This window comes from Pelophylax lessonae (assembly GCF_965119305.1).
Source record: "Pelophylax lessonae genome assembly, chromosome: 3".
Classification (NCBI taxonomy): domain Eukaryota; kingdom Metazoa; phylum Chordata; class Amphibia; order Anura; family Ranidae; genus Pelophylax; species Pelophylax lessonae.
In genome coordinates, this window is record NC_138770.1 from 29,299,334 (window position 1) to 29,371,422 (window position 72,089).

Genomic DNA, 72,089 nt, shown 5'->3' on the forward strand with positions numbered 1-72,089 from the left:
TGCTTGTCCCAGCATCTGACCCTCCTCTTTTCACAGCACGGGCTTGGGACCGGCCACGGCAGAGTTAAAAAAATGTTGAAAACATTATTTATTTATTTATTCATTTATTTGTTTGAGATCCTGAGGAATCCCAATGAGCTTTTCCAAGGCCCTCCCTGACCGCAGTAGCAAATAGTTTTTTTTACAGAGCTGGTTTGCTTGTCCCAGCATCTGACCCTCTTCTTTTCACAGCACGGGCTTGGGACCGGCCACAGCAGAGTTAAAAAAATGTTGAAAACATTATTTATTTATTCATTTATTTGTTTGAGATCCTGAGGAATCCCAGTGAGCTTTTCCAAGGCCCTCCCTGACTGCAGTAGCAAATAGTTTTTACAGAACTGGTTTCCTTGTCCCAGCATCTGACCCTCCTCTTTTCACAGCACGGGCTTGGGACCGGCCACGGCAGAGTTAAAAAATGTTGAAAACATTATTTATTTATTTATTAATTTATTTGTTTGAGATCCTGAGGAATCCCAATGAGTTTTTCCAAGGCCCTCCCTGACCGCAGTAGCAAATAGTTTTTACAGAGCTGGTTTGCTTGTCCCAGCATCTGACCCTCCTCTTTTCACAGCACGGTTTTGGGACCGACCACGGCAGAGTTAAAAAAATGTTGAAAACATTATTTATTTATTCATTTATTTGTTTGAGATCATGAGGAATCCCAATGAGCTTTTCCAAGGCCCTCCCTGACCGCAGTAGCAAATAGTTTTTACAGAACTGGTTTCCTTGTCCCAGCATCTGACCCTCCTCTTTTCACAGCACGGGCTTGGGACCGGCCACGGCAGAGTTAAAAAATGTTGAAAACATTATTTATTTATTTATTAATTTATTTGTTTGAGATCCTGAGGAATCCCAATGAGCTTTTCCAAGGCCCTCCCTGACCGAAGTAGCAAATAGTTTTTACAGAGTTGGTTTGCTTGTCCCAGCATCTGACCCTCCTCTTTTCACAGCACGGGCTTGGGACAGACCACGGCAGAGTTAAAAAAAATGTTGAAAACATTATTTATTTATTCATTTATTTGTTTGAGATCATGAGGAATCCCAATGAGCTTTTCCAAGGCCCTCCCTGACTGCACTAGCAAATAGTTTTTACAGAGCTGGTTTGCTTGTCCCAGCATCTGACCCTCCTCTTTTCACAGCACGGGCTTGGGACCGGCCACGGCAGAGTTAAAAAAATGTTGAAAACATTATTTATTTATTTATTCATTTATTTGTTTGAGATCCTGAGGAATCCCAATGAGCTTTTCCAAGGCCCTCCCTGACCGCAGTAGCAAATATTTTTTTTTAGAGAGCTGGTTTGCTTGTCCCAGCATCTGACCCTCTTCTTTTCACAGCACGGGCTTGGGACCGGCCACAGCAGAGTTAAAAAAATGTTGAAAACATTATTTATTTATTCATTTATTTGTTTGAGATCCTGAGGAATCCCAGTGAGCTTTTCCAAGGCCCTCCCTGACTGCAGTAGCAAATAGTTTTTACAGAACTGGTTTCCTTGTCCCAGCATCTGACCCTCCTCTTTTCACAGCACGGGCTTGGGACCGGCCACGGCAGAGTTAAAAAATGTTGAAAACATTATTTATTTATTTATTAATTTATTTGTTTGAGATCCTGAGGAATCCCAATGAGCTTTTCCAAGGCCCTCCCTGACCGCAGTAGCAAATAGTTTTTACAGAGCTGGTTTGCTTGTCCCAGCATCTGACCCTCCTCTTTTCACAGCACGGTTTTGGGACCGACCACTGCAGAGTTAAAAAAATGTTGAAAACATTATTTATTTATTTATTCATTTATTTGTTTGAGATCCTGAGGAATGCCAATGAGCTTTTCCAAGGCCCTCCCTGACCGCAGTAGCAAATAGATTTTACAGAGCTGGTTTGCTTGTCCCAGCATCTGACCCTCCTCTTTTCACAGCACGGGCTTGGGACCGACCACGGCAGAGTTAAAAAAAATATTGAAAACATTATTTATTTATTCATTTATTTGTTTGAGATCCTGAGGAATCCCAATGAGCTTTTCCAAGGCCCTCCCTGACCGCAGTAGCAAATAGTTTTTACAGAGCTGGTTTGCTTGTCCCAGCATCTGACCCTCCTCTTTTCACAGCACGGTTTTGGGACCGACCACGGCAGAGTTAAAAAAAATGTTGAAAACATTATTTATTTATTCATTTATTTGTTTGAGATCATGAGGAATCCCAATGATTTTTTCCAAGGCCCTCCCTGACTGCACTTGCAAATAGTTTTTACAGAGCTGGTTTGCTTTTCCCAGCATCTGACCCTCCTCTTTTCACAGCACGGGCTTGGGACCGGCCACGGTAGAGTTAAAAAAATGTTGAAAACATTATTTATTTATTTATTCATTTATTTGTTTGAGATACTGAGGAATCCCAATGAGCTTTTCCAAGGCCCTCCCTGACCGCAGTAGCAAATAGTTTTTACAGAGCTGGTTTGCTTGTCCCAGCATCTGAACCTCCTCTTTTCACAGCACGGGCTTGGGACCGGCCACGGCAGAGTTAAAAAATGTTGAAAACATTATTTATTTATTTATTAATTTATTTGTTTGAGATCATGAGGAATCCCAATGAGCTTTTCCAAGGCCCTCCCTGACTGCACTAGCAAATAGTTTTTACAGAGCTGGTTTGCTTGTCCCAGCATCTGACCCTCCTCTTTTCACAGCACGGGCTTGGGACCAGCCACAGTAGAGTTAAAAAAATGTTGAAAACATTATTTATTTATTTATTCATTTATTTGTTTGAGATCCTGAGGAATGCCAATGAGCTTTTCCAAGGCCCTCCCTGACCGCAGTAGCAAATAGATTTTACAGAGCTGGTTTGCTTGTCCCAGCATCTGACCCTCCTCTTTTCACAGCACGGGCTTGGGACCGACCACGGCAGAGTTAAAAAAAATATTGAAAACATTATTTATTTATTCATTTATTTGTTTGAGATCATGAGGAATCCCAATGAGCTTTTCCAAGGCCCTCCCTGACCGCAGTAGCAAATAGTTTTTACAGAACTGGTTTCCTTGTCCCAGCATCTGACCCTCCTCTTTTCACAGCACGGGCTTGGGACCGGCCACGGCAGAGTTAAAAAATGTTGAAAACATTATTTATTTATTTATTAATTTATTTGTTTGAGATCCTGAGGAATCCCAATGAGCTTTTCCAAGGCCCTCCCTGACCGCAGTAGCAAATAGTTTTTACAGAGCTGGTTTGCTTGTCCCAGCATCTGACCCTCCTCTTTTCACAGCACGGTTTTGGGACCGACCACGGCAGAGTTAAAAAAAATGTTGAAAACATTATTTATTTATTCATTTATTTGTTTGAGATCATGAGGAATCCCAATGATTTTTTCCAAGGCCCTCCCTGACTGCACTTGCAAATAGTTTTTACAGAGCTGGTTTGCTTTTCCCAGCATCTGACCCTCCTCTTTTCACAGCACGGGCTTGGGACCGGCCACGGTAGAGTTAAAAAAATGTTGAAAACATTATTTATTTATTTATTCATTTATTTGTTTGAGATACTGAGGAATCCCAATGAGCTTTTCCAAGGCCCTCCCTGACCGCAGTAGCAAATAGTTTTTACAGAGCTGGTTTGCTTGTCCCAGCATCTGACCCTCCTCTTTTCACAGCACGGGCTTGGGACCGGCCACGGCAGAGTTAAAAAATGTTGAAAACATTATTTATTTATTTATTAATTTATTTGTTTGAGATCATGAGGAATCCCAATGAGCTTTTCCAAGGCCCTCCCTGACTGCACTAGCAAATAGTTTTTACAGAGCTGGTTTGCTTGTCCCAGCATCTGACCCTCCTCTTTTCACAGCACGGGCTTGGGACCAGCCACAGTAGAGTTAAAAAAATGTTGAAAACATTATTTATTTATTTATTCATTTATTTGTTTGAGATCCTGAGGAATCCCAATGAGCTTTTCCAAGGCCCTCCCTGACCGCAGTAGCAAATAGTTTTTTTTACAGAGCTGGTTTGCTTGTCCCAGCATCTGACCCTCTTCTTTTCACAGCACGGGCTTGGGACCGGCCACAGCAGAGTTAAAAAAATGTTGAAAACATTATTTATTTATTCATTTATTTGTTTGAGATCCTGAGGAATCCCAGTGAGCTTTTCCAAGGCCCTCCCTGACTGCAGTAGCAAATAGTTTTTACAGAACTGGTTTCCTTGTCCCAGCATCTGACCCTCCTCTTTTCACAGCACGGGCTTGGGACCGGCCACGGCAGAGTTAAAAAATGTTGAAAACATTATTTATTTATTTATTAATTTATTTGTTTGAGATCCTGAGGAATCCCAATGAGCTTTTCCAAGGCCCTCCCTGACCGCAGTAGCAAATAGTTTTTACAGAACTGGTTTGCTTGTCCCAGCATCTGACCCTCCTCTTTTCACAGCACGGTTTTGGGACCGACCACGGCAGAGTTAAAAAAATGTTGAAAACATTATTTATTTATTTATTCATTTATTTGTTTGAGATCCTGAGGAATGCCAATGAGCTTTTCCAAGGCCCTCCCTGACCGCAGTAGCAAATAGATTTTACAGAGCTGGTTTGCTTGTCCCAGCATCTGACCCTCCTCTTTTCACAGCACGGGCTTGGGACCGACCACGGCAGAGTTAAAAAAAATATTGAAAACATTATTTATTTATTCATTTATTTGTTTGAGATCATGAGGAATCCCAATGAGCTTTTCCAAGGCCCTCCCTGACCGCAGTAGCAAATAGTTTTTACAGAACTGGTTTCCTTGTCCCAGCATCTGACCCTCCTCTTTTCACAGCACGGGCTTGGGACCGGCCACGGCAGAGTTAAAAAATGTTGAAAACATTATTTATTTATTTATTAATTTATTTGTTTGAGATCCTGAGGAATCCCAATGAGCTTTTCCAAGGCCCTCCCTGACCGCAGTAGCAAATAGTTTTTACAGAGCTGGTTTGCTTGTCCCAGCATCTGACCCTCCTCTTTTCACAGCACGGTTTTGGGACCGACCACGGCAGAGTTAAAAAAAATGTTGAAAACATTATTTATTTATTCATTTATTTGTTTGAGATCATGAGGAATCCCAATGATTTTTTCCAAGGCCCTCCCTGACTGCACTTGCAAATAGTTTTTACAGAGCTGGTTTGCTTTTCCCAGCATCTGACCCTCCTCTTTTCACAGCACGGGCTTGGGACCGGCCACGGTAGAGTTAAAAAAATGTTGAAAACATTATTTATTTATTTATTCATTTATTTGTTTGAGATACTGAGGAATCCCAATGAGCTTTTCCAAGGCCCTCCCTGACCGCAGTAGCAAATAGTTTTTACAGAGCTGGTTTGCTTGTCCCAGCATCTGACCCTCCTCTTTTCACAGCACGGGCTTGGGACCGGCCACGGCAGAGTTAAAAAATGTTGAAAACATTATTTATTTATTTATTAATTTATTTGTTTGAGATCATGAGGAATCCCAATGAGCTTTTCCAAGGCCCTCCCTGACTGCACTAGCAAATAGTTTTTACAGAGCTGGTTTGCTTGTCCCAGCATCTGACCCTCCTCTTTTCACAGCACGGGCTTGGGACCAGCCACAGTAGAGTTAAAAAAATGTTGAAAACATTATTTATTTATTTATTCATTTATTTGTTTGAGATCCTGAGGAATGCCAATGAGCTTTTCCAAGGCCCTCCCTGACCGCAGTAGCAAATAGATTTTACAGAGCTGGTTTGCTTGTCCCAGCATCTGACCCTCCTCTTTTCACAGCACGGGCTTGGGACCGACCACGGCAGAGTTAAAAAAAATGTTGAAAACATTATTTATTTATTCATTTATTTGTTTGAGATCATGAGGAATCCCAATGAGCTTTTCCAAGGCCCTCCCTGACTGCACTAGCAAATAGTTTTTACAGAGCTGGTTTGCTTGTCCCAGCATCTGACCCTCCTCTTTTCCCAGCACGGGCTTGGGACCAGCCACGGTAGAGTTAAGAAAATGTTGAAAACATTATTTATTTATTTATTCATTTATTTGTTTGAGATCCTGAGGAATCCCAATGAGCTTTTCCAAGGCCCTCCCTGACCGCAGTAGCAAATAGATTTTACAGAGCTGGTTTGCTTGTCCCAGCATCTGACCCTCCTCTTTTCACAGCACGGGCTTGGGACCGGCCACGGCAGAGTTAAAAAAATGTTGAAAACATTATTTATTTGAGATCCTGAGGAATCCCAATGAGCTTTTCCAAGGCCCTCCCTGACCGCAGTAGCAAATAGATTTTACAGAGCTGGTTTGCTTGTCCCAGCATCTGACCCTCCTCTTTTCATAGCACGGGCTTGGGACCGGCCACGGCAGAGTTAAAAAAATGTTGAAAACATTATTTATTTATTCATTTATTTGTTTGAGATCCTGAGGAATCCCAATGAGCTTTTCCAAGGCCCTCCCTGACCGAAGTAGCAAATAGTTTTTACAGAGTTGGTTTGCTTGTCCCAGCATCTGACCCTCCTCTTTTCACAGCACGGGCTTGGGACCGACCACGGCAGAGTTAAAAAAAATGTTGAAAACATTATTTATTTATTTATTCATTTATTTGTTTGAGATCATGAGGAATCCCAATGAGCTTTTCCAAGGCCCTCCCTGACCGCAGTAGCAAATAGTTTTTTTTACAGAGCTGGTTTGCTTGTCCCAGCATCTGACCCTCTTCTTTTCACAGCACGGGCTTGGGACCGGCCACGGCAGAGTTAAAAAAATGTTGAAAACATTATTTATTTATTTATTTGTTTGAGATCCTGAGGAATCCCAATGAGCTTTTCCAAGGCCCTCCCTGACCGCAGTAGCAAATAGTTTTTACAGAGCTGGTTTGCTTGTCCCAGCATCTGACCCTCCTCTTTTCACAGCACGGGCTTGGGACAGACCACGGCAGAGTTAAAAAAAATGTTGAAAACATTATTTATTTATTCATTTATTTGTTTGAGATCATGAGGAATCCCAATGAGCTTTTCCAAGGCCCTCCCTGACTGCACTAGCAAATAGTTTTTACAGAGCTGGTTTGCTTGTCCCAGCATCTGACCCTCCTCTTTTCACAGCACGGGCTTGGGACCGGCCACGGCAGAGTTAAAAAAATGTTGAAAACATTATTTATTTATTTATTCATTTATTTGTTTGAGATCCTGAGGAATCCCAATGAGCTTTTCCAAGGCCCTCCCTGACCGCAGTAGCAAATAGTTTTTTTTACAGAGCTGGTTTGCTTGTCCCAGCATCTGACCCTCTTCTTTTCACAGCACGGGCTTGGGACCGGCCACGGCAGAGTTAAAAAAATGTTGAAAACATTATTTATTTATTCATTTATTTGTTTGAGATCCTGAGGAATCCCAGTGAGCTTTTCCAAGGCCCTCCCTGACTGCAGTAGCAAATAGTTTTTACAGAACTGGTTTCCTTGTCCCAGCATCTGACCCTCCTCTTTTCACAGCACGGGCTTGGGACCGGCCACGGCAGAGTTAAAAAACTGTTGAAAACATTATTTATTTATTTATTAATTTATTTGTTTGAGATCCTGAGGAATCCCAATGAGCTTTTCCAAGGCCCTCCCTGACCGCAGTAGCAAATAGTTTTTACAGAGCTGGTTTGCTTGTCCCAGCATCTGACCCTCCTCTTTTCACAGCACGGTTTTGGGACCGACCACGGCAGAGTTAAAAAAAATGTTGAAAACATTATTTATTTATTCATTTATTTGTTTGAGATCATGAGGAATCCCAATGAGCTTTTCCAAGGCCCTCCCTGACCGCAGTAGCAAATAGTTTTTACAGAACTGGTTTCCTTGTCCCAGCATCTGACCCTCCTCTTTTCACAGCACGGGCTTGGGAACGGCCACGGCAGAGTTAAAAAATGTTGAAAACATTATTTATTTATTTATTAATTTATTTGTTTGAGATCCTGAGGAATCCCAATGAGCTTTTCCAAGGCCCTCCCTGACTGCAGTAGCAAATAGTTTTTACAGAGCTGGTTTGCTTGTCCCAGCATCTGACCCTCCTCTTTTCACAGCACGGGCTTGGGACCGGCCACGGTAGAGTTAAAAAAATGTTGAAAACATTATTTATTTATTTATTCATTTATTTGTTTCAGATCCTGAGGAATCCCAATGAGCTTTTCCAAGGCCCTCCCTGACCGCAGTAGCAAATAGTTTTTACAGAGCTGGTTTGCTTGTCCCAGCATCTGACCCTCCTCTTTTCACAGCACGGGCTTGGGACCGGCCACGGCAGAGTTAAAAAATGTTGAAAACATTATTTATTTATTTATTAATTTATTTGTTTGAGATCCTGAGGAATCCCAATGAGCTTTTCCAAGGCCCTCCCTGACCGCAGTAGCAAATAGATTTTACAGAGCTGGTTTGCTTGTCCCAGCATCTGACCCTCCTCTTTTCACAGCACGGGCTTGAGACCGGCCACGGCAGAGTTAAAAAAAATGTTGAAAACATTATTTATTTGTTCATTTATTTGTTTGAGATCCTGAGGAATCCCAATGAGCTTTTCGAAGGCCCTCCCTGACTGCAGTAGAAAATAGTTTTTACAGAGCTGGTTTGCTTGTCCTAGCATCTGACCCTCCTCTTTTCACAGCACAGGCTTGGGACCGGCCACGGCAGAGTTAAAAAATGTTGAAAACATTATTTATTTATTCATTTATTTGTTTGAGATCCTGAGGAATCCAAATGAGCTTTTCCAAGGCCCTCCCTGACCGCAGTAGCAAATAGTTTTTTTTACAGAGCTGGTTTGCTTGTCCCAGCATCTGACCCTCTTCTTTTCACAGCACGGGCTTGGGACCGGCCACAGCAGAGTTAAAAAAATGTTGAAAACATTATTTATTTATTCATTTATTTGTTTGAGATCCTGAGGAATCCCAGTGAGCTTTTCCAAGGCCCTCCCTGACCGCAGTAGCAAATAGTTTTTACAGAACTGGTTTCCTTGTCCCAGCATCTGACCCTCCTCTTTTCACAGCACGGGCTTGGGACCGGCCACGGCAGAGTTAAAAAATGTTGAAAACATTATTTATTTATTAATTTATTTGTTTGAGATCCTGAGGAATCCCAATGAGCTTTTCCAAGGCCCTCCCTGACCGCAGTAGCAAATAGTTTTTACAGAGCTGGTTTGCTTGTCCCAGTATCTGACCCTCCTCTTTTCACAGCACGGGCTTGGGACCGGCCACGGCAGAGTTAAAAAAATGTTGAAAACATTATTTATTTATTTATTCATTTATTTGTTTGAGATCCTGAGGAATCCCAATGAGCTTTTCCAAGGCCCTCCCTGACCGCAGTAGCAAATAGTTTTTACAGAGCTGGTTTGCTTGTCCCAGTATCTGACCCTCCTCATTTCACAGCACGGGCTTGGGACCGGCCACGGCAGAGTTAAAAAAATGTTGAAAACATTATTTATTTATTTATTCATTTATTTGTTTGAGATCCTGAGGAATCCCAATGAGCTTTTCCAAGGCCCTCCCTGACTGCAGTATCAAATAGTTTTTACAGAGCTGGTTTGCTTATCCCAGCATCTGACCCTCCTCTTTTCACAGCACGGGCTTGGGACCGGCCACGGCAGAGTTAAAAAAATGTTGAAAACATTATTTATTCATTTATTTGTTTGAGATCCTGAGGAATCCCAATGAGCTTTTCCAAGGCCCTCCCTGACCGCAGTAGCAAATAGTTTTTATAGAACTGGTTTGCTTGTCCCAGCATCTGACCCTCCTCTTTTCACAGCACGGGCTTGGGACCGGCCATGGCAGAGTTAAAAAAATGTTGAAAACATTATTTATTTATTCATTTATTTGTTTGAGATCCTAAGGAATCCCAATGAGCTTTTCCAAGGCCCTCCCTGACCGCAGTAGCAAATAGTTTTTTTTACAGAGCTGGTTTGCTTGTCCCAGCATCTGACCCTCTTCTTTTCACAGCACGGGCTTGGGACCGGCCACGGCAGAGTTAAAAAAAATGTTGAAAACATTATTTATTTATTCATTTATTTGTTTGAGATCATGAGGAATCCCAATGATCTTTTCCAAGGCCCTCCCTGACTGCACTAGCAAATAGTTTTTACAGAGCTGGTTTGCTTGTCCCAGCATCTGACCCTCCTCTTTTCACAGCACGGGCTTGGGACCAGCCACGGTAGAGTTAAAAAATGTTGAAAACATTATTTATTTATTTATTCATTTATTTGTTTGAGATCCTGAGGAATCCCAATGAGCTTTTCCAAGGCCCTCCCTGACCGCAGTAGCAAATAGTTTTTACAGAGCTGGTTTGCTTGTCCCAGTATCTGACCCTCCTCATTTCACAGCACGGGCTTGGGACCGGCCACGGCAGAGTTAAAAAAATGTTGAAAACATTATTTATTTATTTATTCATTTATTTGTTTGAGATCCTGAGGAATCCCAATGAGCTTTTCCAAGGCCCTCCCTGACTGCAGTATCAAATAGTTTTTACAGAGCTGGTTTGCTTATCCCAGCATCTGACCCTCCTCTTTTCACAGCACGGGCTTGGGACCGGCCACGGCAGAGTTAAAAAAATGTTGAAAACATTATTTATTCATTTATTTGTTTGAGATCCTGAGGAATCCCAACGAGCTTTTCCAAGGCCCTCCCTGACCGCAGTAGCAAATAGTTTTTATAGAACTGGTTTGCTTGTCCCAGCATCTGACCCTCCTCTTTTCACAGCACGGGCTTGGGACCGGCCATGGCAGAGTTAAAAAAATGTTGAAAACATTATTTATTTATTCATTTATTTGTTTGAGATCCTAAGGAATCCCAATGAGCTTTTCCAAGGCCCTCCCTGACCGCAGTAGCAAATAGTTTTTTTTACAGAGCTGGTTTGCTTGTCCCAGCATCTGACCCTCTTCTTTTCACAGCACGGGCTTGGGACCGGCCACGGCAGAGTTAAAAAAAATGTTGAAAACATTATTTATTTATTCATTTATTTGTTTGAGATCATGAGGAATCCCAATGATCTTTTCCAAGGCCCTCCCTGACTGCACTAGCAAATAGTTTTTACAGAGCTGGTTTGCTTGTCCCAGCATCTGACCCTCCTCTTTTCACAGCACGGGCTTGGGACCAGCCACGGTAGAGTTAAAAAATGTTGAAAACATTATTTATTTATTTATTCATTTATTTGTTTGAGATCCTGAGGAATCCCAATGAGCTTTTCCAAGGCCCTCCCTGACCGCAGTAGCAAATAGTTTTTACAGAGCTGGTTTGCTTGTCCCAGTATCTGACCCTCCTCATTTCACAGCACGGGCTTGGGACCGGCCACGGCAGAGTTAAAAAATGTTGAAAACATTATTTATTTATTCATTTATTTGTTTGAGATCCTGAGGAATCCAAATGAGCTTTTCCAAGGCCCTCCCTGACCGCAGTAGCAAATAGTTTTTTTTACAGAGCTGGTTTGCTTGTCCCAGCATCTGACCCTCTTCTTTTCACAGCACGGGCTTGGGACCGGCCACAGCAGAGTTAAAAAAATGTTGAAAACATTATTTATTTATTCATTTATTTGTTTGAGATCCTGAGGAATCCCAGTGAGCTTTTCCAAGGCCCTCCCTGACCGCAGTAGCAAATAGTTTTTACAGAACTGGTTTCCTTGTCCCAGCATCTGACCCTCCTCTTTTCACAGCACGGGCTTGGGACCGGCCACGGCAGAGTTAAAAAATGTTGAAAACATTATTTATTTATTAATTTATTTGTTTGAGATCCTGAGGAATCCCAATGAGCTTTTCCAAGGCCCTCCCTGACCGCAGTAGCAAATAGTTTTTACAGAGCTGGTTTGCTTGTCCCAGTATCTGACCCTCCTCTTTTCACAGCACGGGCTTGGGACCGGCCACGGCAGAGTTAAAAAAATGTTGAAAACATTATTTATTTATTTATTCATTTATTTGTTTGAGATCCTGAGGAATCCCAATGAGCTTTTCCAAGGCCCTCCCTGACCGCAGTAGCAAATAGTTTTTACAGAGCTGGTTTGCTTGTCCCAGTATCTGACCCTCCTCATTTCACAGCACGGGCTTGGGACCGGCCATGGCAGAGTTAAAAAAATGTTGAAAACATTATTTATTTATTCATTTATTTGTTTGAGATCCTAAGGAATCCCAATGAGCTTTTCCAAGGCCCTCCCTGACCGCAGTAGCAAATAGTTTTTTTTACAGAGCTGGTTTGCTTGTCCCAGCATCTGACCCTCTTCTTTTCACAGCACGGGCTTGGGACCGGCCACGGCAGAGTTAAAAAAAATGTTGAAAACATTATTTATTTATTCATTTATTTGTTTGAGATCATGAGGAATCCCAATGAGCTTTTCCAAGGCCCTCCCTGACCGCAGTAGCAAATAGTTTTTATAGAACTGGTTTGCTTGTCCCAGCATCTGACCCTCCTCTTTTCACAGCACGGGCTTGGGACCGGCCATGGCAGAGTTAAAAAAATGTTGAAAACATTATTTATTTATTCATTTATTTGTTTGAGATCCTAAGGAATCCCAATGAGCTTTTCCAAGGCCCTCCCTGACCGCAGTAGCAAATAGTTTTTTTTACAGAGCTGGTTTGCTTGTCCCAGCATCTGACCCTCTTCTTTTCACAGCACGGGATTGGGACCGGCCACGGCAGAGTTAAAAAAAATGTTGAAAACATTATTTATTTATTCATTTATTTGTTTGAGATCCTGAGGAATCCCAATGAGCTTTTCCAAGGCCCTCCCTGACCGCAGTAGCAAATAGTTTTTATAGAACTGGTTTGCTTGTCCCAGCATCTGACCCTCCTCTTTTCACAGCACGGGCTTGGGACCGGCCATGGCAGAGTTAAAAAAATGTTGAAAACATTATTTATTTATTCATTTATTTGTTTGAGATCCTAAGGAATCCCAATGAGCTTTTCCAAGGCCCTCCCTGACCGCAGTAGCAAATAGTTTTTTTTACAGAGCTGGTTTGCTTGTCCCAGCATCTGACCCTCTTCTTTTCACAGCACGGGCTTGGGACCGGCCACGGCAGAGTTAAAAAAAATGTTGAAAACATTATTTATTTATTCATTTATTTGTTTGAGATCATGAGGAATCCCAATGATCTTTTCCAAGGCCCTCCCTGACTGCACTAGCAAATAGTTTTTACAGAGCTGGTTTGCTTGTCCCAGCATCTGACCCTCCTCTTTTCACAGCACGGGCTTGGGACCAGCCACGGTAGAGTTAAAAAATGTTGAAAACATTATTTATTTATTTATTCATTTATTTGTTTGAGATCCTGAGGAATCCCAATGAGCTTTTCCAAGGCCCTCCCTGACCGCAGTAGCAAATAGTTTTTACAGAGCTGGTTTGCTTGTCCCAGTATCTGACCCTCCTCATTTCACAGCACGGGCTTGGGACCGGCCACGGCAGAGTTAAAAAAATGTTGAAAACATTATTTATTTATTTATTCATTTATTTGTTTGAGATCCTGAGGAATCCCAATGAGCTTTTCCAAGGCCCTCCCTGACTGCAGTATCAAATAGTTTTTACAGAGCTGGTTTGCTTATCCCAGCATCTGACCCTCCTCTTTTCACAGCACGGGCTTGGGACCGGCCACGGCAGAGTTAAAAAAATGTTGAAAACATTATTTATTCATTTATTTGTTTGAGATCCTGAGGAATCCCAATGAGCTTTTCCAAGGCCCTCCCTGACCGCAGTAGCAAATAGTTTTTATAGAACTGGTTTGCTTGTCCCAGCATCTGACCCTCCTCTTTTCACAGCACGGGCTTGGGACCGGCCATGGCAGAGTTAAAAAAATGTTGAAAACATTATTTATTTATTCATTTATTTGTTTGAGATCCTAAGGAATCCCAATGAGCTTTTCCAAGGCCCTCCCTGACCGCAGTAGCAAATAGTTTTTTTTACAGAGCTGGTTTGCTTGTCCCAGCATCTGACCCTCTTCTTTTCACAGCACGGGCTTGGGACCGGCCACGGCAGAGTTAAAAAAAATGTTGAAAACATTATTTATTTATTCATTTATTTGTTTGAGATCATGAGGAATCCCAATGATCTTTTCCAAGGCCCTCCCTGACTGCACTAGCAAATAGTTTTTACAGAGCTGGTTTGCTTGTCCCAGCATCTGACCCTCCTCTTTTCACAGCACGGGCTTGGGACCAGCCACGGTAGAGTTAAAAAATGTTGAAAACATTATTTATTTATTTATTCATTTATTTGTTTGAGATCCTGAGGAATCCCAATGAGCTTTTCCAAGGCCCTCCCTGACCGCAGTAGCAAATAGTTTTTACAGAGCTGGTTTGCTTGTCCCAGTATCTGACCCTCCTCATTTCACAGCACGGGCTTGGGACCGGCCACGGCAGAGTTAAAAAATGTTGAAAACATTATTTATTTATTCATTTATTTGTTTGAGATCCTGAGGAATCCAAATGAGCTTTTCCAAGGCCCTCCCTGACCGCAGTAGCAAATAGTTTTTTTTACAGAGCTGGTTTGCTTGTCCCAGCATCTGACCCTCTTCTTTTCACAGCACGGGCTTGGGACCGGCCACAGCAGAGTTAAAAAAATGTTGAAAACATTATTTATTTATTCATTTATTTGTTTGAGATCCTGAGGAATCCCAGTGAGCTTTTCCAAGGCCCTCCCTGACCGCAGTAGCAAATAGTTTTTACAGAACTGGTTTCCTTGTCCCAGCATCTGACCCTCCTCTTTTCACAGCACGGGCTTGGGACCGGCCACGGCAGAGTTAAAAAATGTTGAAAACATTATTTATTTATTAATTTATTTGTTTGAGATCCTGAGGAATCCCAATGAGCTTTTCCAAGGCCCTCCCTGACCGCAGTAGCAAATAGTTTTTACAGAGCTGGTTTGCTTGTCCCAGTATCTGACCCTCCTCTTTTCACAGCACGGGCTTGGGACCGGCCACGGCAGAGTTAAAAAAATGTTGAAAACATTATTTATTTATTTATTCATTTATTTGTTTGAGATCCTGAGGAATCCCAATGAGCTTTTCCAAGGCCCTCCCTGACCGCAGTAGCAAATAGTTTTTACAGAGCTGGTTTGCTTGTCCCAGTATCTGACCCTCCTCATTTCACAGCACGGGCTTGGGACCGGCCACGGCAGAGTTAAAAAAATGTTGAAAACATTATTTATTTATTTATTCATTTATTTGTTTGAGATCCTGAGGAATCCCAATGAGCTTTTCCAAGGCCCTCCCTGACTGCAGTATCAAATAGTTTTTACAGAGCTGGTTTGCTTATCCCAGCATCTGACCCTCCTCTTTTCACAGCACGGGCTTGGGACCGGCCACGGCAGAGTTAAAAAAATGTTGAAAACATTATTTATTCATTTATTTGTTTGAGATCCTGAGGAATCCCAATGAGCTTTTCCAAGGCCCTCCCTGACCGCAGTAGCAAATAGTTTTTATAGAACTGGTTTGCTTGTCCCAGCATCTGACCCTCCTCTTTTCACAGCACGGGCTTGGGACCGGCCATGGCAGAGTTAAAAAAATGTTGAAAACATTATTTATTTATTCATTTATTTGTTTGAGATCCTAAGGAATCCCAATGAGCTTTTCCAAGGCCCTCCCTGACCGCAGTAGCAAATAGTTTTTTTTACAGAGCTGGTTTGCTTGTCCCAGCATCTGACCCTCTTCTTTTCACAGCACGGGCTTGGGACCGGCCACGGCAGAGTTAAAAAAAATGTTGAAAACATTATTTATTTATTCATTTATTTGTTTGAGATCATGAGGAATCCCAATGATCTTTTCCAAGGCCCTCCCTGACTGCACTAGCAAATAGTTTTTACAGAGCTGGTTTGCTTGTCCCAGCATCTGACCCTCCTCTTTTCACAGCACGGGCTTGGGACCAGCCACGGTAGAGTTAAAAAATGTTGAAAACATTATTTATTTATTTATTCATTTATTTGTTTGAGATCCTGAGGAATCCCAATGAGCTTTTCCAAGGCCCTCCCTGACCGCAGTAGCAAATAGTTTTTACAGAGCTGGTTTGCTTGTCCCAGTATCTGACCCTCCTCATTTCACAGCACGGGCTTGGGACCGGCCACGGCAGAGTTAAAAAAATGTTGAAAACATTATTTATTTATTTATTCATTTATTTGTTTGAGATCCTGAGGAATCCCAATGAGCTTTTCCAAGGCCCTCCCTGACTGCAGTATCAAATAGTTTTTACAGAGCTGGTTTGCTTATCCCAGCATCTGACCCTCCTCTTTTCACAGCACGGGCTTGGGACCGGCCACGGCAGAGTTAAAAAAATGTTGAAAACATTATTTATTCATTTATTTGTTTGAGATCCTGAGGAATCCCAATGAGCTTTTCCAAGGCCCTCCCTGACCGCAGTAGCAAATAGTTTTTATAGAACTGGTTTGCTTGTCCCAGCATCTGACCCTCCTCTTTTCACAGCACGGGCTTGGGACCGGCCATGGCAGAGTTAAAAAAATGTTGAAAACATTATTTATTTATTCATTTATTTGTTTGAGATCCTAAGGAATCCCAATGAGCTTTTCCAAGGCCCTCCCTGACCGCAGTAGCAAATAGTTTTTTTTACAGAGCTGGTTTGCTTGTCCCAGCATCTGACCCTCTTCTTTTCACAGCACGGGCTTGGGACCGGCCACGGCAGAGTTAAAAAAAATGTTGAAAACATTATTTATTTATTCATTTATTTGTTTGAGATCATGAGGAATCCCAATGATCTTTTCCAAGGCCCTCCCTGACTGCACTAGCAAATAGTTTTTACAGAGCTGGTTTGCTTGTCCCAGCATCTGACCCTCCTCTTTTCACAGCACGGGCTTGGGACCAGCCACGGTAGAGTTAAAAAATGTTGAAAACATTATTTATTTATTCATTTATTTGTTTGAGATCCTGAGGAATCCCAATGAGCTTTTCCAAGGCCCTCCCTGACCGCAGTAGCAAATAGTTTTTACAGAGCTGGTTTGCTTGTCCCAGTATCTGACCCTCCTCATTTCACAGCACGGGCTTGGGACCGGCCACGGCAGAGTTAAAAAAATGTTGAAAACATTATTTATTTATTTATTCATTTATTTGTTTGAGATCCTGAGGAATCCCAATGAGCTTTTCCAAGGCCCTCCCTGACTGCAGTATCAAATAGTTTTTACAGAGCTGGTTTGCTTATCCCAGCATCTGACCCTCCTCTTTTCACAGCACGGGCTTGGGACCGGCCACGGCAGAGTTAAAAAAATGTTGAAAACATTATTTATTCATTTATTTGTTTGAGATCCTGAGGAATCCCAATGAGCTTTTCCAAGGCCCTCCCTGACCGCAGTAGCAAATAGTTTTTATAGAACTGGTTTGCTTGTCCCAGCATCTGACCCTCCTCTTTTCACAGCACGGGCTTGGGACCGGCCATGGCAGAGTTAAAAAAATGTTGAAAACATTATTTATTTATTCATTTATTTGTTTGAGATCCTAAGGAATCCCAATGAGCTTTTCCAAGGCCCTCCCTGACCGCAGTAGCAAATAGTTTTTTTTACAGAGCTGGTTTGCTTGTCCCAGCATCTGACCCTCTTCTTTTCACAGCACGGGCTTGGGACCGGCCACGGCAGAGTTAAAAAAAATGTTGAAAACATTATTTATTTATTCATTTATTTGTTTGAGATCATGAGGAATCCCAATGATCTTTTCCAAGGCCCTCCCTGACTGCACTAGCAAATAGTTTTTACAGAGCTGGTTTGCTTGTCCCAGCATCTGACCCTCCTCTTTTCACAGCACGGGCTTGGGACCAGCCACGGTAGAGTTAAAAAATGTTGAAAACATTATTTATTTATTTATTCATTTATTTGTTTGAGATCCTGAGGAATCCCAATGAGCTTTTCCAAGGCCCTCCCTGACCGCAGTAGCAAATAGATTTTACAGAGCTGGTTTGCTTGTCCCAGCATCTGACCCTCCTCTTTTCACAGCACGGGCTTGGGACCGACCACGGCAGAGTTAAAAAAAATGTTGAAAACATTATTTATTTATTCATTTATTTGTTTGAGATCATGGGGAATCCCAATGAGCTTTTCCAAGGCCCTCCCTGACTGCACTAGCAAATAGTTTTTACAGAGCTGGTTTGCTTGTCCCAGCATCTGACCCTCCTCTTTTCCCAGCACGGGCTTGGGACCAGCCACGGTAGAGTTAAAAAAATGTTGAAAACATTATTTATTTATTTATTCATTTATTTGTTTGAGATCCTGAGGAATCCCAATGAGCTTTTCCAAGGCCCTCCCTGACCGCAGTAGCAAATAGATTTTACAGAGCTGGTTTGCTTGTCCCAGCATCTGACCCTCCTCTTTTCACAGCACGGGCTTGGGACCGGCCACGGCAGAGTTAAAAAAATGTTGAAAACATTATTTATTTGAGATCCTGAGGAATCCCAATGAGCTTTTCCAAGGCCCTCCCTGACCGCAGTAGCAAATAGATTTTACAGAGCTGGTTTGCTTGTCCCAGCATCTGACCCTCCTCTTTTCACAGCACGGGCTTGGGACCGGCCACGGCAGAGTTAAAAAAATGTTGAAAACATTATTTATTTATTCATTTATTTGTTTGAGATCCTGAGGAATCCCAATGAGCTTTTCCAAGGCCCTCCCTGACCGAAGTAGCAAATAGTTTTTACAGAGTTGGTTTGCTTGTCCCAGCATCTGACCCTCCTCTTTTCACAGCACGGGCTTGGGACCGACCACGGCAGAGTTAAAAAAAATGTTGAAAACATTATTTATTTATTTATTCATTTATTTGTTTGAGATCATGAGGAATCCCAATGAGCTTTTCCAAGGCCCTCCCTGACCGCAGTAGCAAATAGTTTTTTTTACAGAGCTGGTTTGCTTGTCCCAGCATCTGACCCTCTTCTTTTAACAGCACGGGCTTGGGACCGGCCACGGCAGAGTTAAAAAAATGTTGAAAACATTATTTATTCATTTATTTGTTTGAGATCCTGAGGAATCCCAATGAGCTTTTCCAAGGCCCTCCCTGACCGCAGTAGCAAATAGTTTTTACAGAGCTGGTTTGCTTGTCCCAGCATCTGACCCTCCTCTTTTCACAGCACGGGCTTGGGACAGACCACGGCAGAGTTAAAAAAAATGTTGAAAACATTATTTATTTATTCATTTATTTGTTTGAGATCATGAGGAATCCCAATGAGCTTTTCCAAGGCCCTCCCTGACTGCACTAGCAAATAGTTTTTACAGAGCTGGTTTGCTTGTCCCAGCATCTGACCCTCCTCTTTTCACAGCACGGGCTTGGGACCGGCCACGGCAGAGTTAAAAAAATGTTGAAAACATTATTTATTTATTTATTCATTTATTTGTTTGAGATCCTGAGGAATCCCAATGAGCTTTTCCAAGGCCCTCCCTGACCGCAGTAGCAAATAGTTTTTTTTACAGAGCTGGTTTGCTTGTCCCAGCATCTGACCCTCTTCTTTTCACAGCACGGGCTTGGGACCGGCCACAGCAGAGTTAAAAAAATGTTGAAAACATTATTTATTTATTCATTTATTTGTTTGAGATCCTGAGGAATCCCAGTGAGCTTTTCCAAGGCCCTCCCTGACTGCAGTAGCAAATAGTTTTTACAGAACTGGTTTCCTTGTCCCAGCATCTGACCCTCCTCTTTTCACAGCACGGGCTTGGGACCGGCCACGGCAGAGTTAAAAAATGTTGAAAACATTATTTATTTATTTATTAATTTATTTGTTTGAGATCCTGAGGAATCCCAATGAGCTTTTCCAAGGCCCTCCCTGACCGCAGTAGCAAATAGTTTTTACAGAGCTGGTTTGCTTGTCCCAGCATCTGACCCTCCTCTTTTCACAGCACGGTTTTGGGACCGACCACGGCAGAGTTAAAAAAATGTTGAAAACATTATTTATTTATTCATTTATTTGTTTGAGATCATGAGGAATCCCAATGAGCTTTTCCAAGGCCCTCCCTGACCGCAGTAGCAAATAGTTTTTACAGAACTGGTTTCCTTGTCCCAGCATCTGACCCTCCTCTTTTCACAGCACGGGCTTGGGACCGGCCACGGCAGAGTTAAAAAATGTTGAAAACATTATTTATTTATTTATTAATTTATTTGTTTGAGATCCTGAGGAATCCCAATGAGCTTTTCCAAGGCCCTCCCTGACCGAAGTAGCAAATAGTTTTTACAGAGTTGGTTTGCTTGTCCCAGCATCTGACCCTCCTCTTTTCACAGCACGGGCTTGGGACAGACCACGGCAGAGTTAAAAAAAATGTTGAAAACATTATTTATTTATTCATTTATTTGTTTGAGATCATGAGGAATCCCAATGAGCTTTTCCAAGGCCCTCCCTGACTGCACTAGCAAATAGTTTTTACAGAGCTGGTTTGCTTGTCCCAGCATCTGACCCTCCTCTTTTCACAGCACGGGCTTGGGACCGGCCACGGCAGAGTTAAAAAAATGTTGAAAACATTATTTATTTATTTATTCATTTATTTGTTTGAGATCCTGAGGAATCCCAATGAGCTTTTCCAAGGCCCTCCCTGACCGCAGTAGCAAATAGTTTTTTTTACAGAGCTGGTTTGCTTGTCCCAGCATCTGACCCTCTTCTTTTCACAGCACGGGCTTGGGACCGGCCACAGCAGAGTTAAAAAAATGTTGAAAACATTATTTATTTATTCATTTATTTGTTTGAGATCCTGAGGAATCCCAGTGAGCTTTTCCAAGGCCCTCCCTGACTGCAGTAGCAAATAGTTTTTACAGAACTGGTTTCCTTGTCCCAGCATCTGACCCTCCTCTTTTCACAGCACGGGCTTGGGACCGGCCACGGCAGAGTTAAAAAATGTTGAAAACATTATTTATTTATTTATTAATTTATTTGTTTGAGATCCTGAGGAATCCCAATGAGCTTTTCCAAGGCCCTCCCTGACCGCAGTAGCAAATAGTTTTTACAGAGCTGGTTTGCTTGTCCCAGCATCTGACCCTCCTCTTTTCACAGCACGGTTTTGGGACCGACCACGGCAGAGTTAAAAAAATGTTGAAAACATTATTTATTTATTTATTCATTTATTTGTTTGAGATCCTGAGGAATGCCAATGAGCTTTTCCAAGGCCCTCCCTGACCGCAGTAGCAAATAGATTTTACAGAGCTGGTTTGCTTGTCCCAGCATCTGACCCTCCTCTTTTCACAGCACGGGCTTGGGACCGACCACGGCAGAGTTAAAAAAAATATTGAAAACATTATTTATTTATTCATTTATTTGTTTGAGATCATGAGGAATCCCAATGAGCTTTTCCAAGGCCCTCCCTGACCGCAGTAGCAAATAGTTTTTACAGAACTGGTTTCCTTGTCCCAGCATCTGACCCTCCTCTTTTCACAGCACGGGCTTGGGACCGGCCACGGCAGAGTTAAAAAATGTTGAAAACATTATTTATTTATTTATTAATTTATTTGTTTGAGATCCTGAGGAATCCCAATGAGCTTTTCCAAGGCCCTCCCTGACCGCAGTAGCAAATAGTTTTTACAGAGCTGGTTTGCTTGTCTCAGCATCTGACCCTCCTCTTTTCACAGCACGGTTTTGGGACCGACCACGGCAGAGTTAAAAAAAATGTTGAAAACATTATTTATTTATTCATTTATTTGTTTGAGATCATGAGGAATCCCAATGATTTTTTCCAAGGCCCTCCCTGACTGCACTTGCAAATAGTTTTTACAGAGCTGGTTTGCTTTTCCCAGCATCTGACCCTCCTCTTTTCACAGCACGGGCTTGGGACCGGCCACGGTAGAGTTAAAAAAATGTTGAAAACATTATTTATTTATTTATTCATTTATTTGTTTGAGATCCTGAGGAATCCCAATGAGCTTTTCCAAGGCCCTCCCTGACCGCAGTAGCAAATAGTTTTTACAGAGCTGGTTTGCTTGTCCCAGCATCTGACCCTCCTCTTTTCACAGCTCGGGCTTGGGACCGGCCACGGCAGAGTTAAAAAATGTTGAAAACATTATTTATTTATTTATTAATTTATTTGTTTGAGATCATGAGGAATCCCAATGAGCTTTTCCAAGGCCCTCCCTGACTGCACTAGCAAATAGTTTTTACAGAGCTGGTTTGCTTGTCCCAGCATCTGACCCTCCTCTTTTCACAGCACGGGCTTGGGACCAGCCACAGTAGAGTTAAAAAAATGTTGAAAACATTATTTATTTATTTATTCATTTATTTGTTTGAGATCCTGAGGAATGCCAATGAGCTTTTCCAAGGCCCTCCCTGACCGCAGTAGCAAATAGATTTTATAGAGCTGGTTTGCTTGTCCCAGCATCTGACCCTCCTCTTTTCACAGCACGGGCTTGGGACCGACCACGGCAGAGTTAAAAAAAATGTTGAAAACATTATTTATTTATTCATTTATTTGTTTGAGATCATGAGGAATCCCAATGAGCTTTTCCAAGGCCCTCCCTGACTGCACTAGCAAATAGTTTTTACAGAGCTGGTTTGCTTGTCCCAGCATCTGACCCTCCTCTTTTCCCAGCACGGGCTTGGGACCAGCCACGGTAGAGTTAAGAAAATGTTGAAAACATTATTTATTTATTTATTCATTTATTTGTTTGAGATCCTGAGGAATCCCAATGAGCTTTTCCAAGGCCCTCCCTGACCGCAGTAGCAAATAGATTTTACAGAGCTGGTTTGCTTGTCCCAGCATCTGACCCTCCTCTTTTCACAGCACGGGCTTGGGACCGGCCACGGCAGAGTTAAAAAAATGTTGAAAACATTATTTATTTGAGATCCTGAGGAATCCCAATGAGCTTTTCCAAGGCCCTCCCTGACCGCAGTAGCAAATAGATTTTACAGAGCTGGTTTGCTTGTCCCAGCATCTGACCCTCCTCTTTTCATAGCACGGGCTTGGGACCGGCCACGGCAGAGTTAAAAAAATGTTGAAAACATTATTTATTTATTCATTTATTTGTTTGAGATCCTGAGGAATCCCAATGAGCTTTTCCAAGGCCCTCCCTGACCGAAGTAGCAAATAGTTTTTACAGAGTTGGTTTGCTTGTCCCAGCATCTGACCCTCCTCTTTTCACAGCACGGGCTTGGGACCGACCACGGCAGAGTTAAAAAAAATGTTGAAAACATTATTTATTTATTTATTCATTTATTTGTTTGAGATCATGAGGAATCCCAATGAGCTTTTCCAAGGCCCTCCCTGACCGCAGTAGCAAATAGTTTTTTTTACAGAGCTGGTTTGCTTGTCCCAGCATCTGACCCTCTTCTTTTAACAGCACGGGCTTGGGACCGGCCACGGCAGAGTTAAAAAATGTTGAAAACATTATTTATTCATTTATTTGTTTGAGATCCTGAGGAATCCCAATGAGCTTTTCCAAGGCCCTCCCTGACCGCAGTAGCAAATAGTTTTTACAGAGCTGGTTTGCTTGTCCCAGCATCTGACCCTCCTCTTTTCACAGCACGGGCTTGGGACAGACCACGGCAGAGTTAAAAAAAATGTTGAAAACATTATTTATTTATTTATTTATTTGTTTGAGATCATGAGGAATCCCAATGAGCTTTTCCAAGGCCCTCCCTGACTGCACTAGCAAATAGTTTTTACAGAGCTGGTTTGCTTGTCCCAGCATCTGACCCTCCTCTTTTCACAGCACGGGCTTGGGACCGGCCATGGCAGAGTTAAAAAAATGTTGAAAACATTATTTATTTATTTATTCATTTATTTGTTTGAGATCCTGAGGAATCCCAATGAGCTTTTCCAAGGCCCTCCCTGACCGCAGTAGCAAATAGTTTTTTTACAGAGCTGGTTTGCTTGTCCCAGCATCTGACCCTCTTCTTTTCACAGCACGGGCTTGGGACCGGCCACAGCAGAGTTAAAAAAATGTTGAAAACATTATTTATTTATTCATTTATTTGTTTGAGATCCTGAGGAATCCCAGTGAGCTTTTCCAAGGCCCTCCCTGACTGCAGTAGCAAATAGTTTTTACAGAACTGGTTTCCTTGTCCCAGCATCTGACCCTCCTCTTTTCACAGCATGGGCTTGGGACCGGCCACGGCAGAGTTAAAAAATGTTGAAAACATTATTTATTTATTTATTAATTTATTTGTTTGAGATCCTGAGGAATCCCAATGAGCTTTTCCAAGGCCCTCCCTGACCGCAGTAGCAAATAGTTTTTACAGAGCTGGTTTGCTTGTCCCAGCATCTGACCCTCCTCTTTTCACAGCACGGTTTTGGGACCGACCACGGCAGAGTTAAAAAAATGTTGAAAACATTATTTATTTATTTATTCATTTATTTGTTTGAGATCCTGAGGAATGCCAATGAGCTTTTCCAAGGCCCTCCCTGACCGCAGTAGCAAATAGATTTTACAGAGCTGGTTTGCTTATCCCAGCATCTGACCCTCCTCTTTTCACAGCACGGGCTTGGGACCGACCACGGCAGAGTTAAAAAAAATATTGAAAACATTATTTATTTATTCATTTATTTGTTTGAGATCATGAGGAATCCCAATGAGCTTTTCCAAGGCCCTCCCTGACCGCAGTAGCAAATAGTTTTTACAGAACTGGTTTCCTTGTCCCAGCATCTGACCCTCCTCTTTTCACAGCACGGGCTTGGGACCGGCCACGGCAGAGTTAAAAAATGTTGAAAACATTATTTATTTATTTATTAATTTATTTGTTTGAGATCCTGAGGAATCCCAATGAGCTTTTCCAAGGCCCTCCCTGACCGCAGTAGCAAATAGTTTTTACAGAGCTGGTTTGCTTGTCCCAGCATCTGACCCTCCTCTTTTCACAGCACGGTTTTGGGACCGACCACGGCAGAGTTAAATAAAATGTTGAAAACATTATTTATTTATTCATTTATTTGTTTGAGATCATGAGGAATCCCAATGATTTTTTCCAAGGCCCTCCCTGACTGCACTTGCAAATAGTTTTTACAGAGCTGGTTTGCTTTTCCCAGCATCTGACCCTCCTCTTTTCACAGCAAGGGCTTGGGACCGGCCACGGTAGAGTTAAAAAAATGTTGAAAACATTATTTATTTATTTATTCATTTATTTGTTTGAGATCCTGAGGAATCCCAATGAGCTTTTCCAAGGCCCTCCCTGACCGCAGTAGCAAATAGTTTTTACAGAGCTGGTTTGCTTGTCCCAGCATCTGACCCTCCTCTTTTCACAGCACGGGCTTGGGACCGGCCACGGCAGAGTTAAAAAATGTTGAAAACATTATTTATTTATTTATTAATTTATTTGTTTGAGATCATGAGGAATCCCAATGAGCTTTTCAAAGGCCCTCCCTGACTGCACTAGCAAATAGTTTTTACAGAGCTGGTTTGCTTGTCCCAGCATCTGACCCTCCTCTTTTCACAGCACGGGCTTGGGACCAGCCACAGTAGAGTTAAAAAAATGTTGAAAACATTATTTATTTATTTATTCATTTATTTGTTTGAGATCCTGAGGAATGCCAATGAGCTTTTCCAAGGCCCTCCCTGACCGCAGTAGCAAATAGATTTTACAGAGCTGGTTTGCTTGTCCCAGCATCTGACCCTCCTCTTTTCACAGCACGGGCTTGGGACCGACCACGGCAGAGTTAAAAAAAATGTTGAAAACATTATTTATTTATTCATTTATTTGTTTGAGATCATGAGGAATCCCAATGAGCTTTTCCAAGGCCCTCCCTGACTGCACTAGCAAATAGTTTTTACAGAGCTGGTTTGCTTGTCCCAGCATCTGACCCTCCTCTTTTCCCAGCACGGGCTTGGGACCAGCCACGGTAGAGTTAAGAAAATGTTGAAAACATTATTTATTTATTTATTCATTTATTTGTTTGAGATCCTGAGGAATCCCAATGAGCTTTTCCAAGGCCCTCCCTGACCGCAGTAGCAAATAGATTTTACAGAGCTGGTTTGCTTGTCCCAGCATCTGACCCTCCTCTTTTCACAGCACGGGCTTGGGACCGGCCACGGCAGAGTTAAAAAAATGTTGAAAACATTATTTATTTGAGATCCTGAGGAATCCCAATGAGCTTTTCCAAGGCCCTCCCTGACCGCAGTAGCAAATAGATTTTACAGAGCTGGTTTGCTTGTCCCAGCATCTGACCCTCCTCTTTTCATAGCACGGGCTTGGGACCGGCCACGGCAGGTTTAAAAAATGGTGAAAACATTATTTATTTATTCATTTATTTGTTTGAGATCCTGAGGAATCCCAATGAGCTTTTCCAAGGCCCTCCCTGACCGAAGTAGCAAATAGTTTTTACAGAGTTGGTTTGCTTGTCCCAGCATCTGACCCTCCTCTTTTCACAGCACGGGCTTGGGACCGACCACGGCAGAGTTAAAAAAAATGTTGAAAACATTATTTATTTATTTATTCATTTATTTGTTTGAGATCATGAGGAATCCCAATGAGCTTTTCCAAGGCCCTCCCTGACCGCAGTAGCAAATAGTTTTTTTTACAGAGCTGGTTTGCTTGTCCCAGCATCTGACCCTCTTCTTTTAACAGCACGGGCTTGGGACCGGCCACGGCAGAGTTAAAAAATGTTGAAAACATTATTTATTCATTTATTTGTTTGAGATCCTGAGGAATCCCAATGAGCTTTTCCAAGGCCCTCCCTGACCGCAGTAGCAAATAGTTTTTACAGAGCTGGTTTGCTTGTCCCAGCATCTGACCCTCCTCTTTTCACAGCACGGGCTTGGGACAGACCACGGCAGAGTTAAAAAAAATGTTGAAAACATTATTTATTTATTTATTTATTTGTTTGAGATCATGAGGAATCCCAATGAGCTTTTCCAAGGCCCTCCCTGACTGCACTAGCAAATAGTTTTTACAGAGCTGGTTTGCTTGTCCCAGCATCTGACCCTCCTCTTTTCACAGCACGGGCTTGGGACCGGCCACGGCAGAGTTAAAAAAATGTTGAAAACATTATTTATTTATTTATTCATTTATTTGTTTGAGATCCTGAGGAATCCCAATGAGCTTTTCCAAGGCCCTCCCTGACCGCAGTAGCAAATAGTTTTTTTTACAGAGCTGGTTTGCTTGTCCCAGCATCTGACCCTCTTCTTTTCACAGCACGGGCTTGGGACCGGCCACAGCAGAGTTAAAAAAATGTTGAAAACATTATTTATTTATTCATTTATTTGTTTGAGATCCTGAGGAATCCCAGTGAGCTTTTCCAAGGCCCTCCCTGACTGCAGTAGCAAATAGTTTTTACAGAACTGGTTTCCTTGTCCCAGCATCTGACCCTCCTCTTTTCACAGCACGGTTTTGGGACCGACCACGGCAGAGTTAAAAAAATGTTGAAAACATTATTTATTTATTTATTCATTCATTTGTTTGAGATCCTGAGGAATGCCAATGAGCTTTTCCAAGGCCCTCCCTGACCGCAGTAGCAAATAGATTTTACAGAGCTGGTTTGCTTGTCCCAGCATCTGACCCTCCTCTTTTCACAGCACGGGCTTGGGACCGACCACGGCAGAGTTAAAAAAAATATTGAAAACATTATTTATTTATTCATTTATTTGTTTGAGATCCTGAGGAATCCCAATGAGCTTTTCCAAGGCCCTCCCTGACCGCAGTAGCAAATAGTTTTTACAGAGCTGGTTTGCTTGTCCCAGCATCTGACCCTCCTCTTTTCACAGCACGGTTTTGGGACCGACCACGGCAGAGTTAAAAAAATGTTGAAAACATTATTTATTTATTTATTCATTCATTTGTTTGAGATCCTGAGGAATGCCAATGAGCTTTTCCAAGGCCCTCCCTGACCGCAGTAGCAAATAGATTTTACAGAGCTGGTTTGCTTGTCCCAGCATCTGACCCTCCTCTTTTCACAGCACGGGCTTGGGACCGACCACGGCAGAGTTAAAAAAAATATTGAAAACATTATTTATTTATTCATTTATTTGTTTGAGATCATGAGGAATCCCAATGAGCTTTTCCAAGGCCCTCCCTGACCGCAGTAGCAAATAGTTTTTACAGAACTGGTTTCCTTGTCCCAGCATCTGACCCTCCTCTTTTCACAGCACGGGCTTGGGACCGGCCACGGCAGAGTTAAAAAATGTTGAAAACATTATTTATTTATTAATTTATTTGTTTGAGATCCTGAGGAATCCCAATGAGCTTTTCCAAGGCCCTCCCTGACCGCAGTAGCAAATAGTTTTTACAGAGCTGGTTTGCTTGTCCCAGCATCTGACCCTCCTCTTTTCACAGCACGGTTTTGGGACCGACCACGGCAGAGTTAAAAAAAATGTTGAAAACATTATTTATTTATTAATTTATTTGTTTGAGATCATGAGGAATCCCAATGATTTTTTCCAAGGCCCTCCCTGACTGCACTTGCAAATAGTTTTTACAGAGCTGGTTTGCTTTTCCCAGCATCTGACCCTCCTCTTTTCACAGCACGGGCTTGGGACCGGCCACGGTAGAGTTAAAAAAATGTTGAAAACATTATTTATTTATTTATTCATTTATTTGTTTGAGATCCTGAGGAATCCCAATGAGCTTTTCCAAGGCCCTCCCTGACCGCAGTAGCAAATAGTTTTTACAGAGCTGGTTTGCTTGTCCCAGCATCTGACCCTCCTCTTTTCACAGCACGGGCTTGGGACCGGCCACGGCAGAGTTAAAAAATGTTGAAAACATTATTTATTTATTTATTAATTTATTTGTTTGAGATCATGAGGAATCCCAATGAGCTTTTCCAAGGCCCTCCCTGACTGCACTAGCAAATAGTTTTTACAGAGTTGGTTTGCTTGTCCCAGCATCTGACCCTCCTCTTTTCACAGCACGGGCTTGGGACCAGCCACAGTAGAGTTAAAAAAATGTTGAAAACATTATTTATTTATTTATTCATTTATTTGTTTGAGATCCTGAGGAATGCCAATGAGCTTTTCCAAGGCCCTCCCTGACCGCAGTAGCAAATAGATTTTACAGAGCTGGTTTGCTTGTCCCAGCATCTGACCCTCCTCTTTTCACAGCACGGGCTTGGGACCGACCACGGCAGAGTTAAAAAAAATGTTGAAAACATTATTTATTTATTAATTTATTTGTTTGAGATCATGAGGAATCCCAATGAGCTTTTCCAAGGCCCTCCCTGACCGCAGTAGCAAATAGATTTTACAGAGCTGGTTTGCTTGTCCCAGCATCTGACCCTCCTCTTTTCACAGCACGGGCTTGGGACCGGCCACGGCAGAGTTAAAAAAATGTTGAAAACATTATTTATTTGAGATCCTGAGAAATCCCAATGAGCTTTTCCAAGGCCCTCCCTGACCGCAGTAGCAAATAGATTTTACAGAGCTGGTTTGCTTGTCCCAGCATCTGACCCTCCTCTTTTCACAGCACGGGCTTGGGACAGACCACGGCAGAGTTAAAAAAAATGTTGAAAACATTATTTATTTATTCATTTATTTGTTTGAGATCATGAGGAATCCCAATGAGCTTTTCCAAGGCCCTCCCTGACTGCACTAGCAAATAGTTTTTACAGAGCTGGTTTGCTTGTCCCAGCATCTGACCCTCCTCTTTTCACAGCACGGGCTTGGGACCGGCCACGGCAGAGTTAAAAAAATGTTGAAAACATTATTTATTTATTTATTTATTCATTTATTTGTTTGAGATCCTGAGGAATCCCAGTGAGCTTTTCCAAGGCCCTCCCTGACTGCAGTAGCAAATAGTTTTTACAGAACTGGTTTCCTTGTCCCAGCATCTGACCCTCCTCTTTTCACAGCACGGGCTTGGGACCGGCCACGGCAGAGTTAAAAAATGTTGAAAACATTATTTATTTATTTATTAATTTATTTGTTTGAGATCCTGAGGAATCCCAATGAGCTTTTCCAAGGCCCTCCCTGACCGCAGTAGCAAATAGTTTTTACAGAGCTGGTTTGCTTGTCCCAGCATCTGACCCTCCTCTTTTCACAGCACGGTTTTGGGACCGACCACGGCAGAGTTAAAAAAAATGTTGAAAACATTATTTATTTATTCATTTATTTGTTTGAGATCATGAGGAATCCCAATGAGCTTTTCCAAGGCCCTCCCTGACCGCAGTAGCAAATAGTTTTTACAGAACTGGTTTCCTTGTCCCAGCATCTGACCCTCCTCTTTTCACAGCACGGGCTTGGGACCGGCCACGGCAGAGTTAAAAAATGTTGAAAACATTATTTATTTATTTATTAATTTATTTGTTTGAGATCCTGAGGAATCCCAATGAGCTTTTCCAAGGCCCTCCCTGACTGCAGTAGCAAATAGTTTTTACAGAGCTGGTTTGCTTGTCCCAGCATCTGACCCTCCTCTTTTCACAGCACGGGCTTGGGACCGGCCACGGTAGAGTTAAAAAAATGTTGAAAACATTATTTATTTATTTATTCATTTATTTGTTTCAGATCCTGAGGAATCCCAATGAGCTTTTCCAAGGCCCTCCCTGACCGCAGTAGCAAATAGTTTTTACAGAGCTGGTTTGCTTGTCCCAGCATCTGACCCTCCTCTTTTCACAGCACGGGCTTGGGACCGGCCACGGCAGAGTTAAAAAATGTTGAAAACATTATTTATTTATTTATTAATTTATTTGTTTGAGATCCTGAGGAATCCCAATGAGCTTTTCCAAGGCCCTCCCTGACCGCAGTAGCAAATAGATTTTACAGAGCTGGTTTGCTTGTCCCAGCATCTGACCCTCCTCTTTTCACAGCACGGGCTTGAGACCGGCCACGGCAGAGTTAAAAAAAATGTTGAAAACATTATTTATTTGTTCATTTATTTGTTTGAGATCCTGAGGAATCCCAATGAGCTTTTCGAAGGCCCTCCCTGACTGCAGTAGAAAATAGTTTTTACAGAGCTGGTTTGCTTGTCCTAGCATCTGACCCTCCTCTTTTCACAGCACAGGCTTGGGACCGGCCACGGCAGAGTTAAAAAATGTTGAAAACATTATTTATTTATTCATTTATTTGTTTGAGATCCTGAGGAATCCAAATGAGCTTTTCCAAGGCCCTCCCTGACCGCAGTAGCAAAAATTTTTTTTTACAGAGCTGGTTTGCTTGTCCCAGCATCTGACCCTCTTCTTTTCACAGCACGGGCTTGGGACCGGCCACAGCAGAGTTAAAAAAATGTTGAAAACATTATTTATTTATTCATTTATTTGTTTGAGATCCTGAGGAATCCCAGTGAGCTTTTCCAAGGCCCTCCCTGACCGCAGTAGCAAATAGTCTTTACAGAACTGGTTTCCTTGTCCCAGCATCTGACCCTCCTCTTTTCACAGCACGGCAGAGTTAAAAAATGTTGAAAACATTATTTATTTATTAATTTATTTGTTTGAGATCCTGAGGAATCCCAATGAGCTTTTCCAAGGCCCTCCCTGACCGCAGTAGCAAATAGTTTTTACAGAGCTGGTTTGCTTGTCCCAGCATCTGACCCTCCTCTTTTCACAGCACGGGCTTGGGACCGGCCACGGCAGAGTTAAAAAATGTTGAAAACATTATTTATTTATTTATTAATTTATTTGTTTGAGATCCTGAGGAATCCCAATGAGCTTTTCCAAGGCCCTCCCTGACCGCAGTAGCAAATAGATTTTACAGAGCTGGTTTGCTTGTCCCAGCATCTGACCCTCCTCTTTTCACAGCACGGGCTTGAGACCGGCCACGGCAGAGTTAAAAAAAATGTTGAAAACATTATTTATTTGTTCATTTATTTGTTTGAGATCCTGAGGAATCCCAATGAGCTTTTCGAAGGCCCTCCCTGACTGCAGTAGAAAATAGTTTTTACAGAGCTGGTTTGCTTGTCCTAGCATCTGACCCTCCTCTTTTCACAGCACAGGCTTGGGACCGGCCACGGCAGAGTTAAAAAATGTTGAAAACATTATTTATTTATTCATTTATTTGTTTGAGATCCTGAGGAATCCAAATGAGCTTTTCCAAGGCCCTCCCTGACCGCAGTAGCAAATAGTTTTTTTTACAGAGCTGGTTTGCTTGTCCCAGCATCTGACCCTCTTCTTTTCACAGCACGGGCTTGGGACCGGCCACAGCAGAGTTAAAAAAATGTTGAAAACATTATTTATTTATTCATTTATTTGTTTGAGATCCTGAGTAGTGTTGAGCGAACACGGACTGTATTATTCGTGTTCGTACCGAATAATTGGATTTTTTTTACCCGAACACGGACACGGACACTTTACTGTATGTTCGGGTAAAAATCCGTGTTCGGTCGTTTTATTTCTGGGTTTTGCATGCTTTGGCGCTCTTTTCATGGCGGGCTTTCAACAGCCAATCAACAATCGTTTAACTGGTGTGCCTTAAGCCATCCCAGCCATGCCTGCAAATGTCTTAGTAGCTGTGATTGGCCGTCTGAAGCATGTGACCAAGTCTTTATAAGTTCGAGGCAGCCGCCGCAGCAGCGTCATTCTGCTGCTTAGCTAAGGGACAGAGCACACATCAATGTGCTGGCTGCTGATTAGGGAAAGATAGGCAGGAAAAAACCATTTGTGTCCGGATAGAATTGAGGGACAGGTCGGAGTGTTTAGGCAGGGCGAGTTGTAGGCATTTTAGGGATAGAGTCTGCTGAATTATAGGGTCAGTGTCTTCTACAAACTACAATCGATATTGCTGTGTGGGGGGTGGGGTGAATCTGCACTCAATCCTGATCTACGATCTCTTCTCAATCCTGTTAGGGACAGAGTCTGCTGAATTTTAGGGAAACTGTGTTCTACAAACTACAATCGATATTGCTGTGTGGTGTGGGATTGGAGATAGGCAGGTGTCAGTGATCCACATCCATTTTTCTGTGTGTGAGCTGCAGTGAACACAATCTTTTTGGGCTGCAGTGAACACAATCTTTTTGGGCTGCAGTGAACACAATCTTTTTGGGCTGCAGTGAACACAATCTTTTTGGGGTGCAGTGAACAAAATCTTTTTGGGGTGCAGTGAACACAATCCTTTTTGGTGTGCAGTGAACACAATCTTTGTGGGGTGCAGTGAACAAAATCCTTTGTGGGGTGCAGTGAACACAATCTTTTTGGGGTGCAGTGAACAAAATCCTTTTTGGGGTGCAGTGAACAAAATCCTTTTTGGGGTGCAGTGAACAAAATCATTTTTGGGGTGCAGTGAACACAATCTTTTTGGGGTGCAGTGAACACAATCTTTGTGGGGTGCAGTGAACACAATCTTTTTGGGGTGGAGTGAACAACATCCTTTTTGGGGTGCAGTGAACAACATCCTTTTTGGGGTGCAGTGAACACAATCTTTTTGGGGTGCAGTGAACACAATCTTTGTGGGGTACAGTGAACAGAATCTTTGTGGGGTGCAGTGAACACAATCTTTGGGGGGTACAGTGAACACAATCTTTTTGGGGTGCAGTGAACACAATCTTTGTGGGGTGCAGTGAACACAATCTTTTTGGGGTGGAGTGAACAAAATCATTTTTGGGGTGCAGTGAACAACATCCTTTTTGGGGTGCAGTGATCAAAATCCTTTTTGGGGTGCAGTGAACACAATCTTTTTGGGGTGCAGTGAACAAAATCCTTTGTGGGGTGCAGTGAACAGAATCTTTGTGGGGTGCAGTGAACACAATCTTTGGGGGGGTACAGTGAACACAATCTTTTTGGGGTGCAGTGAACACAATCTTTGTGGGGTACAGTGAACAGAATCTTTGTGGGGTGCAGTGAACACAATCTTTGGGGGGTACAGTGAACACAATCTTTTTGGGGTGCAGTGAACACAATCTTTGGGGGGTACAGTGAACACAATCTTTTTGGGGTGCAGTGAACACAATGTTTGTGGGGTGCAGTGAACACAATCTTTGGGGGGGTACAGTGAACACAATCTTTTTGGGGTGCAGTGAACAACATCCTTTTAGGGTGCAGTGAACACAATCTTTGTGGGGTGCAGTGAACAACATCCTTTTAGGGTGCAGTGAACACAATTTTTGTGGGGTACAGTGAACAGAATCTTTGTGGGGTGCAGTGAACACAATCTTTGGGGGGTACAGTGAACACAATCTTTGTGAGGTGCAGTGAACACAATCTTTGTGGGCCAGTGAACACAATCATTGTGGGGTGCAGTGAACTCAATCTTTGTGGGGTACAGTGAACACAATCTCATACTTCTGAAGATTTGAGGGTGCTGCCTGTTCCATACTCCCCCTACTCCTCATCTAGCCTTTTAGGGGTACAAACAATAGTAATTGGGGCCTAGTGTGGTTGTGTACGTGTGATATACATACACTTTTTTTGGATCATATTTTCTATTCCGCTATTTAATCAAAAACCTTTGGGGATCAGTTAAATTGGGGGATAGTCTGTGTTGGTACGTGTGAGAGAGATCCACCTTTCCAAGTTGTTGGGGTTCATCTCATACTTCTGAAGGTTTGAGGGTGCTGCCTGTTCCATACTCCCCCTACTCCTAGCCTTTTAGGGGTACAAACAATAGTAATTGGGGCCTAGTGTGGTTGTGTACGTGTGATATACATACACTTTTTTTGGATCATATTTTCTATTCCGCTATTTAATCAAAAACCTTTGGGGATCAGTTAAATTGGGGGATAGTCTGTGTTGGTACGTGTGAGAGAGATCCACCTTTCCAAGTTGTTGGGGTTCATCTCATACTTCTGAAGGTTTGAGGGTGCTGCCTGTTCCATACCCCCCCTACTCCTCATCTAGCCTTTTAGGGGTACAAACAATAGTAATTGGGGCCTAGTGTGGTTGTGTACGTGTGATATACATACACTTTTTTTGGATCATATTTTCTATTCCGCTATTTAATCAAAAACCTTTGGAGATCAGTTAAATTGGGGGATAGTCTGTGTTGGTACGTGTGAGAGAGATCCACCTTTCCAAGTTTTTGGGTTTCATCTCATACTTCTGAAGATTTGAGGGTGCTGCCTGTTCCATACCCCCCCTACTCCTCATCTAGCCTTTTAGGGGTACAAACAATAGTAATTGGGGCCTAGTGTGGTTGTGTACGTGTGATATACATACACTTTTTTTGGATCATATTTTCTATTCCGCTATTTAATCAAAAACCTTTGGGGATCAGTTAAATTGGGGGATAGTCTGTGTTGGTACGTGTGAGAGAGATCCACCTTTCCAAGTTGTTGGGGTTCATCTCATACTTCTGAAGGTTTGAGGGTGCTGCCTGTTCCATACTCCCCCTACTCCTAGCCTTTTAGGGGTACAAACAATAGTAATTGGGGCCTAGTGTGGTTGTGTACGTGTGATATACATACACTTTTTTTGGATCATATTTTCTATTCCGCTATTTAATCAAAAACCTTTGGGGATCAGTTAAATTGGGGGATAGTCTGTGTTGGTACGTGTGAGAGAGATCCACCTTTCCAAGTTGTTGGGGTTCATCTCATACTTCTGAAGGTTTGAGGGTGCTGCCTGTTCCATACTCCCCCTACTCCTAGCCTTTTAGGGGTACAAACAATAGTAATTGGGGCCTAGTGTGGTTGTGTACGTGTGATATACATACACTTTTTTTGGATCATATTTTCTATTCCGCTATTTAATCAAAAACCTTTGGGGATCAGTTAAATTGGGGGATAGTCTGTGTTGGTACGTGTGAGAGAGATCCACCTTTCCAAGTTGTTGGGGTTCATCTCATACTTCTGAAGGTTTGAGGGTGCTGCCTGTTCCATACCCCCCCTACTCCTCATCTAGCCTTTTAGGGGTACAAACAATAGTAATTGGGGCCTAGTGTGGTTGTGTACGTGTGATATACATACACTTTTTTTGGATCATATTTTCTATTCCGCTATTTAATCAAAAACCTTTGGGGATCAGTTAAATTGGGGGATAGTCTGTGTTGGTACGTGTGAGAGAGATCCACCTTTCCAAGTTGTTGGGGTTCATCTCATACTTCTGAAGGTTTGAGGGTGCTGCCTCTTCCATACTCCCCCTACTCCTCATCTAGCCTTTTAGGGGTACAAACAATAGTAATTGGGGCCCAGTGTGGTTGTGTACGTGTGATATACATACACTTTTTTTGGATCATATTTTCTATTCCGCTATTTAATCAAAAACCTTTGGGGATCAGTTAAATTGGGGGATAGTCTGTGTTGGTACGTGTGAGAGAGATCCACCTTTCCAAGTTGTTGGGGTTCATCTCATACTTCTGAAGGTTTGAGGGTGCTGCCTGTTCCATACTCCCCCTACTCCTAGCCTTTTAGGGGTACAAACAATAGTAATTGGGGCCTAGTGTGGTTGTGTACGTGTGATATACATACACTTTTTTTGGATCATATTTTCTATTCCGCTATTTAATCAAAAACCTTTGGGGATCAGTTAAATTGGGGGATAGTCTGTGTTGGTACGTGTGAGAGAGATCCACCTTTCCAAGTTGTTGGGGTTCATCTCATACTTCTGAAGGTTTGAGGGTGCTGCCTGTTCCATACCCCCCCTACTCCTCATCTAGCCTTTTAGGGGTACAAACAATAGTAATTGGGGCCTAGTGTGGATGTGTACGTGTGATATACATACACTTTTTTTGGATCATATTTTCTATTCCGCTATTTAATCAAAAACCTTTGGGGATCAGTTAAATTGGGGGATAGTCTGTGTTGGTACGTGTGAGAGAGATCCACCTTTCCAAGTTTTTGGGGTTCATCTCATACTTCTGAAGATTTGAGGGTGCTGCCTGTTCCATACTCCTCCTCCTACTGCTCAACCATCCTTTTAGGGGTACAAACAATAGTAGTTGGGGCCTAGTGTGGTGGTGTACGTGCGAGATACATACACTTTCTTTTTGATCATATTTTCTATTCCGCTATTCAATTAAAACCTTTGGGGATCAATTCAATTGCGAGATAGTCTGTGTCGGTACGTGTGAGATCCACCTTTCCAAGTTGTTGGGGTTCATCTCATACTTCTGAAGATTTGAGGGTGCTGCCTGTTCCATACTCCTGCTCCTGCTGCTCAACCATCCTTTTAGGGGTACAAACAATAGTAATTGGGGCCTAGTGTGGTTGTGTACGTGCGAGATACATACACTTTTTTTGATCATATTTCCTATTCCGCTATTCAATAAAAACCTTTGAGGATCAATTGAATTGCGGGATAGTCTGTGTCGGTACGTGTGAGATCCACCTTTCCAAGTTTTTGGGGTTCATCTCATACTTCTGAAGATTTGAGGGTGCTGCCTGTTCCATACTCCTCCTCCTACTCCTCATCCATCCTTTTAGGGGTACAAACAATAGTAATTGGGGCCTAGTGTGGTTGTGTACGTGCGAGATACATACACTTTTTTTGATCATATTTCCTATTCCGCTATTCAATAAAAACCTTTGAGGATCAATTGAATTGCGGGATAGTCTGTGTCGGTACGTGTGAGATCCACCTTTCCAAGTTTTTGGGGTTCATCTCATACTTCTGAAGATTTGAGGGTGCTGTCTGTTCCATACTCCTCCTACTCCTCATCCATCCTTTTAGGGGTAGAAACAATAGTAATTGGGGCCTAGTGTGGTTTTGTACGTGCGAGATACATACACTTTTTTGGATCATATTTCCTATTCCGCTATACAATAAAAACCTTTCTAGGGCAAGATCTTAAATTACAGAAATATGAGGAGACCGTCAAATAAGGGCCGTGGCCTGGGTCGTGGTGCTGCTGGTAGAGCTCCTGTTGCAAGGAGAGGACGTGGTCGATCTGTGCCAGCTACACGCACAAGTGAAACACCTTCCTCAAGTGTGAGTAGGCGACAGAACCTGCATCAGTATTTGGTAGGGCATCAAACGCCCCTAGAAGTGATGAGGCCAGAACAAGTTGAGGCGATAGTAGATTGGTTTGCTGCTGACAGTGCCTCCAGTTCCTTCACATTGTCTCCCACCCAGTCTACTGCAGAAAGGTCAGAGTTGGCACCTGCAGCCAATGTCCAACCGTCTTTCACCTCACCCCCTTGCAAATCAGGCCAGCAGTCTGAGCCCCAAGCCATACAGCAGTCTCTTATTCTTTTTGAGGACTCTGTCAGCAGGGTTTCCCAGGGCCATCCACCTAGCCCTGCCCCAGAAGTGGAAGAGATTGAGTGCAGCGATGCCCAACCACTTATTTCTCAAGATGAGTACATGCAAGGATCATCGCAGCACGTCTCCGATGATGACGAAACGCAGGTGCCAACTGCTGCGGCGTTCAGCATTGTGGAGACCGACAAGGAGGGCAGGGGTGAAGACTGGGTGGAAGATGATGTGGAGGACGATGAGGTCCTCGACCCCACATGGAATGAACGTCATGCAGGTGACCTGAGTAGTTTGGAGGAAGAGGCGGTGGTCGCACAGAGCCACCAGCACAGCAGAAGAGGGAGCAGGGTGCAGAAGCGGAGCGGCCGTGCCCTAGACACTACGCCCGCTACTGCCCAACGCAGCAAGGGAACGAGCGCACCAAAGTCAGCTCAAAGGAGTTCTCTAGCGTGGAAGTTCTTTAGAAAATGTGCTGATGACAGGACACGAGTGGTTTGCACCCTGTGCAATCAGAGCTTGAAGCGAGGCATAAACCTTCTCAACCTGAGCACAACCTGCATGATCAGGCATCTAAGTGCAAAGCACGAGCTGCAGTGGAGTACACACCTTCAAAACCAAGAAACGTCTCTGGCTCATCCTGCTTCCTCTTCTGCTGCAGTCTCGGCCGCTCCAGCCACATCTGTAGTGATACCGGCACCTGCCACCCCGCAAACAGACGATCTGTCAGCAACACCACCACCTGGGTCACCAACAACCATCTCCACAATGTCCCGTGGAAGCGTTCAGCTTTCCATCTCCCAAACACTTGAGAGGAAGAGGAAGTACCCCCCTACCCACCCGCGATCCCTGGCCCTGAATGCCAGCATTTCAAAATTATTGGCCTTTGAAATGCTGTCATTCCGTCTGGTGGAGACGCACAGTTTTAAAAACCTTATGTCGGTGGCTGTCCCACAGTACGTCGTGCCCAGCCGCCACTACTTTTCCAGGCAAGCCATCCCTTCCCTGCACAACCAAGTGGGGGAAAATATCAGGTGTGCACTGCGCAACGCCATCTGTGCCAAGGTCCACCTAACTACGGATACGTGGACCAGTAAGCACGGTCAGGGGCGTTATATCTCCCTAACGGCACACTGGGTAAATGCAGTGGCGGATGGGCCTGAGGCGGATAGCAATTTGGCGCATGTCCTTCCACCACCGAGGATTGCAGGGCGCTTCAGTTTGCCTCCTGTTCCTAACTCCTCCTACTCCGCTTCCTCATCCTCTACCGCCTCCTCATCCGGACAGCGTAACACCTTCACCACCAACTTCAGCACGGCCAGGGGTAAACGACAGCAGGCAGTTTTACAACTTGCCTGTTTGGGGGACAAACCACACACCGCGCAGGAGTTGTGGAGGAGCATGGAACAGCAGACAAATGAGTGGTTGCTGCCAGCGAGCCTCAAGCCCGGCCTGGTGGTGTGCGATAACGGGCGAAATCTCATAGCAGCTCTGGGCCTAGCCGGTTTGACGCACATCCCTTGCCTGGCGCATGTGCTGAATTTGGTGGTGCAGAGGTTCCTTAAAAACTACCCCGATATGTCAGAGCTGCTGCAGAAAGTGCGGGCCGTTTGTGCGCACTTTCGGCGTTCTCACCCTGCTGCTGCTCGCCTGGCAGCGCTGCAGCGTAACTTCGGCCTTCCCGCTCACCGCCTCATATGTGACGTGCCCACAAGGTGGAACTCCACCTTGCACATGCTGGAAAGACTGTGCGAGCAGCAGCAGGCCATAGTGGAGTTTCAGCTGCAGCACGCACGCGTGAGTCGCTCTGCGGAACAGCACCACTTCACCACCAATAACTGGGCCTCCATGCGAGACCTGTGTGCCTTGTTGCGCTGTTTTGAGTACTCCACCAACATGGCCAGTGGCAATGACGCCGTTCTCAGCTTAACTATCCCACTTCTATGCCTCCTTGAAAAAACAATTCGGGCGATGATGGAAGAGGATGTGGCACAGGATGAGGAGGAGGATGAAGAGGTAACATTTCCAAGGCTTTCAGGGCAGTCATTCGCAAGGGGCTCCGAGGGTGGGTTCCTGCACACGCAAACGCCAGGGACGCAATTGTCCAGCAGGGGCACAGTTCTGGAGGATGAGGAGGATGAGGAGGAGGAGGAGCTGGAGGAGGAGATGGAACCATGTTCACAGCAGGGTGGCACCCAGGCCAGCTCATGGCCATCACTGGTGCGTGGCTGGGGGGATACAGAGGACACGGACGATACACCTCCCACAGAGGACAGCCTTTCGTTGCCTCTGGGCAGCCTGGCACACATGAGCGATTACATGCTGCAGTGTCTCCACAACGACCGCCGAGTTGCCCACATTCTAACTTGTGCTGATTACTGGGTGGCCACGCTGCTGGATCCCCGTTACAAGGACAACGTACCGTCCTTAATTCACTCACTGGAGCGCGATCGCAAGATGCGCGAGTACAAGCGCACGCTGGTAGACGCCATGCTGCTGGCATTCCCATCTGACAGCGGGGCCACAGTGGAAGCACAAGGCAGAGGAGGAGGAGGAGGAGGTCGCCAACGCAACCAGGGCACCGCCAGCACCTCAGAAGGCAGGGTTAGCATGGCCGAAATGTGGAAAAGCTTTGTCAGCACGCCACAACAAACAGCAGCACCAGCAGCTCAGATGGAACGTCTTAGCAGGAGGCAGCATTTTACCAACATGGTGGAGCAGTATGTGTGCACACGCCTACATGTAGTGAATGACGGGTCTGCCCCCTTCAACTTCTGGGTCTCCAAATTGGGCACATGGCCTGAGCTTGCCCTTTACGCCTTGGAGGTGCTGGCGTGCCCTGCAGCCAGTGTATTATCTGAACGGGTATTTAGCACGGCTGGGGGCGTTATAACAGACAAGCGCAGCCGCCTGTCCAGAGACAATGTGGACAAGCTCACGTTCATTAAAATGAACCAGGCATGGATCCCACGGGACTTTTCCGTACCTTATGCAGAATAGCAATGGATACCGACCTTACCCACCCATTGTTCCATTTTTGCTCTTTCTCACTCTTTTGGGGTGTACCCTCATTTAAAATTTTTGAAAAGAAGCAGTGTTGGCTACCTCGTCCTCCTCCTCAGGGCCAGATTAATGTAGGGGCTATTGGAGCTGCAGCTCCAGGCCCCTACCTTTTATATAGGCCCCGGGTTGGCCATATTCACTGTTACCGCTCTTCTGTCACTTGTAAACACAGAAGTCTGGCTTCTATGCTCGCTTCCCCAGGCAGCACCCTCAGAACCTCCCCACACAGCGTGAAGGCCGGACAAGGAGGGACAGTTGGCGATGCATGGATGTGTTTATGGGCTTCAGAGACAGCATCCCATGTTGAATTAGGCATGCATGGCTGCACCCTTCCTCCTCTGGGTGCATGGCAAGGCACGGCCCTTAAGGCCCTTCAAAATCCTCAGCACCAAGCCCATGATGCTGTTAATCCGGCCCTGGTCCTCCTCCACCGCCGCTTCCACCTACACCGCCCATAGGTGTGCGCAGCCTATTGCATTAAGGTGTGCACCCCAAAGTTGAAATACACATGCATGTGTTTGCCAGCAGGGAGAGTAATGTATCGGGGCCATGTACCTGTAGGCAAGGAGAAATAGAGCAGAGCAGGTCCCAGGGAGATCTTTCCCATCTCCTCACTGGCAATGCTATGTGCCCTAGGTGATTAGGGTGTGCCCAGGCACACCCAGCGCGCACGCCTATGTCACCGCCACATCCACCACCACCTCAACCTCCCTCCTACTCCATATGGGCCTCGTCCTTCAGAGATGAAGAAGAACATTGTTTTATTTTTCTGTTTTTTTTGTTGTTTTAAGTTATTTCCCTATCCACATTTGTTTGCAGAGCACTTGCCATGCTCTTAATTACGTTTTGCTGCCATTTGCAGCACTCTAGCCCTTTCCTTTGGTGTTTTAGAGCCATTTTAGTGCCTTAAAGTTCGGGTCCCCATTGACTTCAATGGGGTTCGGTGTCCGGGAAAAGTTCGGTAAAAGTCCGGGACACGGACCCGGACTTTTTTTTAAAGTTCGGCCGAACCCGTCGAACACGGACATCTAGGTGTCCGCTCAACCCTAATCCTGAGGAATCCCAGTGAGCTTTTCCAAGGCCCTCCCTGACCGCAGTAGCAAATAGTTTTTACAGAACTGGTTTCCTTGTCCCAGCATCTGACCCTCCTCTTTTCACAGCACAGCAGAGTTAAAAAATGTTGAAAACATTATTTATTTATTAATTTATTTGTTTGAGATCCTGAGGAATCCCAATGAGCTTTTCCAAGGCCCTCCCTGACCGCAGTAGCAAATAGTTTTTACAGAGCTGGTTTGCTTGTCCCAGCATCTGACCCTCCTCTTTTCACAGCACGGTTTTGGGACCGACCACGGCAGAGTTAAAAAAAATGTTGAAAACATTATTTATTTATTAATTTATTTGTTTGAGATCATGAGGAATCCCAATGAGCTTTTCCAAGGCCCTCCCTGACCGCAGTAGCAAATAGTTTTTTTTACAGAGCTGGTTTGCTTGTCCCAGCATCTGACCCTCTTCTTTTCAAAGCACGGGCTTGGGACTGGCCACTGCAGAGTTAAAGAAATGTTGAAAACATTATTTATTTATTCATTTATTTGTTTGAGATCCTGAGGAATCCCAATGAGCTTTTCCAAGGCCCTCCCTGACCGCAGTAGCAAATAGTTTTTACAGAGCTGGTTTGCTTGTCCCAGCATCTGACCCTCCTCTTTTCACAGCACGGGCTTGGGACCGGCCACGGCAGAGTTAAAAAATGTTGAAAACATTATTTATTTATTTATTCATTTATTTGTTTGAGATCCTGAGGAATCCCAATGAGCTTTTCCAAGGCCCTCCCTGACCGCAGTAGCAAATAGTTTTTTTTACAGAGCTGGTTTGCTTGTCCCAGCATCTGACCCTCTTCTTTTCACAGCACGGGCTTGGGACCGGCCACGGCAGAGTTAAAAAAATGTTGAAAACATTATTTATTTATTCATTTATTTGTTTGAGATCCTGAGGAATCCCAATGAGCTTTTCCAAGGCCCTCCCTGACCGCAGTAGCAAATAGTTTTTTTTACAGAGCTGGTTTGCTTGTCCCAGCATCGGACCCTCTTCTTTTCACAGCACGGGCTTGGGACCGGCCACGGCAGAGTTAAAAAAATGTTGAAAACATTATTTATTTATTCATTTATTTGTTTGAGATCATGAGGAATCCCAATGAGCTTTTCCAAGGCCCTCCCTGACTGCACTAGCAAATAGTTTTTACAGAGCTGGTTTGCTTGTCCCAGCATCTGACCCTCCTCCTTTCTCAGCACGGGCTTGGAACCGGCCATGGCAGAGTTAAAAAATGTTGAAAACATTATTTATTTATTCATTTATTTGTTTGAGATCCTGAGGAATCCCAGTGAGCTTTTCCAAGGCCCTCCCTGACCGCAGTAGCAAATAGTTTTTACAGAGCTGGTTTCCTTGTCCCAGCATCTGACCCTCCTCTTTTCACAGCACGGGCTTGGGACCGGCCACGGCAGAGTTAAAAAATGTTGAAAACATTATTTATTTATTTATTAATTTATTTGTTTGAGATCCTGAGGAATCCCAATGAGCTTTTCCAAGGCCCTCCCTGACCGCAGTAGCAAATAGTTTTTTTTACAGAGCTGGTTTGCTTGTCCCAGCATCTGACCCTCTTCTTTTCACAGCACGGGCTTGGGACCGGCCACGGCAGAGTTAAAAAAATGTTGAAAACATTATTTATTTATTCATTTATTTGTTTGAGATCCTGAGGAATCCAAATGAGCTTTTCCAAGGCCCTCCCTGACCGCAGTAGCAAATAGTTTTTTTTACAGAGCTGGTTTGCTTGTCCCAGCATCTGACCCTCTTCTTTTCACAGCACGGGCTTGGGACCGGCCACGGCAGAGTTAAAAAAATGTTGAAAACATTATTTATTTATTCATTTATTTGTTTGAGATCCTGAGGAATCCAAATGAGCTTTTCCAAGGCCCTCCCTGACCGCAGTAGCAAATAGTTTGTTTTACAGAGCTGGTTTGCTTGTCCCAGCATCTGACCCTCTTCTTTTCACAGCACGGGCTTGGGACCGGCCACGGCAGAGTTAAAAAAATGTTGAAAACATTATTTATTTATTCATTTATTTGTTTGAGATCATGAGGAATCCCAATGAGCTTTTCCAAGGCCCTCCCTGACTGCACTAGCAAATAGTTTTTACAGAGCTGGTTTGCTTGTCCCAGCATCTGACCCTCCTCCTTTCTCAGCACGGGCTTTGGACCGGCCATGGCAGAGTTAAAAAATGTTGAAAACATTATTTATTTATTCATTTATTTGTTTGAGATCCTGAGGAATCCCAGTGAGCTTTTCCAAGGCCCTCCCTGACCGCAGTAGCAAATAGTTTTTACAGAGCTGGTTTCCTTGTCCCAGCATCTGACCCTCCTCTTTTCACAGCACGGGCTTGGGACCGGCCACGGCAGAGTTAAAAAATGTTGAAAACATTATTTATTTATTTATTAATTTATTTGTTTGAGATCCTGAGGAATCCCAATGAGCTTTTCCAAGGCCCTCCCTGACCGCAGTAGCAAATAGTTTTTACAGAGCTGGTTTGCTTGTCCCAGCATCTGACCCTCCTCTTTTCACAGCACGGTTTTGGGACCGACCACGGCAGAGTTAAAAAAAATGTTGAAAACATTATTTATTTATTCATTTATTTGTTTGAGATCATGAGGAATCCCAATGATTTTTTCCAAGGCCCTCCCTGACTGCACTTGCAAATAGTTTTTACAGAGCTGGTTTGCTTGTCCCAGCATCTGACCCTCCTCTTTTCACAGCACGGGCTTGGGACCGGCCACGGTAGAGTTAAAAAAATGTTGAAAACATTATTTATTTATTTATTCATTTATTTGTTTGAGATCCTGAGGAATCCCAATGAGCTTTTCCAAGGCCCTCCCTGACCGCAGTAGCAAATAGTTTTTACAGAGCTGGTTTGCTTGTCCCAGCATCTGACCCTCCTCTTTTCACAGCACGGGCTTGGGACCGGCCACGGCAGAGTTAAAAAATGTTGAAAACATTATTCATTTATTAATTTATTTGTTTGAGATCCTGAGGAATCCCAATGAGCTTTTCCAAGGCCCTCCCTGACCGCAGTAGCAAATAGATTTTACAGAGCTGGTTTGCTTGTCCCAGCATCTGACCCTCCTCTTTTCACAGCACGGGCTTGAGACCGGCCACGGCAGAGTTAAAAAAAATGTTGAAAACATTATTTATTTGTTCATTTATTTGTTTGAGATCCTGAGGAATCCCAATGAGCTTTTCGAAGGCCCTCCCTGACTGCAGTAGAAAATAGTTTTTACAGAGCTGGTTTGCTTGTCCTAGCATCTGACCCTCCTCTTTTCACAGCACAGGCTTGGGACCGGCCACGGCAGAGTTAAAAAATGTTGAAAACATTATTTATTTATTCATTTATTTCCTGAGGAATCCCAATGAGCTTTTCCAAGGCCCTCCCTGACCGCAGTAGCAAATAGTTTTTTTTACAGAGCTGGTTTGCTTGTCCCAGCATCTGACCCTCTTCTTTTCACAGCACGGGCTTGGGACCGGCCACAGCAGAGTTAAAAAAATGTTGAAAACATTATTTATTTATTTATTTATTTGTTTGAGATCCTGAGGAATCCCAGTGAGCTTTTCCAAGGCCCTCCCTGACCGCAGTAGCAAATAGTTTTTACAGAACTGGTTTCCTTGTCCCAGCATCTGACCCTCCTCTTTTCACAGCACGGGCTTGGGACCGACCACGGCAGAGTTAAAAAATGTTGAAAACATTATTTATTTATTAATATATTTGTTTGAGATCCTGAGGAATCCCAATGAGCTTTTCCAAGGCCCTCCCTGACCGCGGTAGCAAATAGTTTTTACAGAGCTGGTTTGCTTGTCCCAGCATCTGACCCTCCTCTTTTCACAGCACGGTTTTGGGACCGACCATGGCAGAGTTAAAAAAAATGTTGAAAACATTATTTATTTATTCATTTATTTGTTTGAGATCATGAGGAATCCCAATGAGCTTTTCCAAGGCCCTCCCTGACTGCACTAGCAAATAGTTTTTACAGAGCTGGTTTGCTTGTCCCAGCATCTGACCCTCCTCTTTTCACAGCACGGGCTTGGGACCGGCCACGGCAGAGTTAAAAAATGTTGAAAACATTATTTATTTATTTATTCATTTATTTGTTTGAGATCCTGAGGAATCCCAATGAGCTTTTCCAAGGCCCTCCCTGACCGCAGTAGCAAATAGTTTTTTTTACAGAGCTGGTTTGCTTGTCCCAGCATCTGACCCTCTTCTTTTCACAGCACGGGCTTGGGACCGGCCACGGCAGAGTTAAAAAAATGTTGAAAACATTATTTATTTATTCATTTATTTGTTTGAGATCCTGAGGAATCCCAATGAGCTTTTCCGAGGCCCTCCCTGACCGCAGTAGCAAATAGTTTTTACAGAGCTGGTTTGCTTGTCCCAGCATCTGACCCTCCTCCTTTCACAGCACGGGCTTGGGACCGGCCATGGCAGAGTTAAAAAATGTTGAAAACATTATTTATTTATTCATTTATTTCTTTGAGATCCTGAGGAATCCCAGTGAGCTTTTCCAAGGCCCTCCCTGACCGCAGTAGCAAATAGTTTTTACAGAGCTGGTTTCCTTGTCCCAGCATCTGACCCTCCTCTTTTCACAGCACGGGCTTGGGACCGGCCACGGCAGAGTTAAAAAATGTTGAAAACATTATTTATTTATTTATTCATTTATTTGTTTGAGATCCTGAGGAATCCCAATGAGCTTTTCCAAGGCCCTCCCTGACCGCAGTAGCAAATAGTTTTTACAGAGCTGGTTTGCTTGTCCCAGCATCTGACCCTCCTCTTTTCACAGCACGGGCTTGGGACCGGCCACGGCAGAGTTAAAAAAATGTTGAAAACATTATTTATTCATTTATTTGTTTGAGATCCTGAGGAATCCCAATGAGCTTTTCCAAGGCCCTCCCTGACCGCAGTAGCAAATAGTTTTTACAGAGCTGGTTTGCTTGTCCCAGCATCTGACCCTCCTCTTTTCACAGCACGGGCTTGGGACCGGCCACGGCAGAGTTAAAAAATGTTGAAAACATTATTTATTTATTTATTCATTTATTTGTTTGAGATCCTGAGGAATCCCAATGAGCTTTTCCAAGGCCCTCCCTGACCGCAGTAGCAAATAGTTTTTTTTACAGAGCTGGTTTGCTTGTCCCAGCATCTGACCCTCTTCTTTTCACAGCACGGGCTTGGGACCGGCCACGGCAGAGTTAAAAAAATGTTGAAAACATTATTTATTTATTCATTTATTTGTTTGAGATCCTGAGGAATCCAAATGAGCTTTTCCAAGGCCCTCCCTGACCGCAGTAGCAAATAGTTTTTTTTACAGAGCTGGTTTGCTTGTCCCAGCATCTGACCCTCTTCTTTTCACAGCACGGGCTTGGGACCGGCCACGGCAGAGTTAAAAAAATGTTGAAAACATTATTTATTTATTCATTTATTTGTTTGAGATCATGAGGAATTCCAATGAGCTTTTCCAAGGCCCTCCCTGACTGCACAAGCAAATAGTTTTTACAGAGCTGGTTTGCTTGTCCCAGCATCTGACCCTCCTCCTTTCTCAGCACGGGCTTGGGACCGGCCATGGCAGAGTTAAAAAATGTTGAAAACATTATTTATTTATTAATTTATTTGTTTGAGATCCTGAGGAATCCCAGTGAGCTTTTCCAAGGCCCTCCCTGACCGCAGTAGCAAATAGTTTTTACAGAGCTGGTTTCCTTGTCCCAGCATCTGACCCTCCTCTTTTCACAGCACGGGCTTGGGACCGGCCACGGCAGAGTTAAAAAATGTTGAAAACATTATTTATTTATTTATTAATTTATTTGTTTGAGATCCTGAGGAATCCCAATGAGCTTTTCCAAGGCCCTCCCTGACCGCAGTAGCAAATAGTTTTTTTTACAGAGCTGGTTTGCTTGTCCCAGCATCTGACCCTCTTCTTTTCACAGCACGGGCTTGGGACCGGCCACGGCAGAGTTAAAAAAATGTTGAAAACATTATTTATTTATTCATTTATTTGTTTGAGATCCTGAGGAATCCAAATGAGCTTTTCCAAGGCCCTCCCTGACCGCAGTAGCAAATAGTTTTTTTTACAGAGCTGGTTTGCTTGTCCCAGCATCTGACCCTCTTCTTTTCACAGCACGGGCTTGGGACCGGCCACGGCAGAGTTAAAAAAATGTTGAAAACATTATTTATTTATTCATTTATTTGTTTGAGATCATGAGGAATCCCAATGAGCTTTTCCAAGGCCCTCCCTGACTGCACTAGCAAATAGTTTTTACAGAGCTGGTTTGCTTGTCCCAGCATCTGACCCTCCTCCTTTCTCAGCACGGGCTTGGGACCGGCCATGGCAGAGTTAAAAAATGTTGAAAACATTATTTATTTATTCATTTATTTGTTTGAGATCCTGAGGAATCCCAGTGAGCTTTTCCAAGGCCCTCCCTGACCGCAGTAGCAAATAGTTTTTACAGAGCTGGTTTCCTTGTCCCAGCATCTGACCCTCCTCTTTTCACAGCACGGGCTTGGGACCGGCCACGGCAGAGTTAAAAAATGTTGAAAACATTATTTATTTATTTATTAATTTATTTGTTTGAGATCCTGAGGAATCCCAATGAGCTTTTCCAAGGCCCTCCCTGACTGCACTTGCAAATAGTTTTTACAGAGCTGGTTTGCTTGTCCCAGCATCTGACCCTCCTCTTTTCACAGCACGGGCTTGGGACCGGCCACGGTAGAGTTAAAAAAATGTTGAAAACATTATTTATTTATTTATTCATTTATTTGTTTGAGATCCTGAGGAATCCCAATGAGCTTTTCCAAGGCCCTCCCTGACCGCAGTAGCAAATAGTTTTTACAGAGCTGGTTTGCTTGTCCCAGCATCTGACCCTCCTCTTTTCACAGCACGGGCTTGGGACCGGCCACGGCAGAGTTAAAAAATGTTGAAAACATTATTCATTTATTAATTTATTTGTTTGAGATCCTGAGGAATCCCAATGAGCTTTTCCAAGGCCCTCCCTGACCGCAGTAGCAAATAGATTTTACAGAGCTGGTTTGCTTGTCCCAGCATCTGACCCTCCTGTTTTCACAGCACGGGCTTGAGACCGGCCACGGCAGAGTTAAAAAAAATGTTGAAAACATTATTTATTTGTTCATTTATTTGTTTGAGATCCTGAGGAATCCCAATGAGCTTTTCGAAGGCCCTCCCTGACTGCAGTAGAAAATAGTTTTTACAGAGCTGGTTTGCTTGTCCTAGCATCTGACCCTCCTCTTTTCACAGCACAGGCTTGGGACCGGCCACGGCAGAGTTAAAAAATGTTGAAAACATTATTTATTTATTCATTTATTTGTTTGAGATCCTGAGGAATCCAAATGAGCTTTTCCAAGGCCCTCCCTGACCGCAGTAGCAAATAGTTTTTACAGAGCTGGTTTTCTTGTCCCAGCATCTGACCCTCCTCTTTTCACAGCACGGGCTTCGGACCGGCCACGGCAGAGTTAAAAAATGTTGAAAACATTATTTATTTATTAATTTATTTGTTTGAGATCCTGAGGAATCCCAATGAGCTTTTCAAGGCCCTCCCTGACCGCAGTAGCAAATAGTTTTTACAGAGCTGGTTTGCTTGTCCCAGCATCTGACCCTCCTCTTTTCACAGCATGGGCTTGGGACCAGCGATGGCAGAGTTAAAAAATGTTGAAAACATTATTTATTTATTTATTCATTTATTTGTTTGAGATCCTGAGGAATCCCAATGAGCTTTTCCAAGGCCCTCCCTAACCGCAGTAGCAAATAGTTTTTACAGAGCTGGTTTGCTTGTCCCAGCATCTGACCCTCCTCTTTTCACAGCACGGGCTTGGGACCGGCCACGGCAGAGTTAAAAAATGTTGAAAACATTATTTATTTATTCATTTATTTGTTTGAGATCCTGAGGAATCCCAATGAGCTTTTCCAAGGCCCTCCCTGACCGCAGTAGCAAATAGTTTTTTTTACAGAGCTGGTTTGCTTGTCCCAGCATCTGACCCTCCTCTTTTCACAGCACGGGCTTGGGACCGGCCACGGCAGAGTTAAAAAAAATGTTGAAAACATTATTTATTTATTCATTTATTTGTTTGAGATCCTGAGGAATCCCAATGAGCTTTTCCAAGGCCCTCCCTTACCGCAGTAGCAAATAGTTTTTACAGAGCTGGTTTGCTTGTCCCAGCATCTGACCCTCCTCTTTTCACAGCACGGGCTTGGGACCGGCCACAGCAGAGTTAAAAAAATGTTGAAAACATTATTTATTTATTCATTTATTTGTTTGAGATCATGAGGAATCCCAATGAGCTTTTCCAAGGCCCTCCCTGACCGCAGTAGCAAATCGTTTTTACAGAGCTGGATTGCTTGTCCCAGCATCTGACCCTCCTCTTTTCACAGCACGGGCTTGGGACCGGCCACGGCAGAGTTAAAAAAATGTTGAAAACATTTATTTATGCATTTATTTGTTTGAGATCCTGAGGAATCCCAATGAGCTTTTCAAAGGCCCTCCCTGACCGCAGTAGCAAATAGTTTTTACAGAGCTGGATTGCTTGTCCCAGCATCTGACCCTCCTCTTTTCACAGCACGGGCTTGGGACCGGCCAAGGCAGAGTTAAAAAAATGTTGAAAACATTATTTATTTATTCATTTATTTGTTTGAGATCCTGAGGAATCCCAATGAGCTTTTCCAAGGCATTCCCTGACCGCAGTAGCAAATAGTTTTTACAGAGCTGGTTTGCTTGTCCCAGCATCTGACCCTCCTCTTTTCACAGCACGGGCTTGGGACCGGCCACGGCAGAGTTAAAAAATGTTGAAAACATTATTTATTTATTAATTTATTTGTTTGAGATCCTGAGGAATCCCAATGAGCTTTTCCAAGGCCCTCCCTGACCGCAGTAGCAAATAGTTTTTACAGAGCTGGTTTGCTTGTCCCAGCATCTGACCCTCCTCTTTTCACAGCACGGACTAGGGACTGGCCACGGCAGAATTAAAAAATGTTGAAAACATTATTTATTTATTAATTTATTTGTTTGAGATCCTGAGGAATCCCAATGAGCTTTTCCAAGGCCCTCCCTGACCGCAGTAGCAAATAGTTTTTACAGAGCTGGTTTGCTTGTCCCAGCATCTGACCCTCCTCTTTTCACAGCATGGGCTTGGGACCAGCGATGGCAGAGTTAAAAAATGTTGAAAACATTATTTATTTATTTATTCATTTATTTGTTTGAGATCCTGAGGAATCCCAATGAGCTTTTCCAAGGCCCTCCCTGACCGCAGTAGCAAATAGTTTTTACAGAGCTGGTTTGCTTGTCCCAGCATCTGACCCTCCTCTTTTCACAGCAGGGGCTTGGGACCGGCCACGGCAGAGTTAAAAAAATGTTGAAAACATTATTTATTTATTAATTTATTTGTTTGAGATCCTGAGGAATCCAAATGAGCTTTTCCAAGGCCCTCCCTGACCGCAGTAGCAAATAGTTTTTACAGAGCTGGTTTGCTTGTCCCAGCATCTGACCCTCCTCTTTTCACAGCACGGGCTTGGGACCGACCACGGCAGAGTTAAAAAAAATGTTGAAAACATTATTTATTTATTCATTTATTTGTTTGAGATCATGAGGAATCCCAATGAGCTTTTCCAAGGCCCTCCCTGACTGCACTAGCAAATAGTTTTTACAGAGCTGGTTTGCTTGTCCCAGCATCTGACCCTCCTCTTTTCACAGCACGGTTTTGGGACCGACCACGACAGAGTTAAAAAAAATGTTGAAAACATTATTTATTCATTTATTTGTTTGGGATCATGAGGAATCCCAATGAGCTTTTCCAAGGCCCTCCCTGACCGCAGTAGCAAATAGTTTTTTTTACAGAGCTGGTTTGCTTGTCCCAGCATCTGACCCTCTTCTTTTCAAAGCACGGGCTTGGGACCGGCCATGGCAGAGTTAAAAAATGTTTAAAACATTATTTATTTATTCATTTATTTGTTTGAGATCCTGAGGAATCCCAATGAGCTTTTCCAAGGCCTTCCCTGACCGCAGTAGCAAATAGTTTTTACAGAGCTGGTTTGCTTGTCCCAGCATCTGACCCTCTTCTTTTCAAAGCACGGGCTTGGGACCGGCCACGGCAGAGTTAAAAAATGTTGAAAACATTATTTATTTATTCATTTATTTGTTTGAGATCCTGAGGAATCCCAATGAGCTTTTCCAAGGCCTTCCCTGACCGCAGTAGCAAATAGTTTTTACAGAGCTGGTTTGCTTGTCCCAGCATCTGACCCTCCTCTTTTCACAGCACGGGCTTGGGACCGACCACGGCAGAGTTAAAAAAATGTTGAAAACATTATTTATTTATTCATTTATTTGTTTGAGATCATGAGGAATCCCAATGAGCTTTTCCAAGGCCCTCCCTGACTGCACTAGCAAATAGTTTTTACAGAGCTGGTTTGCTTGTCCCAGCATCTGACCCTCCTCTTTTCACAGCACGGGCTTGGGACCAGCCTCGGCAGAGTTAAAAAAAATGTTGAAAACATTATTTATTTATTCATTTATTTGTTTGAGATCCTGAGGAATCCCAATGAGCTTTTCCAAGGCCCTCCCTGACCGGAGTAGCAAATAGTTTTTACAGAGCTGGTTTGCTTGTCCCAGCATCTGACCCTCCTCTTTTCACAGCACGGGCTTGGGACCGAACACGGCAGAGTTAAAAAAATGTTGAAAACATTATTTATTCATTTATTGATTTATTTGTTTGAGATCCTGAGGAATCCCAATGAGCTTTTCCAAGGCCCTCCCTGACCGCAGTAGCAAATAGTTTTTACAGAGCTGGTTTGCTTGTCCCAGCATCTGACCCTCCTCTTTTCACAGTACGGGCTTGGGACCGGCCACGGCAGAGTTAAAAAAATGTTGAAAACATTATTTATTTATTTATTCATTTATTTGTTTGAGATCCTGAGGAATCCCAATGAGCTTTTCCAAGGCCCTCCCTGACCGCAGTAGCAAATAGTTTTTACAGAGCTGGTTTGCTTGTCCCAGCATCTGACCCTCCTCTTTTCACAGCACGGGCTTGGGACCGGCCACGGCAGAGTTAAAAAAATGTTGAAAACATTATTTATTTATTTATTCATTTATTTGTTTGAGATCCTGAGGAATCCCAATGAGCTTTTCCAAGGCCCTCCCTGACCGCAGTAGCAAATAGTTTTTACAGAGCTGGTTTGCTTGTCCCAGCATCTGACCCTCCTCTTTTCACAGCACGGGCTTGGGACCGACCACGGCAGAGTTAAAAAAAATGTTGAAAACATTATTTATTTATTCATTTATCATATTTTCTATTCCGCTATTCAATTAAAACCTTTGGGGATCAATTAAATTGCGTGATAGTCTGTGTCGGTACGTGTGAGATCCACCTTTCCAAGTTTTTGGGGTTCATCTCATACTTCTGAAGATTTGAGGGTGCTGCCTGTTCCATACTCCTCCTCCTACTCCTCAACCATCCTTTTAGGGGTACAAACAATAGTAATTGGGGCCTAGTGTGGTGGTGTACGTGTGAGATACATACACTTTCTTTTTGATCATATTTTCTATTCCGCTATTCAATTAAATCCTTTGGGGATCAATTAAATTGCGTGATAGTCTGTGTCGGTACGTGTGAGATCCACCTTTCCAAGTTTTTGGGGTTCATCTCATACTTCTGAAGATTTGAGGGTGCTGCCTGTTCCATACTCCTCCTCCTACTCCTCAACCATCCTTTTAGGGGTACAAACAATAGTGATTGGGGCCTAGTGTGGTGGTGTACGTGTGAGATACATACACTTTCTTTTTGATCATATTTTCTATTCCGCTATTCAATTAAAACCTTTGGGGATCAATTAAATTGCATGATAGTCTGTGTCGGTACATGTGAGATCCACCTTTCCAAGTTTTTGGGGTTCATCTCATACTTCTGAAGATTTGAGGGTGCTGCCTGTTCCATACTCCTCCTCCTACTGCTCAACCATCCTTTTAGGGGTACAAACAATAGTAATTGGGGCCTAGTGTGGTGGTGTACGTGTGAGATACATACACTTTCTTTTTGATCATATTTTCTATTCCGCTATTCAATTAAATCCTTTGGGGATCAATTAAATTGCGTGATAGTCTGTGTCGGTACGTGTGAGATCCACCTTTCCAAGTTTTTGGGGTGTATCTCATACTTCTGAAGATTTGAGGGTGCTGCCTGTTCCATACTCCTCCTCCTACTGCTCAACCATCCTTTTAGGGGTACAAACAATAGTAATTGGGGCCTAGTGTGGTGGTGTACGTGTGAGATACATACACTTTCTTTTTGATCATATTTTCTATTCCGCTATTCAATTAAATCCTTTGGGGGATCAATTAAATTGCGTGATAGTCTGTGTCGGTACGTGTGAGATCCACCTTTCTAAGTTTTTGGGGTTCATCTCATACTTCTGAAGATTTGAGGGTGCTGCCTGTTCTATACTCTTCCTACTCCTCATCCATCCTTTTAGGGGTACAAACAATAGTAATTGGGGCCTAGTGTGGTTGTGTACGTGCGAGATACATACAGTTTTTTTGATCATATTTCCTATTCCGCTATTCAATAAAAACCTTTGGGGATCAATTAAATTGCGTGATAGTCTGTGTCGGTACGTGTGAGATCCACCTTTCCAAGTTTTTGGGGTTCATCTCATACTTCTGAAGATTTGAGGGTGCTGCCTGTTCCATACTCCTCCTCCTACTCCTCAACCATCCTTTTAGGGGTACAAACAATGGTGATTGGGGCCTAGTGTGGTGGTGTACGTGTGAGATACATACACTTTCTTTTTGATCATATTTTCTATTCCGCTATTCAATTAAAACCTTTGGGGATCAATTAAATTGCGTGATAGTCTGTGTTGGTACATGTGAGATCCACCTTTCCAAGTTTTTGGGGTTCATCTCATACTTCTGAAGATTTGAGGGTGCTGCCTGTTCCATAATCCTCCTCCTACTGCTCAACCATCCTTTTAGGGGTACAAACAATAGTAATTGGGGCCTAGTGTGGTGGTGTACGTGTGAGATACATACACTTTCTTTTTGATCATATTTTCTATTCCGCTATTCAATTAAATCCTTTGGGGATCAATTAAATTGCGTGATAGTCTGTGTCGGTACGTGTGAGATCCACCTTTCCAAGTTTTTGGGGTTCATCTCATACTTCTGAAGATTTGAGGGTGCTGCCTGTTCCATACTCCTCCTCCTACTGCTCAACCATCCTTTTAGGGGTACAAACAATAGTAATTGGGGCCTAGTGTGGTGGTGTACGTGTGAGATACATACACTTTCTTTTTGATCATATTTTCTATTCCGCTATTCAATTAAATCCTTTGGGGGATCAATTAAATTGCGTGATAGTCTGTGTCGGTACGTGTGAGATCCACCTTTCCAAGTTTTTGGGGTTCATCTCATACTTCTGAAGATTTGAGGGTGCTGCCTGTTCTATACTCTTCCTACTCCTCATCCATCCTTTTAGGGGTACAAACAATAGTAATTGGGGCCTAGTGTGGTGGTGTACGTGCGAGATACATACAGTTTTTTTGATCATATTTCCTATTCCGCTATTCAATAAAAACCTTTGAGGATCATTTGAATTGCGGGATAGTCTGTGTCGGTACGTGTGAGATCCACCTTTCCAAGTTTTTGAGGTTCATCTCATACTTCTGAAGATTTGAGGGTGCTGTCTGTTCCATACTCCTCCTACTCCTCATCCATCCTTTTAGGGGTAGAAACAATAGTAATTGGGGCCTAGTGTGGTTTTGTACGTGCGAGATACATACACTTTTTTGGATCATATTTCCTATTCCGCTATTCAATAAAAACCTTTCTAGGGCAAGATCTTAAATTACAGAAATATGAGGAGACCGTCAAATAAGGGCCGTGGCCTGGGTCGTGGTGCTGCTGGTAGAACTCCTGTTGCAAGGAGAGGACGTGGTCGATCTGTGCCAGCTACACGCACAAGTGAAACACCTTCCTCAAGTGTGAGTAGGCGACAGAACCTGCATCAGTATTTGGTAGGGCATCATACGCCTCTAGAAGTGATGAGGCCAGAACAAGTGGAGGCGATAGTAGATTGGTTTGCTGCTGACAGTGCCTCCAGTTCCTTCACATTGTCTCCCACCCAGTCTACTGCAGAAATGTCACAGTTGGCACCTGCAGCCGATGTCCAACCGTCTTTCACCTCACCCCCTTGCAAATCAGGCAAGCAGTCTGAGCCCCAAGCCATACAGCAGTCTCTTCTTCTTTTTGATGACTCTGTCAGCAGGGTTTCCCAGGGCCATCCACCTAGCCCTGCCCCAGAAGTGGAAGAGATTGAGTGCAGCGATGCCCAACCACTTATTTCTCAAGATGAGTACATGCAAGGACCATCGCAGCACATCTCTGATGATGACGAAACGCAGGTGCCAACTGCTGCAGCGTTCAGCATTGTGGAGACCGACAAGGAGGGCAGGGGTGAAGACTGGGTGGAAGATGATGTGGAGGACGATGAGGTCCTCGACCCCACATGGAATGAACGTCATGCAGGTGACCTGAGTAGTTTGGAGGAAGAGGCGGTGGTCGCACAGAGCCACCAGCACAGCAGAAGAGGGAGCAGGGTGCAGAAGCGGAGCGGCCGTGCCCTAGACACTACGCCCGCTACTGCCCAACGCAGCAAGGGAACAAGCGCACCAAAGTCAGCTCAAAGGAGTTCTCTAGCGTGGAAGTTCTTTAGAAAATGTGCTGATGACAGGACACGAGTGGTTTGCACCCTGTGCAATCAGAGCTTGAAGCGAGGCATAAACCTTCTCAACCTGAGCACAACCTGCATGATCAGGCATCTAAGTGCAAAGCACGAGCTGCAGTGGAGTACACACCTTCAAAACCAAGAAACGTCTCTGGCTCATCCTGCTTCCTCTTCTGCTGCAGTCTCGGCCGCTCCAGCCACATCTGTAGTGATACCGGCACCTGCCACCCCGCAAACAGACGATCTGTCAGCAACACCACCACCTGGGTCACCAACAACCATCTCCACAATGTCCCGTGGAAGCGTTCAGCTTTCCATCTCCCAAACACTTGAGAGGAAGAGGAAGTACCCCCCTACCCACCCGCGATCCCTGGCCCTGAATGCCAGCATTTCAAAATTATTGGCCTTTGAAATGCTGTCATTCCGTCTGGTGGAGACACACAGTTTTAAAAACCTTATGTCGGTGGCTGTCCCACAGTACGTCGTGCCCAGCTGCCACTACTTTTCCAGGCAAGCCATCCCTTCCCTGCACAACCAAGTGGGGGAAAAAATCAGGTGTGCACTGCGCAACGCCATCTGTGCCAAGGTCCACCTAACTACCGATACGTGGACCAGTAAGCACGGTCAGGGGCGTTATATCTCCCTAACGGCACACTGGGTAAATGCAGTGGCGGATGGGCCTGAGGCGGATAGCAATTTGGCGCATGTCCTTCCACCACCGAGGATTGCAGGGCGCTTCAGTTTGCCTCCTGTTCCTAACTCCTCCTACTCCGCTTCCTCATCCTCTACCGCCTCCTCATCCGGACAGCGTAACACCTTCACCACCAACTTCAGCACGGCCAGGGGTAAACGACAGCAGGCAGTTTTACAACTTGCCTTTTTGGGGGACAAACCACACACCGCGCAGGAGTTGTGGAGGAGTATGGAACAGCAGACAAATGAGTGGTTGCTGCCAGCGAGCCTCAAGCCCGGCCTGGTGGTGTGCGATAACGGGCGAAATCTCATAGCAGCTCTGGGCCTAGCCGGTTTGACGCACATCCCTTGCCTGGCGCATGTGCTGAATTTGGTGGTGCAGAGGTTCCTTAAAAACTACCCCGATATGTCAGAGCTGCTGCAGAAAGTGCGGGCCGTTTGTGTGCACTTTCGGCGTTCTCACTCTGCTGCTGCTCGCCTGGCAGCGCTGCAGCGTAACTTCGGCCTTCCCGCTCACCGCCTCATATGTGACGTGCCCACAAGGTGGAACTCCACCTTGCACATGCTGGAAAGACTGTGCGAGCAGCAGCAGGCCATAGTGGAGTTTCAGCTGCAGCACGCGCGCGTGAGTCGCTCTGCGGAACAGCACCACTTCACCACCAATAACTGGGCCTCCATGCAAGACCTGTGTGCCTTGTTGCGCTGTTTTGAGTACTCCACCAACATGGCCAGTGGCAATGACGCCGTTCTCAGCTTAACTATCCCACTTCTATGCCTCCTTGAAAAAACAATTTGGGCGATGATGGAAGAGGATGTGGCACAGGATGAGGAGGAGGAGGAGGATGAAGAGGTAACATTTCCAAGGCTTTCAGGGCAGTCATTCGCAAGGGACTCCGAGGGTGGGTTCCTGCACACACAAACGCCAGGGACACAATTGTCCAGCAGGGGCACAGTTCTGGAGGATGAGGAGGAGGATTAGCTGGAGGAGGAGATGGAACCATGTTCACAGCAGGGTGGCACCCAGGCCAGCTCATGGCCATCACTGGTGCGTGGCTGGGGGGATACAGAGGACACGGACGATACACCTCCCACAGAGGACAGCCTTTCGTTGCCTCTGGGCAGCCTGGCACACATGAGCGATTACATGCTGCAGTGTCTCCACAACGACCGCCGAGTTGCCCACATTCTAACTTGTGCTGATTACTGGGTGGCCACGCTGCTGGATCCCCGTTACAAGGACAACATACCATCCTTAATTCACTCACTGGAGCGTGATCGCAAGATGCGCGAGTACAAGCGCACGCTGGTAGACGCCATGCTGCTGGCATTCCCATCTGACAGCGGGGCCGCAGTGGAAGCACAAGGCAGAGGAGGAGGAGGTCGCCAACGCAACCAGGGCACCGCCAGCACCTCGGAAGGCAGGGTTAGCATGGCCGAAATGTGGAAAAGCTTTGTCAGCACGCCACAACAAACAGCAGCACCAGCAGCTCAGATGGAACGTCTTAGCAGGAGGCAGCATTTTACCAACATGGTGGAGCAGTATGTGTGCACACGCCTACATGTAGTGAATGAGGGGTCTGCCCCCTTCAACTTCTGGGTCTCCAAATTGGGCACATGGTCTGAGCTTGCCCTTTACGCCTTGGAGGTGCTGGCGTGCCCTGCAGCCAGTGTATTATCTGAACGGGTATTTAGCACGGCTGGGGGTGTTATAACAGACAAGCGCAGCCGCCTGTCCAGAGACAATGTGGACAAGCTCACGTTCATTAAAATGAACCAGGCATGGATCCCACGGGACTTTTCCGTACCTTATGCAGAATAGCAATGGATACCGACCTTACCCACCCATTGTTCCATTTTTGCTCTCACTCTTTTGGGGTGTACCCTCATTTAAAATTTGTGAAAAGAAGCAGTGTTGGCTACCTCGTCCTCCTCCTCAGGGCCAGATTAACGTAGGGGCTATTGGAGCTGCAGCTCCAGGCCCCTACCTTTTATATAGGCCCCGGGTTGGCCATATTCACTGTTACCGCTCTTCTGTCACTTGTAAACACAGAAGTCTGGCTTCTATGCTCGCTTCCCCAGGCAGCACCCTCAGAACCTCCCCACACAGCGTGAAGGCCGGACAAGGAGGGACAGTTGCCGATGCATGGATGTGTTTATGGGCTTCAGAGACAGCATCCCATGTTGAATTAGGCATGCATGGCTGCACCCTTCCTCCTCTGGGTGCATGCCAAGGCACGGCCCTTAAGGCCCTTCAAAATCCTCAGCACCAAGCCCATGATGCTCTTAATCCGGCCCTGGTCCTCCTCCACCGCCGCTTCCACCTACACCGCCCATAGGTGTGCACAGCCTATTGCATTAAGGTGTGCACCCCAAAGTTGAAATACACATGCATGTGTTTGCCTACAGGTACATGGCCCCGATACATTACTGTCCCTGCTGGCAAAGAGAAATAGAGCAGAGCAGGTCCGAGGGAGATCTTTCCCATCTCCTCACTGGCAATGCTATGTGCCCTAGGTGATTAGGGTGTGCCCAGGCACACCCGGCACACCCTGTGCGCATGCCTATGTCACCGCCACATCCACCACCACCTCAACCTCCCTCCTACTCCATATGGGCCTCGTCCTTCAGAGATGAAGAAGAACATTGTTTTATTTTTCTGTTTTTTTTTGTTGTTTTAAGTTATTTCCCTATCCACATTTGTTTGCAGAGCACTTGCCATGCTCTTAATTACGTTTTGCTGCCATTTGCAGCACTCTAGCCCTTTCCTTTGGTGTTTTAGAGCCATTTTAGTAACTTAAAGTTCGGGTCCCCATTGACTTCAATGGGGTTCGGTGTCCGGGAAAAGTTCGGTAAAAGTCCGGGACACGGACCCAGACTTTTTTTAAAGTTCGGCTGAACCAGTCGAACACGGACATCTAGGTGTCCGCTCAACCCTACTCATCAATCATCATCATCATTATCATCATCATTATCATCATCAATATCAATCATCATTATCAATATCAATCATCATTAATCTATATCACTATATCATCATCAATATTAACCATCAGCATCATCATCAAGATTAACCATCAGCATCATCATCACCCCCTATAATAAAACACTGAGGGAGAGAAGCGGCAAAAAGCATACTAGCACATTATGATAGGCTTACCTTAAATATCCACTGACAGGGCTTCCATCTTCACAGGCTCTGGTCACTTGAATGGCGACAATCCAGCAAAAGTGGTTGGTCCTGGTCTAGAGGAGGTCGGCTTGGCATTTGGAGAAATCCTGGGAAATAGATCTGTCCCAAGATTGCCATACCAAGCCGGCCAGGAGGAAGCTTGGGAACCCAAGCATATCCTCACGCCTGCACTTGTCCCTTTGGTTAAACGTGCTTTGGGTGAACAGGTCCTTCTGTCTGTCCTCCGTAAAAAGAGGTATACCTTCTTTCCCCTTTGACAGTCGAGCCGAAGCACACAGACGGGACAGCAGGAAAGAACTCAGTAAGGACAGCAGGGAAGCATTCTGATAGGCATTTACTATGAATGTCATAATAAACAGGCCTCTCTACTAATCCCATACAAAACTAAAACTAGCCTTCTCTTTAAAAGTAAGTCGTAGGACTGTCTAAACAGGTTCTTTTTAACCCATTGCACAGAGTACTGCAGGTTACAAGATGGCAGGGTATTCCAACCACCCATACTCAGGGAGTTCCCTCAAATATCCGCAGCAACCTTTCTGATCAACATCCTATAATGGAACACTGAGGGAGAGAAGCAGCAAAACGCATACTAGCACATTAGGATAGGCTTACCTTTAAACATCCACTGACAGGGCTTCCATCGTCACCTGGTTTTCTGGCCTCCAACCACCCCTATAGCCATTACTGACCTCAAGCCTCCACTATATCCAGTTCAACACACGCCTAAGTATAACCCTTACTACCTCATTATCAATATCAATAATCATTAATCTTTATCATCATCAATATTAATCATCATCATCATCAATATCAATCATCATCATCAATATCAATATAATCATCAATATCAATATCAATCATCATCAATATCAATCATCATCATCTTCAATCATCATCATCAACAATAACAATAACAAACATCATTATAAAAATCATTCATCGTTATTAATATCAATCATCATCATCATCAATCATCATAATTAATAATCATCAATATCAGTCATCATCAATCATCATCATCATCATCAATATCAATCATCATCTTAATCTTCATCATCAATATCAATCATCATTATCATTATCATCAATAATCATCATTACCATCATCATAAGCATCATTAATAACAATTATCATCATCATCATTAATTTTCGTCAATATCAATCATCATCATCATCATTAAAAAATCAATTATTAACATCATCAATATTAATTATCATCATCAATATCACTCATCATCAATCATCATCATTATCATCATCAATGTCAATCATCATCGTAAGCATCATTAATATCAATTATCATCACCGTCATCATCATCATCAATATCATCATCATCATCATCATCAATATCAATATCAATATAATCATCATCAATATCAATCATCATCAATATCAATCATCATCAATCATCATCATCAACAATAACAAACATCATTATAAAAATCATTCATCGTTATTAATATCAATCATCATCATCATCAATCATCATAATTAATAATCATCAATATCAGTCATCATCAATCATCATCATCAATATCAATCATCATCTTAATCTTCATCATCAATATCAATCATCATTATCATTATCATCAATAATCATCATTACCATCATCATAAGCATCATTAATAACAATTATCATCATCATCATTAATATTCGTCAATATCAATCATCATCATCATCATCATCATTAAAAAATCAATTATTAACATCATCAATATTAATTATCATCATCAATATCACTCATCATCAATCATCATCATTATCATCATCAATGTCAATCATCATCGTAAGCATCATTAATATCAATTATCATCACCGTCATCATCATCATCAATATCAATCATCATCATCATCATCATCATCAATATCAATATAATCATCATCAATATAAATATCAATCATCATCAATATCAATCATCATCATCATCATCAATCATCATCATCAACAATAACAACAAACATCATTATAAAAATCATTCATCGTTATTAATATCAATCATCATCATCATCATCAATCATCATAATTAATAATCATCAATATCAGTCATCATCAATCATCATCATCAATATCAATCATCATCTTAATCTTCATCATCAATATCAATCATCGTTATCATTATCATCAATATCAATCATCATCATTACCATCATCATAAGCATCATTAATAACAATTAGCATCATCATCATTAATATTCGTCAATATCAATCATCATCATCATTAAAAAATCACTTATCAACATCATCAATATTAATTATCATCATCAATATCACTCATCATCAATCATCATCATTATCATCATCAATGTCAATCATCATCGTACGCATCATTAACACCGGGCTGTGCGACTCGGTGTTGTGCGTCTGACCGGGCTGTGCGACTCTGTATTGTGCGTCTGACCGGGCTGTGCGACTCTGTGTTGTGCGTCTGACCGGGCTGTGCGACTCGGTGTTGTGCGTCTGACCGGGCTGTGCGACTCGGTGTTGTGCGTCTGACCGGGCTGTGCGACTCGGTGTTGTGCGTCTGACCGGGCTGTGCGACTCTGTATTGTGCGTCTGACCGGGCTGTGCGACTCTGTATTGTGTGTCTGACCGGGCTGTGCGACTCAGTGTGGTGCGTCTGACCGGGCTGTGCGACTCAGTGTTGTGCGTCTGACCGGGCTGTGCGACTGAATGTTGTGCGTCTGACCGCGCTGTGCGACTTAGTGTTGTGCGTCTGACCGGGCTGTGCGACTTAGTGTTGTGCGTCTGACCGGGCTGTGCGACTTAGTGTTGTGCGTCTGACCGGGCTGTGTGACTCAGCATTGTGCGTCTGACCGGGCTGTGAGATTGTGAGTGTTGGGTGACTGACCGGTGTCAAGTGAGTGGAGCGGAATACCAGAGGGTGAGAAGGTAGCGTTAGGAAGCCAGGAAATAGCCACATAGGATAGACTTAAATCGCTGAATCCCCATTAGATTAGATAGTAGGTACAATGCCCGGCGGGTGTGGGGATGCGACTCGGTGTACATCTTGTGATATGTATGCGTTCCTCGGTCATGCGATAGAGGGCGAATACAAATGCGCAAAATGTGAGCACGTTGCTTCCCTGGAAGCTCAGGTCCTGAATCTAGGGAAGCAGCTGGCAACACTGAGACGAATGTCCATACCGGAGGAGAGCCAGGATTGTACCAATCAGGTGCAGACAGGGGCCTGCACAGAGGTGGGCGGAGTATCGGAGGTGCAGGCATCAGAGCAGAGCAGAGGGGTGACAGTTAGGAGGGGTAGAAGGGGACAAGGCAAGGAGGCTGATCCTGGGCTGGAGCACCCCAATAGATACGCCCCGTTGTGTGATGTTGGGGAAACCAGTCAGGGACCAGCATTGCTGGAGCAGAGCGACGCCCCTAGCTGCCAGGGGACGAACTCCTCCAGTGAGGCCGGGAGAAAGGGAAAGGAAAGACAGGTGCTGGTGGTAGGGGACTCAATTATTAGAAGGGCAGACAGTGTAATCTGTGACATAGACCGTGTGCGCCGAACAGTCTGTTGTTTTCCGGGCGCTCGGGTTCGGCACATCGCGGATCGGGTGAACAGATTATTGGGTGGGGCTGGGGAAGACCCAGCTGTCATGGTACACGTGGGTACCAATGACATAGGCAGAGGAAGACGGAGAGTCCTAAACGATTTCAGGGACTTAGGCGCTAAGTTGAGGACTAGGACCTCCAAGGTAGTATTTTCCGAAATACTACCTGTACCTCGAGCCACACCAGAGAGGCAGCGGGAGATTAGGGAAGTTAACGAGTGGCTGAGGAGCTGGTGTAGTAAGGAGGGTTTCGGGTTCCTGGAGAACTGGGCCGTCTTCTCAGTCGGTCACCGGTTCTTTGGTAGGGACGGATTGCACCTAAATGGGGTGGGTGCAGCCGTACTGGGTGAGAGGATGGCCAAAAAGTTAGAGGGGCTTTTAAACTAGGGAATGGGGGGGAGGGTACAGATGTAGAATTAGCCAGTGGAAAGCAAGTTTCAGAGGGCAGAAATGGGGGCATTAGCGGTAGGGTGTTCGGAGCCCCTATACCCAGGGTGGGTACGGGGAAAAATCAAGAGAGCAGCCTAAAAACATCAAAATTACGAGGCTTATATACCAATGCCAGAAGCCTGGCCAACAAGATGGGAGAGCTGGAGCTGCTGATGTTTGAGGAGGACTTAGATTTTGTGGGGATAACTGAGACTTGGTTTGACAGCTCTCATGACTGGATGGCGACCATTCAGGGGTATTCCCTTTATCGCAGAGATAGAGAGGGTAAAAAAGGGGGAGGGGTATGTTTGTATATTAAGAACAGTATACAGGTAAATATGAGGGATGATATTAATAATGGAGCTATGGACGAGGCAGAATCCCTATGGGTAGAGCTTCAAAGGAAAGGCACGGTGGGGAAGGTAATATTGGGCGTATGCTATAGGCCCCCAAACCAGAGGGAGGAGGGTGAGGTGGACCTCATGTTACAAATAGGATTGGCAGCAAGGATGGGAAATGTCATTATAATGGGGGACTTTAATTATCCTGATATAGACTGGGCAGAAGGAACCGCGCATTCAGCCAAGGCTCGGCAGTTCCTAAATGTTTTGCAGGACAATTTCATGGGTCAGATGGTGAATGCACCGACAAGAAACAATGCGGTACTTGACCTACTGATTACCAACAATACAGACCTGCTCACGGATATAGAAATACGGGACAACTTAGGGAACAGTGACCATAGGTCAATTGGTTTCAGTATTAATTACAGTAATAGGAAACACAAGGGTAATATAAGGACACTGAATTTCAAAAGAGCCAATTTCCCTAAACTGCGCTCGCTGCTAGAAAATATCAATTGGGATAGAACCCTGGGAACAAAGAACACGGAGGAAAAATGGGAGTGCTTCAAGAGCATACTTAACAAGGGGGTGGACCAGTGCATTCCACAGGGAAATAAATTTAAAAGAGCAAAACTAAACCCTGGGTGGCTAAACTCCAACATAAAAATGTATATTAGAGCTAAAGAAAAGGCCTTCAAAAAATACAAGACTGAGGGGTCATTGGCAGCATTTAAGCATTACAAAGAGTGTAATAAGAAATGTAAAGATGAAATCAGGGCGGCTAAAATAGAACACGAGAGACATATAGCGGAGGAGAGTAAAAAGAACCCCAAGAAATTCTTTAAGTATATAAACAGTAAGAAAGCGAGGCCAGAACACATTGGCCCCATAAAAGATGATAAAGGAAAAATGGCCACTGAGGACAGAGAAAAGGCGGAAGTGTTAAATAATTTCTTTTCTTCAGTCTTCACAAAGGAATCGGGGGGCTACACGAACCCCGCTTGTAAGGCCGAACTAAATAATACACCTCAGGAAGTGCCGCCATGGCTAACAGAGGATAGACTTAGAGCTAAACTAGAGAAACTTAACATAAATAAATCCCCGGGACCGGATGGCTTGCACCCAAGGGTTCTAAATGAGCTCAGTCAGGTGATTGCCAGACCATTATTCTTGATCTTTAAGGATAGTTTACAGACGGGTATGGTGCCAGCTGATTGGAAAAAAGCCAACGTGGTACCAATATTTAAAAAGGGGCCGAGATATATCCCGGGTAACTATAGGCCGGTCAGCCTAACATCTGTAGTCTGCAAAATTTTGGAGGGGATGATAAGGGACCACATACAAGACTTTAGTAATGAAAACGGTATTATAAGTAGTAATCAGCATGGATTCATGAAAAATCGTTCATGCCAAACCAATCTATTAACCTTCTACGATGAAGTGAGCTGCCACTTAGATAAAGGTAAGCCTGTGGATGTGGTGTATCTGGACTTTGCAAAGGCCTTTGACACCGTTCCCCACAAACGCTTACTGTACAAACTAAGGAAGGTAGGTATGGACCATAAGGTGAGTACCTGGATAGAGAACTGGCTCCAGGGGAGAGTACAGAGGGTGGTGATTAATGGGGAGTACTCGGATTGGGCGGGTGTGGAAAGTGGGGTCCCCCAGGGTTCTGTCCTGGGACCAATCCTGTTTAATTTATTCATAAATGATCTAGAGGAGGGGATATCTAGTACAATCTCAGTATTTGCAGATGATACTAAATTAGGCATGCCAATATCTTCTATGCAGGATGTGGAAATCTTGCAAGCAGACCTGAACAAAATAACGGGGTGGGCAACTACATGGCAGATGAGATTTAATGTAGAAAAATGTAAAGTAATGCACTTGGGGGCCAGAAACCAGAAAGCAAGCTACTCACTAGGGGGGGAACCTCTGGGTGAGTCTAGGATGGAAAGGGACCTGGGGGTACTGGTAGACAACAGGCTTGGAAGTGGCATGCAATGCCAAGCCGCTGCAAGCAAAGCCAACAGAATACTGGGTTGTATAAAAAAGGGGATTCACTCCAGAAATAAAGAGATTATTCTTCCACTCTACAAGACTCTGGTCCGGCCACATCTGGAGTATGCTGTCCAGTTCTGGGCACCGGTCCTCAGGAAGGATGTGCTGGAACTGGAGAAAGTCCAGAGAAGGGCAACAAAAATAATTAGGGGAATGGAGGACATCGGCTATGAGGAAAGACTACAAGCACTGAACTTGTTCTCTCTGGAGAAGAGACGCTTGAGGGGGGATATGATATCAATGTACAAATACTGTACTGGCGACCCTAGCATAAGGAACAAACTATTTAGAGTAAGGGAATACAATAAGACACGTGGCCACTCACTAAAACTAGAGGAAAGGCGGTTTAACCTTAAAGTGCGTAAGGGGTTCTTCACTGTAAGAGCGGTAAGGATGTGGAATTCTCTTCCGCAAGCAGTCGTATCAGCGGAGAGCATTGATAGTTTCAAAAAACTATTAGATGTACACCTTAAAGACCACAACATACAGGGGTATACAATGTACGGTTAAAAGCAAACACACACACATAGGTTGAACTGGATGGACTTGTGTCTTTTTTCAGCCTCACAAACTATGTAACTATGTAACTATGTAATATCAATTATCATCACCGTCATCATCATCTTCAATATCAATCATCATCATCATTATCAATATCAATCATCATCATCATCATCATCATCATCATCATCATCAATCATCATAATTAATCATCATCAATATCAGTCATCATCAATCATCATCATCAATATCAATCATCATCTTAATCTTCATCATCAATATCAATCATCATCATCATAATTATCATCAATATCAATCATCATTATCATTATCATCAATATCAATCATCATCATTACCATCATCATAAGCATCATTAATAACAATTAGCATCATCATCATTAATATTCGTCAATATCAATCATCATCATCATTAAAAAATCAATTATCAACATCATCAATATTAATTATCATCATCAATATCACTCATCATCAATCATCAATCATCATCATCATCAATGTCAATCATCATCGTAAGCAACATTAATATCAATTATCATCACCGTCATCATCATCTTCAATATCAATCATCATCATCATTATCAATATCAATCATCATCATCATCATCAATCATCATAATTAATCATCATCAATATCAGTCATCATCAATCATCATCATCAATATCAATCATCATCTTAATCTTCATCATCAATATCTATCATCATTATCATTATCATCAATATCAATCATCATCATTACCATCATCATAAGCATCATTAACAACAATTATCATCATCATCATTAATATTCTTCAATATCAATCATCATCATCATCATTAAAAAATCAATTATCAACATCATCAATATTAATCATCATCAATATCACTCATCATCAATCATCATCATTATCATCATCATTATCATCAATATCAATCATCATTATCAATATCAATCATCTATATCACTATATCATCATCAATATTAACCATCAGCATCATCATCAATATTAACCATCAGCATCATCATCACCCCCTATAATGGAACACCGAGGAAGAGAAGCGACAAAAAGCATACTAGCACATTATGATAGGCTTACCTTAAATATCCACTGACAGGGCTTCCATCTTCACAGGCTCTGGTCACTTGAATGGCGACAATCCAGCAAAAGTGGTTGGTCCTCGTCTAGAGGAGGTCGGCTTGGCATTTGGAGAAATCCTGGGAAATAGATCTGTCCCAAGATTGCCATGCCAAGCCGGCCAGGAGGAAGCTTGGGAACCCAAGCATATCCTCATGCCTGCACTTGTCCCTTTGGTTAAACGTGCTAAACGTGCTTTGGGCGAACAGGTCCTTCTGTCTGTCCTCCGTAAAAAGAGGTATACCTTCTTTCCCCTTTGACAGTCGAGCCGAAGCACACAGACGGGACAGCAGGAAAGAACTCAGTAAGGACAGCAGGGAAGCATTCTGATAGGCATTTACTATGAATGTCATAATAAACAGGCCTCTCTACTAATCCCATAGAAAACTAAAACTAGCCTTCTCTTTAAAATTAAGTCGTAGGACTGTCTAAACAGGTTCTTTTTAACCCATTGCACAGAGTACTGCAGGTTACAAGATGGCAGGGTATTCCAACCACCCATACTCAGGGAGTTCCCTCATATATCCGCAGCAACCTTTCTGATCAACATCCTATAATGGAACACTGAGGGAGAGAAGCAGCAAAACGCATACTAGCACATTAGGATAAGCTTACCTTTAAACATCCACTGACAGGGCTTCCATTGTCACCTGGTTTTCTGGCCTCCACCTCCCCTACAGTCAGTCCAGCACATGCCTAATAAAAGTACAAACCTTCAACCTACATATAGAGGGTTCAACACACACCTAATATAAAAAATACTGGCCTCCAGCCTCCCCTATAGCTACTCCAACACACGCCTAAATACAAACCTTCAACCTCCATATAAAAGGTCAAACACACACCTAAAAACTACTGGCCTCCAACCGCCCCTATAGCCAATCCAACATTCGCCTAATAAAAGAACAAACATTCAACCTCCATATAGATGGTCTAACACCTAAAAAAATACTGACCTTCAACCTCCCCTATAGCCAGTCCAACCCACGCCTAAGTATTAACCTTCAACCTCCATTTAGAGGGTCCAACACACACCTAAAACAAAAAATGGCCTCTAACCCCCCCTATAGTCAGTCCAACACACATCAAAAAAATACAAAACTTACACCTCCATATAGAGTGTTGAACACACACCTAAAAAAAATAAATTGCTGGCCTCCAACCTTCCCTATAGCCATTCTAACACACGCCTAATAAAAGTACAAACCTTCAACTTCCATATTGAGGGTCCAACACACACCTTAAAAAATAAAAATAATGGCCTTCAACCTCCCCTACAACTAAAAAAAGGAAAAACCTTCAACATCCATATAAAGGGTCGAACACACACCTAAAAAAATTACTGGCCTCCAACCTCCCCTATAGCCAATCCAACACACACCTACTAAAAGTACAAACCTTAAACCTCCATATAAAAGGTCAAACACTTAAAAAAATTACTGGTTTCCAACTTCCCTTATAGCCAGTCCAACACATGTCTAATAGAAGAACAAACATTCAACACACCTAAAAAATACTGGCCTCCAACCTCCCCTATAGCCAGTCCAACAGAGGCCTAAGTATACAATCTTTCAACCTACATATAGGAGGGGTCCAATACACACCTAGAAGAAATTACTGGCCTCCAATATTCCCTATAGCCAATCCAAAACATACCTGATAAAAGTACAAACCTTCAACCTCCATATAGAAGGTCAAAACACACAACTAGAAAATTACTGGCCTCCAACCTCCCCTATAGCCAGACCAACACACACCCAATAAAAGTACAAACCTTCAACCTCCATTTAGAGGATCCAACACACACATTTAAAAAAGAAAAAACTAATAGCCTCCTACTCGTAATAAAAGTACAAACCTTCAACCTCCATATAAAAGGTCAAACACACAGCTAGAAAATGACTGGCCTCCAACCTTGCCTATAGCCAGTCCAACACACACCTAATTATAATCCTTCAACCTACATATAGAGGGCCCAATACACTCCTGAAATAAAAATAAATAGGGGCCTCCAACCTCCCCTATAGCCAGACCAACACACGCCTAAGTACAAATCTTCAACCTCCAAGTAGAGGGTCCAACACACACCTAAAAAAAATTGGTGGCCTCCAACCTCCCCGATTGCCAGTCCAACACACCCCTAATAAAAGAACAAACATTGAACACACCTAAATAAACTGGCCTCACACCACCCCTATAGCCTTTACTGACCTCAAGCCTCCACAATATCCAGTTCAACACACGCCTAAGTATAACCCTTACAACCTCATTATCAATATCAATAATCATTCATCTTTATCATCATCATCAATATCAATCATCATCATCATCAATATCAATCATCATCATCATCAATATCAATCATCATCATCATCAATATCATTCATCATCATCATCAATATCATTCATCATCATCATCATCATCATCATCATCATCATCATCATCAATATCAAACATCATTATAAAAATAATTCATCGTTATTAATATCAATCATCATCATCATCAATCATCATAATTAATCATCATCAATATCAGTCATCATCAATATCAATCATCATCTTAATCTTCATCAATATCAATCATCATCATCATCATCATCAATATCAATCATCATTATCATTATCATCAATATCAATCATCATCATTACCATCATCATAAGCATCATTAATAACAATTATCATCATCATCATTAATATTCTTCAATAGCAATCATCATCATTAAAAAATCAATTATCAACATCATCAATATTAATTATCATCATCAATATCACTCATCATCAATCATCATCATCAATGTCAATCATCATCATCATGATTATCATCATCATAAGCATCATTAATATCAATTATCATCACCGTCATCATCATCATCAATATCATCATTATCATCATCAATATCAATCATCATCATCATAAGCTTCATTAATAACAATTATCATCATCATCATTAATATTCGTCAATATCAATCATCATCATCATCATCATTAAAAAATCAATTATCATCATCGATATTAATTATCATCATCAATATCACTCATCATCAATCATCATCATTATCATCATCAATGTCAATCATCATCGTAAGCATCATTAATATCAATTATCATCACCGTCATCATCATCTTCAATATCAATCATCATCATCATCATTATCAATATCAATCATCATCATCATCAATCATCATAATTAATCATCATCAATATCAGTCATCATCAATCATCATCATCAATATCAATCATCATCTTAATCTTCATCATCAATATCAATCATCATCATCATCAGAATTATCATCAATATCATTCATCATTATCATCAATATCAATCATCATCATTACCATCATCATAAGCATCATTAATAACAATTATCATCATCATCATTAATATTCTTCAATATCAATCATCATCATTAAAAAATCAATTATCAACATCATCAATATTAATCATCATCATCAATATCACTCATCAATAATCATCATCATTATCATTATCATCATCA